This window comes from Mytilus californianus, unplaced genomic scaffold (genome assembly GCF_021869535.1).
Source record: "Mytilus californianus isolate M0D057914Y unplaced genomic scaffold, xbMytCali1.0.p SCAF_11, whole genome shotgun sequence".
NCBI classification, from domain to species: domain Eukaryota; kingdom Metazoa; phylum Mollusca; class Bivalvia; order Mytilida; family Mytilidae; genus Mytilus; species Mytilus californianus.
In genome coordinates, this window is record NW_026262593.1 from 15,630,082 (window position 1) to 15,694,786 (window position 64,705).

The 64,705-nt window shown below is 32.9% G+C and overlaps 1 protein-coding gene across 1 annotated transcript; it reads right to left on the reverse strand.

Moving 5' to 3' along the window:
- Nucleotides 1–12,906: 12,906 nt before the first annotated feature.
- LOC127719654 (uncharacterized) lies at nucleotides 12,907–46,512 on the reverse strand. The gene is made up of 8 exons (XM_052225882.1): nucleotides 46,459–46,512; nucleotides 38,775–38,867; nucleotides 37,252–37,403; nucleotides 36,085–36,245; nucleotides 32,697–32,890; nucleotides 31,871–31,915; nucleotides 22,106–22,348; nucleotides 12,907–13,287 (listed from the first exon to the last, which is right to left on the reverse strand). The coding sequence occupies exons 1-8, from the start codon at nucleotides 46,475–46,477 to the stop codon at nucleotides 13,121–13,123; spliced, it is 1,074 nt and encodes a 357-aa protein (XP_052081842.1). The 5' UTR covers nucleotides 46,478–46,512; the 3' UTR covers nucleotides 12,907–13,120.
- Between the last annotated feature and the right edge of the window lie 18,193 nt (nucleotides 46,513–64,705).

The following is a 64,705-nucleotide window of genomic DNA, read 5'->3' on the forward strand; positions in this document are numbered from 1 at the left end:
TAATTAAATAATTCATGAAGGATCAGTTACAATTTTTCGAAGATTTTTTTCAAAACTAATTCATCTTATGTTTCTACGCCCAACATCTGTCATTTTGTTTTGAAATGTCAAGTAAAATTATTCCGGTGGACTTTGGAGCAAAGCAAATTTGCATGTTATGTGATAACGAGAAAAAGCTTTCAGTTATAAGACATCCTTACGCACTTGTTTAGCTTAAAACTACAACGGTTGTTTCGTGGTAACGTGGTCACCTAAAGTGCAGAGGACGTGGCTTCGATTTCCGATCAGAACAAATCAAAGAATTGAAAATTGGTATTTACTCCTTCCCCGCTAAGCACACGGCATTATTAAGAAAATTTGTGCTTGGAATACGACATAATCTTCCAGCGGACTGTATAAACATTGTGAGCAACCACGTTTATAATCCATCTCAAATTGATGGTCTAGTACAAACCAATGTTCATAATTATATCAAATTAGTGTGTTGTCATCGCGACATGGATGTACTATTTGAAACTTGACGTTAAACACCAATCCGTTTATGTATTTAATATCAACGTAAGTCAGTAATGCGTTTAAAATTTAAAGACTATCACTTGAATGGATATTTATATGCACGTCTACTTCACATCGATCAAAAGTACGAAAAAAACCTTTACTAGCACTGTATAAACAATAATCAGTTTTGATCGGTACATTATCCTTAGTCTTTTCCCTCGTGCAATAGTATAGAGACATCTGACCTCTCTTCCCTTTATACTATTCTAGTATTCTACATTCTTATCTTAAAGACAGTTTCATAAAAAAGGAATGGTCAACGAAGATTCACATATTTTGTATAAGGAATATCAATTTTGTTCTGTACATATTCTAAGTATTTTTCCTCGTGCATTGGTATGTATACATAATACCCTCTACACAGTTATTGCTCATTCTAAACTAAAATGCAGATTTAAATGATAAGTGCAACTTTGTTTCCTTACAATAATGGCTAACGTAGAAACAAGTATTTTGTTTTAGGAAGAGAATAATCATTCTAAGCATAAAAAAAACACAAAAAAACAAAGAATTCTCTGTTCTTGTTGTTTTCATTTACAACACATTGTTACGTCAGTATAATGTGTCTTCAACAGACACTCTGCATTCCTATGGAAACGAATTTTGCTCCTCAGCTTGCCAGCTTGTTCCCTTATTGATATGAAGCAGACCTCACATACAGAATCTTTACTTTATCATTATTCTTTAAAGTCAAATGAAACGAGTTGTTTTTAATTATGATGTTATATTATTGAACCAATGCATGAATATTTATCAAACTAAGTCCTGTACGCATGTTTTTTACATTTAATATTCATGTTATTGTATAAGCCTTATTTGATATTGAACACTATAGTTTATATATGTATTTTAATGGTCAATTATAATTCTGTATAGAATAGCTCTCATTCTATGTAATTATTGTTTTACAATTATAAAAATCGAATGTACTTGTTGAGAGATTAGACTTTAATAAAACATTGAATAATAAAACTTTAAAGTATTTACTAAAATAATGGTGTTGGAATTCATATATTTTTGAATATAAAATGATGTAATATGAAACAAAACCATATAAAGGCAACAGTAGTATACCGCTGTTCGAAACTCATAAATCGATAGAGATAACAACAAATCAGGGTTACAAACTAAAACTGAGGGAAACGCATCAAATATAAGAGGAGAACAACGACACAACAAAAACACAACATCAAAATGTAACACACACAAAAACGCAAATATAAAATGTACAAAGTATGTAACTTTAAGTTCATATTCATCCGCCCAGTTGCTAGTGCTTCTCTATTGGCATGCTTTCATTTACTAGTACGACTGCCTCGGGATTTATGTGATAGCCTGTAATTTGTCTATTCTGTCTATTTTATATTGATAGTAAAATTATGTTTTCTAATTACCGATTTCATTCTGTTATTACACACTTTTAATACATATTGTTCCCCTTATAAATGTAGACGGGTTCTATACCTGACCAGATGGGCTGCTGTCCAAGAAAAGAATGATAACTTGAAAGCGATATATAGGCATTTTAACCAATTTGAACATTGTGACACATACATTCTATGACGGTCAGCCAAATTATTATTGTTTCTGTAATAATTTCAAAAGGGATGACTTACATTTTACCCTTGGTTAGAAAAAGGAAACGGAAACTATGGAATTTCGTACCAACTTGTAGATTTATACTTTACTAGAACACACCCGCGAAATCGTGGGCATTTAGAGTGTGGTTGAAAGTATGTAAACTGTTGTAGGATGAATTTTTGTAAAAAGATTTTATGACTGTAGAATTTCAGGAGAGGTATCAAAAGTTGTAAGTACTTGGTGAAAGGACAATTTTTTTTAGCCCTCCCCCTTTTCTTCAAAGTCCGTTATTTTCTGTTTTCTGTTTTTCTGTATACTATGAACATACATATACTATAAAAAAAAAAAGTGTATTTGCTATCAATTCCAAGTTGTTATACTATCCTATGCGATATAGGTCCGTGTATATTGGCGTCCATTCGTTTTTCATTTTGAAATATCAAAAAAAAAAAAAAAAAAACGAGAATGTTTTCATTTTTCGTTTTTGATTTCTCAAAAACCAAAACGAAAAACAAAAGTGTTTTCGTTTTTCGTTTTGATTTCTCTAAAACCAAAACGGAAAACGAAAGTGTTTTCATTTTTGTTTTTGATTTCTTTAAAATCAAAATGAAAATAAAAAGTGTTTCCGTTTTTCGTTTTTGATTTCACTAAAGATGAATTTTGAATGTTATTTTAATTATTCTCGTTTTATAATGTACAATGTTTTCCTTTCTTGTTTCACAGTCATTGATAGTAAATATTGCCAATGTAAACACCCCGGTGTTTTTTCAACATAATGTAGACAAAATAGACCGCCTGACTTACGAATTGAACTACGGTGATAAATGAATAAAAGCCTTTCAAATTACCTTGTTTATATCTTTACTAAAAAAAAAATATTATATTTAAATATTAAACGAATCATAAATTTAAATTTTACAATATAATATTATGTAAGTATGGTACAAACAGATAGATTGATTACAACATCACATTAACAAGGGAGGTTACTACCTTTAAAATTAAAAACTAGCCCAGTCGTTAAAGTATACATGCAGGGCGGTTATCAGATCTATAGTATTTAAATTGAAGTTAATGTCGACGGATGCAAAAGTCTTTATCAATCTGAACAATAAGGGTGCGTGATCATTACTTTTAAGTTTAGAAAGGTTGATCTAAGATGATAAGACAGGGCCGTAACTAGCCTCTATTACAAGCGAAGCAAAATATATTTTGGGCGATGGGCTAGGGCTCAAGGCCCCAAAAAGATCTGGAAAAAATGTCGCAAAATCGTACATTCTGAACGTTTCTTTCGGACCCTTTCTTAATCTAAAACACAAGTTTTGTTTTATCTACTTTTTCGACAATATATCAAAATATATAGATTCAGTGTAAGACTTTTAGTATTTAAGGACAACATCAAAAGACATATGTAGGATAAAGCAAAACATTGTAATCCACATAGTCAGGTGTGTGGCTGTTGTTTTAGGGTATGAATGGTTCGTTGCCTCGTTCAAGACCCTCCGGCTACTTTCAAGATGAAGAACAGGAATAAAAGCCCTGTTCATTCATAACTTTCATTTTTTCTATGTATTGTGTGCGATGTTGTCCCATGCACATTTACTCCACATCTCTTTATTTTCTATTTTAGGGCCTAAACAAGGCGCTCAATGCACGTTTAGCCCTTTTTTGTTAAATTTTAAGGTCATATGTTACACTATTGTTTCGGGTAAGGGTGAATTTGGTACCTATTAAAACGTTTAAATCCGCTACATTTGTTTGCACCTGTCCTAAGTCATGAACCTGATGTTCAGTAGTTGTCGTTTGTTGATGTGGTTCATAGGTGTTCTCGTTTTTCGTTTAGTATATAGATTAGACCGTTGGTTTTCCCGTTTGAATGGTTTTGCACTGGTCATTTTGGAGCCCTTTGTAGTTTGCTGTTCGGTGTGAGCCAAAACTCCGTGTTGAAGACCGTACTTTGACCTTTAATGGTTTTTCTTTTACAAATTATGACTTGGATGGAAAGTTGTCTCGTTGGCACTCATACCACATCTTCTTATATCTATATATGGTCTTTTTAAATAAATTGATGTCGGGAGATTGGGATTTCTAGCTTTAGTTTAACCCATGACAGCTTTTTATTTGTATTTACAGAAAAGAGAGCCAGTTTTGTATTCTTTAATATACTGTAACAGTTTAATTTTTCATGAAAAAAGGACAGTTTTTGCTATGTCCGGAAGCATCGTATCATATCTAGACATCGGTAGGCATATAAAATTGCAAAACCACACATGACCGTTCATTAGTCTTCGTAGATCTATTCCAAGTCTTAATAAGTCTACAGAAAAATCTACAGAAAAAGGGACAGTTGTCTACACAAAGCAGAAAATGAACTTTTACAACAAGGAATATTACACAACTGAAGCCATAGTCATAAAGATCGATTGACTGATTGGTGTTCTTTTAACGTCGCCGCAGAACAAAAAAATATTATCTGATATTCATTCTCAACATCTTCAATCTCTATTGTTCCCAAGGAAGCAACCATTTGATTCTCTGGGGTGGGGCAGGGATTTGTACCCGAAGTTAATACTTTTTTTTAATCCAGACCATAAAACATGCCTTTATCCACGGCCACTCATAAACACAACTAGATATCATTGAGATGGGAGCCATCTCTGTGGGCCCCGCTGTGAATAATGTGCATTAAAAAATTTGTATGTTTATCATAGGACATGGGGTTGTCAACTGAAACCAAAGTTTTAGACTTTGACCTTTGACCTAGGAAGTTGTACATAAATTATGACACATCCTCTGGTGTTGGATTATATACATGTCAAGTATAAACTTTGAAATCATAACGGTACTCAAGATATAGAGCGGACACGATCTTTACCATAGTACATGGGGTTCTCAACTGAAACCAAAGTTTTTGACCTTGACCTTTGACCTAGGAATTTGTACATACATTATGACACACCCTCTGGTGTTGGTTAATATACATGTCAAGTATAAACTTTGAAATCGTAACGGTTCTCTTGATATAGAGTGGACACAATTTGTTACGGACGGACGAACAGACAGACGGACGGACGGACAGACAGACTGATCACTATAAGGCGCCGCCATTCGGTGGGGCCCTAATAATATTTTCAACATTTATTAAAAACATTTTTTTTTACACTTTTATATTTTTTGTTGTCTTAAAATATTAATTTGACTTGAATTTATACGAGTTTACTAAATATACATGTTTATACCAAGCCAAGTCAGTTTATATCTTGTTTCTCGCCTGACTTTACAAAAGCCCAGGAAAGCTTATGCCATTATTTGTCGTCTTTGATAGATAAGGTTGACTTATAAGCTGTCTATACAAAGTAATGGGACAATGGCATGAAGACATCACCAAATCACCATATGCAATACACAAAAAGACACCTAGAGCTCCCAATATGGTCTTCAACTACCCATCAACAGGCAGTAAGCTCTGGTTGACTCTAAACACAAATCCAAGGGTACAGCAAAATGTGAAAATATCGAATTAAAGCTTGGTGACCTGGGAGGAAAACATTGGAACTTTCCTAAGAAATACAAATTTCAACCCCCTCAACATTTTTTAATAAGGAGATGTGGTATGATTGCCAATGTGACAACTATCCCCAAAGTTCAAATGCAGTGGATGTAAGCAGTTATATATACAATGTAGGCAACCGTACCACCTTCAACAATGAGAAAAAACCATAAGTATAGACAGGTATATCAGGCCCTCACATGAAAAATATGAAAGAGTTCAATTGATAAAAATAACGGCCTAATTTATAACACAATAAAACAAAAAACAAATTTGACAGACATCAACAAACGACAACGACTGAACTACAGGCTCCTAACTTAGGACAGGCATATACAGTATGTGGCGGGGTTAAACATGTTTGTGAGCGCTCAACCCTCCCCTTAACCTGAGACAGTTTTGTTACAGCACAACATAAGAACAAATAATAAAAATCAGTTGAAAGGGCTTAACATATCAGATCGATAAAAACAGGAAAAAAAAACATCTAACAAAAGAGCAAACCGGACGTGGCAGGGTATTTATACATCCTTAACAAACAAAAAAATGACACAAAGTACAGATCTGAAAGTAATCGCAGTAATGACAGCTAGTTTAAAGCCAATAACAATTAATACAAAAATCATGTATCTAAGACTAAAATATCAATCAGTACACATCCAACATCCAATGGACTTTGTGTAAAGACGTTATAAACAGTCAGAGAAAGACATGACCTTGTGCAATTGTCCAAATCATAGGTTTCAGCAGATTGTAGTACATTGGTGTGTATAACAGTAATATGTAGTATGGTTTCAAGTTACTGATAACAAAATTAATATTAATACCAATTAAAACAATATTCAAAGATCTATTTACAGTGTTCAATTGGTAACCTTTTAAAATAAGTTTATTTAAAGGATTGATAAGTTTACCCTGATCGTTTTTAATTTACATGCATACAATTTCTATTTATATTATTATTGATAAATACAATATTGCAGAAGTAGTGGAAATAGATCTCAGGTGGGGGAAGTTGTTTTTGACTTCAGGGAACTTTATTTGGATATGCCTGTTATGGTCTCATTGAGATTTACTAGACCTTCATTCAATTTCAGTACTTTTTTTATGTCCCATTTATGGACATTATGTTTTTCGGTTTGTGCGTCCGTTCGTTCTTCCGTTCATCCGTCTGTTCCGCTTCAGGTTAATATTTTTGGTCAAGGTAGTTTTTGATGAAGTTGAAGTCCAATCAACTTGAAACTCAGTACACATGTTACATATGATATGGTCTTTCTAATTTTAATGCCAAGTTAAAGTTCTGACCGCAAATTCACGGTCCGCTGGACCTAGAAAATGATAGTGCGAGTGGGGCATTCATGTACTATGGACACATTCTTGTTCAAATCCTTTATTAAAGAAGTTAGTAAATTTACTTCAGATAAATATACGTAATTAGACGAACCAATCTAATTACAAGATATATCTCTGATTTCGTTATACTTATATGTATGAGCACGTTGATATATGTATGAATTTTAATAAGATTACTGGACAAATGCGTTCAATCTTCGGATTTAATTCTTAACAATTTTTCAGAGCGGAGCGAGGCGAAAAACATTGACATCTTTCAAGCCAAATTTTATATGTTTGCTATACACACAAATTTATTTTTTAAACTTAGTAATTAATTAATCTAAAATACAGTCCTAGATAATCAAATAATCATGAAATATTTGGTCTAGTAATCAAATAATCACACACAAAAAAACAGCCAAGTAATCACATAATCAAAAACTCCATGAGGAGGCTCATTAAAGATGACATATTTTGGTATTAATAATGATTCACTTATAGGGTTTTTTGCATATAACAACATTAATTCTTAAACTAGTTGTTGGCATTATACGAGTTATTTTCTTCTCATATATTTTATGACGGTATGATACTAAACCCCTCGCAGGAGGGATTGTGCTTGATTTTCATGTGATGAAGACATAATCTTTCAATCGGTTTAATTGAGGTCTGGATCTGGCATGTCAGTTACTGCTAGTAATCCTTTGTTAAGTTATGAATCATTGTCATTTTGCTTAGTTTCTTTTGTTACCTATTCTGACATCGGACTCGGACTTCTTTTAAACTGAGTTTTACTGTGCGTATTGCTGTGTGTTTGTTTACTCTACATTGGCTAGCTATAGCGGTATAGGGGGAGGGTTGAGATCTCACAAAACATGTTTAACCCCGCCGCATTTTTCCGCCTGTCCCAAGTCAGGAGCCTCTGGCCTTTGTTAGTCTTGTATGTTTTGTTTTTTTAATTTCAAGTTTAGTGTGACGTCCATTTTTACTGAACTAGTATACATTTTTATTTAGGGGCCAGCTGAAGCCCGCCTCTGGTTGCGGGATTTTCCCGTTGTGTTGAAGACCCATTGGTGGCCTCGGGCTGTTTTCTGCTCTTTGGTTGGGTTGTTGTCTCTTTGACACATTCTACTTTTCCATTCTCAGTCTTAATTTCACCAATGAAACTTTACATTATTTTTTGCCTTCGTATTAAATTAATTTGTAAACTTCTTGGAACTCTACAATGACCGTCTGATTACAATTAGACACGCAAGAATGTGAAATATGAAAACTTATTTGGCCTTCAATGCCTCAACCTTTTTTTATGTGGGTATCTTCTTTGTTCAGTAAGAATTCGATTTTGACAATTATTCTGCAAACTACCATAGATTTCCGGTAATTGTTCTGCATGAAACCCCATGGGAAAGCACATTGGCATTATTTGCTAAACATTTATTGGAACCCAATAATTTGGCAAGGTGTTGCAACCTGTAATAAGAAGACGTGAATGAAAATGCGGAGTTTGTAAGACCAGGCCCAAGCAAGCAGCCACTCGCTAGCAGCCACTTCGCTAGCAGCCAGTTTTCAGATATTTATATAAACCCAAATGTTGCATCAGATTCAAACGTTCTTCAGATGTTTTTATTAATATATATTACCACTATATTGTCAGTTTTAAATATATAATTAAACAGTCAAAGACATTATTCAATGAATTTTAAAATTTCATTTCTTGTTCATTAATCATATAAATACAAAAGAAATCGCTTTCAATATATCACACAGCGTGCTGCACGCTTTACATTTTAAATAGTCAACACTTTTGAGTGTATATAGAATCGTAAATAATTATGAAATTATTTTAAATGTTGGCAAAATTGCACTATTGTGTGAAATAGCTTTCTATATTCTCGGCATCCTGTCAAATACTAGTAGTTCATGAAAAGTAACTATTGTTCTGCATTAGAAGAAAAGAAAGTTTCACTCGTGCTTTAACTTTTTTTTTTGACACACAAAACTGTTTTGACAAAACATTCTACTTCTGAACCAGTGGATTTCGCTTACTTATGATTGGACGAAAGGTTTATTTTTTGTACTCAAAGTATGGTGGACAAGGAAACTATTTATTAGCTTAAAAAAAAATTATCCGTGCTATACCTAAACTAGGAATTTTGATCAAGTAGGCGCTAGATCTCTAGCTTACGTTTGCACCTAGTGCAGACAAAAGTATTGCCGTAGAATTTTCTATTATCTTTTCGGGAAGGGTTGGGTAGGGTTTCAGACCTCAACTTTGGACCTACTTTAGAAAAAAAAACTAAGCCGAACAACACCCTGGATTTTTTCTACTGTAAACCTCAGCTACACAGCTTCCCTTTGCATCTAGTGCGGACAAAAGTATTACCGTAGACATTTTTTTATTAACTTTTCGGTAATGGTGTGGTAGGGTGGGTAGCTGAGGTCTACTTGAGAAAAAATCCAGGCTCAGTGTTTTTTTATAATGTAATAAGCTGGCAAATTATGAAAGCTAACGTCTTAATTGATAGGCATAGAAATAAAAAGAAAACGTATGATAACCAATAACAATCTACCGGAGACAAAATAACGTCGTTTTAGGTAACTGGTACGATGGTCTGGATGCCGGGTTCTTCATTTCTGTATTCTTTGATATGTTATACCATTTTTCTATATTCTTTAATTAGTGTTTTAGGCCATTTATCTCTATTCTTTATTTCTTTTTAATTTTTGCCAATTATTTTGTTCTATTCATATTTAAACACCTCATTATTCTATTTTTTTATGTCTTGGCTCATTGTCTCTTTTATTTATATTTTTTGCCCACTATTCTCTGTTCCGTAAACACCCATCAACACCCTCCGGTTAAGGTCACCATATAACTTTCACAAATAAGCAAAACTAATACCGAATAGGCTCCGAATGGCAAAATGATTGAATGCTAATCCCGGTTTGATTTGTGAAATTGCGCAAATTTGTTTTTCAATCAATTGATCAAGCAAAACACATTATCGTCCTGAATGTTCCTATAATACTGGCAGATGGACCTTGGTCATCAATTCTAATCATCTTAGATCAACCTTTCTAAACTTAAAAGTAATTAAAGATCACGCACCCTAATTGTTCAGATTGATAAAGACTTTTGCATCCGTCGACATTAACTTCAATTTAAATACGATAGATCTGATAACCGCTGTGCATGTATACTTTAAAGACTGGGCTAGTTTTCTTATCAGTTTTATAAGTAGTAACCTCCCTTGTTAATGTGATGTTGTAATCTATCTATCTATTTGTACCATCTTTATATAATATTATATTGTACAATTTAGATTTATGATTCGTTTAATATTTAAATATAATAATTTTTTTTTAGTAAAGATATAAACAAGGTAATTTGAAAGGCTTTGATTTATTTATCACCTTAGTTCAATTCATAAGTCAGGCGGTCTATTTTGTCTACATTATGTTGAAAGAACACCGGGTGTTTACATTGGCCTTATTTACTATCAATGACTGTGAAACAAGAAAGGAAAACATTGTACATAATAAAACGAGAAATAATTAAAATTACATACAAAATTCATCATTAGTGAAATCAAAAACGAAAAACGGAAACAATTTTCATTTTCATTTTGGTTTTTGAGAAATCAAAAACAAAAATTGAAAACACTTTCGTTTTCCGTTTTGGTTTAAGAGAAATCAAAAACGAAAAACGAAAACACTTTTGTTTTTTCATTTTTGTTTTTGAGAAATCAAAAATGAAAAATGAAAACACTCTCGTTCTTTGTTTTTTGTTTTTGATATTTCAAAACGAAAAACGAATGGACACAAATATACACGGACCGATATAGTCATTATAGAGGCTCTCTATATAATATTAGTGACAGCCGCGGATAGTAAACTTTGAATTGATAGTAAATGGCAAATACACTTTATTTATAGTATATGTATGATATTGGTTTACAGAAAAACGCGAAAATTGTCCTGTCCCCAAGTACTTATGAAAATTATGTGTAATTTTAAAAACAGTCCAAAACGGAAGTCTTGTCCATGACTTAAATGTTTTATAATATTCGGACGCCTTTATTTTCGTTTTTCTCTCAAAATAACCCAAACTGAATAATCATAGGCGAGGATGACAAATGTTACTATGCATGGCACCTATAGGACACAGAGGTATGAGCGAGGTTAGTTCTATAGAATCTATCGAAGGATAGAAATCGGCATTGCACAGGGTCATGCTTATTTACACTCGATCTAATAGAGATTGTTGTCTTCTTCTTTTGGTTCTGCTAAAACAACCTTGTTCTTGCCAAAAAAACTTTTTTATCTTTTCAAAAGTTAACACTATTCGAGGGATGTACTAGTGTCATGTGGAATGTTGAAGGTTTTAAAAGAGAATTTTGTAATTTCTTTGGAACAACTTTCTAATGACAAACAAAAAAAAACAGATTTGTACTTTACTGCAGAAGAATGGTTGATTTTTGTTTGCTTTACTTCAAGTAGCAAATATTATACTAGTATCCATACTATAGAACAAACTAATAATCAATGCAGAAGGTAAGTTTGGTCGAGCTGGATGAAGGTCAAGAATTTCGACTGCTACTGTAAAATTCGAGTATGTTGGAAAATGAGCAAAAAATTGGCCAAGAAACAAACAATTTACAAACCCCTCAAAGAGTTTTCGCAAAGGTATTTTCACACTTAGACAGCTTAATACTCTACCATCCCAGTGGATAGGATTTAATGTTTATTTATGCATAGACATACTACCCGTTTTAGCAAGGGTAACACTGCCGGACGGAGGAGGTCCAAAGGGTGATCACATTTTAATACCTTAGTTAACCCGTATGGTCTGGATGAATGACTTCGTCTGTATAATCGTTTAAGGGCTGTTTCTTTTTAAATTAAGCGACTATTTTAACTAAACATGTTACGTTTTAAAGTAGCATTTTGACTAGAAAACATAGCATAGCTTTCTGACTATTTTGGTTAATATGCATGATGATGTTGCGAGCGGGAAACAGTACAGCGGGTACATATTTTGTCTAATCAACACCGGTACTTCCTACAATCTTAAACTCAGGTTCTTAAACTTCATAAACAGGATTTTATACAAATTGAAGTTGGCGTCTACTGTCAGAGTGTTGTTTTGAGCCCTTTTCATAAATTTTAAAGTAAGTAATTTTTCAGCAAAACTTTAAAAAAAACGGTGCTGATTTTGTTTAATATACCTCGTTTATAAAGTTTTTAATCTGATCCATTCAATGTTACTTAAAGATTGCAAAGATAGTGAAGTTGTGCATCGGTGATGAAATTGTTTGAGGATTTTAAATCTTTAATCTATTTTTGCCAGGTTTGGTATTTTATTGTTGTTTGCTTAACGTTCAAAGGCAAATATGTAATGCATTTTTACGACAAGAACATAATAGCAATTGATAAAATATGTAGGCTATCCTTAAATTCAATGCGCTTATATTCTATTTGTGTTTGAGCATCTGCCAAACATGTTTCAGAAATGATTAAATAAATCTAAGAAATTTCAGAAAAAGGCGTTTTTTATGAACACCATATTCACAACAAATCTATGATGGATTTATTTACTAACAAGAACTGTCATAAAAAGACCGACATTGTCACTGCAAAAGACAGGAATGATATAATCATTTAATCAACCGCTTGCAACATCGAAACAGTGCATAATGATTTGTCTCAACGGTAAATGTAAATTTTTTTGGACATTTTCTTGAGACCTGTAAATTATATCCTAATTGTTGTGATTTTTTTCATATGTGTCCAGCAAGCGTATCTTATCTCTTTTAACCATGTTAACCTGTACGACTTATATAAAATAAACTTTCATAAATATTGAGCACATCATTCATACATCTGTGTTATAAGCTAATTTTTATTATCAAATATTGGTACATTTTAAGGCATGCGTATGGACATAATGTATTCTCAACAAATAAGTACAGAAAACAACTAGCAACATTCCTTCGTTTAAATGTTAGAATTTTGTATATTAAGGTAACGTCACAATCTCGCATTACATTATCTTTCTTCAATAAACATGTAGAACCATTTGTAGTTTTGGTAGTACTAAGTGGTTGATTTCTTTTGTTTAAATTTTCTATCCCTATTGCAGGTGGTACAGTCCAGTAACATTATTAATCCAATCACTGAGATTATAAAAGCTCCACCAATTATTCCCATGACCTTAGATGATGTTCGTTCATCTGGAGCACTCGTCAGCGATCTCATGTACTCTAACAAAAATTATATTAATGTAATTATAAGCAAAGAAATATTGTGTGCTTTTCATTTTCGTTTTGCATTACTATTTGTGTTTTCTGTTGTGTTACTTGTACTGTATGGTTCAAGGGATATTTTTAAAAGCATCGACAGTGATATGTATACTTTGTTTTATAGCTTTCAAAAATTTTGTATGACTATAAAATAGATTTGTTAGATGAACTAAATTACAATAGACACATAAATACGGCATCTTAACGTCACCATCAGCGTTAAACTCCGCTATTGAAAAAAAAAACAATTGATCCTTTTGCAGGTTTATTTGCTGAAACTCGTTTTAAGCGTTCTTGACCTACATGTACTTAGATTCGTCCGACTCGGGTTGACTAGAGTTATAAAACCAGTGTTAATGCGCATGTGCGCAACCTTCCCGAATCGAAGTGAAAACTTGACTCGAGTTCCTCAAAATGATAGATATAAATATAGCAGGAGTTGTTAATTTTCTTTTTATGGACGTCGACAATAAACTTTATGTTCAAATATGTAACATAATTAAATAAAAAATTCTATCATTTAATCATTTCTAGTTATAACCAGGCTATTAAATTCATTTAAAAAAATTATCTTGCCCCGTCTTGCTCTTAGTAAACATGGTAAAAGGAATGTATTTTCGTAATACTTTCACATTTTTAATACTCTTAGCAACTCAAAATCCCAAAAGTTATATTGATAAACATCACCGACAGTATTTACACACGAAAAATAATTATTCAATGCCAAAAAACAACAACAAAATTTCACTTAACAGCCCCTACTTTGGATGTATTTTGTATCATACTCTTCTTTGCTTTTCTTGTTTGTAGCCATTTTGTAACTCTACTTAACCTACCTCAACACAGGGTTGATGTCGAGTAAACTCGGATAGGTTCAAAGGTCAAACCCCAAAAAGGGGTGTTGGAAAATACGCAAAGTACTGACATTGAACTATAGTAACGTTATAGCCATAACGCTGTAGTTAATGACTTTATTGTATAGATTTCAAAACTATCACGACGATTAAACGTATTTTGCAATCATAACGTATTTATTGAGATTCTGCAACATTTAATGGTGCCGTGAACAGGGTATGAATTCAAAGCTGAAGTCAGTTCGTGCTGGACACAAAGGAACCGTCACGAAGCTACTGTCAAAATTCGATGAGTTGAAATCTAACATAAATACAGAAGTTGACGAAGTTAACGCTCTCGATGATGCGGTCTCACAGAAACAGAAAACATTGATTGCCTTTAATAGCAGACTCTTAGATCAAACGTCGGAGGATAATCTAGAACAGGAAATCACGGACTCATGTGAGAATATGTATGAACTAGTTTGCAAGGTTAGGCAGATTTATCAAGTCCTTAGAAACAAACACTAAAACGTTACACAATAATGTTGATCCTTCAACAAACAGACTTAACGCAAACGTATATAATTTCACGCCCGAGGTCAGAGTTGATATGAACACTTGTGCAACAGATTCTATGAACGAGCAGTATTCAATTCACGCACCTGCAGTACATACCCGCCCATCAGAGAATATTATATATCAATTCCCGTCAGAGATCGTCAAAAAGTAATTACCATAGGCTTTCTAAGTTAGACTTGCCCTATTTTAATGGAGATATACTCAAGTGGCAGACATATTGGGATTGTTTCGAGTCATCTATACATCTTAATGATACTTTAACGCCAATCCAAAAGAAAAATTATCTTAAAGCCCAGCTTTATGGAAGCGCCGCGCAATTAATAGAGGAATTCGCTAAGACTAATGCAAATTACGAAATCGCAGTCAACCTTCTTACAGATCGTTACGGACAATTTAGTAAACTGATCCATGCTTACATGAAAGCACTCATGAACCTATCCGCACCGACAAATGATGTATACAGCTTGAGGTCTTACGGAGACAAACTAAAATCAGAGGATTAAAGTCACTTGGTCAAACACCAGTGATGTATATATCGCTTTTGGTCCTAGTTGTTTTTGACAAATTACCGAATGAAATTAGGAAATCTATTGCGCGAGGACACGGGAGAGATAATTTGATCTTGGAAAAGCTACGCAAATCGATAACTAGAGAGGTTGATATACTCGAAGCAGGACAAAGAGTCACGGAATCAGACAGATTGCACACCACTGCATTTTTCATCGGTTCGAAACTAACTTCACGATCATACAAAAAGGGCAAATTAACAGACACACGAAAGAAGGTAAATACACGCATATGTATTATTTGTTCAGGTGAGCACTTTCCGACAAAGTGCACTGAAGTTACAGACTCAAACACAAGAAATCAAATTGTCAAACAGAAACAGTTATGTTTCAACTGTTTAGGGTCACACCAAGTGGCCGCATGAAAGTCTATAAAACGATGTAAATAGTGTAGCGGAATGCATCATACAAGCATATGTAAAGGAAAAAGGTCAATACAGACACGACACAGGAACCGAAAATATAGCAGACAGCTATCAACGTGGTTGAAACTACAGACAAAACTAGTGTAATGTATGCATCATAACAAAGTCACGACATTCTCCTTAAAACAGCAATTGCACCAGTTATATATAACGACCAAGGAGTAGAATCTTACATCTTATTTGCTCTTCAACTGTTTCGCTTTTTATACATCCTCGGCTTTCAAATATTCGGCTTTGAGCGTTCTTGATGAAGGTAAATCCAGAAAAGCGCTTCGAACGCATGAAATTTTTTAACGTGTTGTTTTCATATTTTATTTGACGAGGGAACACAGCGTTCTTTCATAACGCAAAAAATAGCGGATAAATTGGAAATAAAACCGACTCATTGTTCCACAAAATTCCGTCCCGATTCAGAGCAAGATTTTACAGACTACAAGGAGTTTGCCACACTTGAGATAACACAGTGGAAAACGTATTGAAATCGACCTAATAATAGGCGCGGACTACTATTAGGACATTATCGAGTACCATATTATTAGAGGAAAAGGACAAACAGCTGTACAGTCAAAGATCGGATATTTATTATGAGGACCTATCAATAGAAACATCCACCAGCCTTAAACATCTACAGTTTTTTTAAAACGTCATTTCATCCCATCAATAGGAGGAGACAGAGATTGAAAAGTTCTGGACACTTGAGTCAATAGGAATCAATACATGTAAAAACAAGGAGAACACCAACTATTGACAGACCTACCACAACACAGCTATTGACTATGAGAACGGAAAGTACACGGCAAAGTTGCCATGGAAACTAGATCATCCAGATTTGCCTTCAAATATGGCCGTTGCTAAAGGTATGACCGAAAATATAATTAGACGCCTAAACCGGGAGCCACATTTACCATACAAATACAGTGAAATAATCAATGAACAAGAAAAGAAAGGATTTATAGAGAGGATTTCAGATACGTTAGATGATAATAACAAACGTATGATTCACTACATTACGATTGCAGTTGTAAACCACAGCAAGATTTACCCAGCTTAAACGACTGCTTAATATCAACGCCACTCAATCTAAATGACTTAACCAAAATACTAATCCGATTCAGAATAGGGAAATACGGTATCAGTACAGACACTGAATAGGTCTTTTTACAGATATGACTTGACATGAAGGATCGTGACGCTACATGTTTCTTTTGGCTAGCTGACCCAATCGACCCACCTGGCAATCTTACAACTTACAGGTTTAAATCGATATTGTTTGGTGCAACATGCTCACGATTTATTTTAAACGCCACTCTACTTAAGCACTTGAAAGAAAAGGAAAATAGTACAAAACAAACGATGAAAGGGGACTTACAACTGCAATCGTACACAATACGAATGGGGGTAATCTCAGAATCTTTTTTTCACAGGGTGGTGAGGAATGTAGTGAACCATACGTTTGTTATTATCATCTTTTGTTTCTATAAATTACTTAAAACCTTAACTAATTCTTCCCTAGATGTAAAGCTTTGGTTTTGAAGTTTGGTTGTACCTGCCGAAAACTTATTTCAAAAAGAATAGCACATCATCGTTTTTACGGAGATGTTGTTTCCCGAGCCCGGAAATTTAGAAACAATCCGGGTAAACTTATCGATCCTTCAAATAAACTTATTCTAAAAGGTTACCAATTCAACGCTGTAATTAGATCTTTGATTATTATTTTTATTGGATTAATATTAATTTTGTTATCAGTAAATTAAAATTAAACTAAAATTTATTTTTATATACATATGCACATTCATGGCTCTACAATCTATCGATACCTGTATCTTGGAATTGCACAAGGTCATGTTTTTCTCTTACTGTTTAAGACGTCTTTGCACTAAATCCTAAATCCATTGGATTTTGGATGTGTACTGATTGATATTTTAGTCTTAAATGCATGATTTTTGTATTAGTTGTTATTGACTTTGAACTTTCTGTCAGTAACTGCGAGTACTCTCAGATCTGTACTTTTTGTTGTGGGGATTGTAAGTACCCTGCCATGTCCACTTTGTGTTTTTGTTAGATATATTTCTATTTGTATCCATCTAATGAGTTAAGCCCTTTTCAACTGGTTTTTATAGTTTGTTCTTATGTTGTACTGTTACACCACTGTCCGAGGTTAGGGGAGGGCTGGCGCCTCCAAACGAGTTTGACCCCGCCACATTCTGATCGTGCCTGTCCCAAGTCAGGAGCCTGTAATTTAGTGGTTGTCGTTTGTTGCTGTTTAATATATTTGTTTTTCGTTCATTCTTTTGTACATAAATAAGGCCGTTAGTTTTCTCATTTGAATTGTTTTACATTTGTCATTTCGGGGCCTACAATTGCTGACTATGCGGTATGGGCTTTGTTGAAGGCCGTACGTTGACCTATAGTTGTTAATTTCTGTGTGATTTGGTTTCTTGTGGAGAGTTGTCTCATTTGCAATCTTACCACATCTTCTTATTTTTATATTATATGTAGACAACATTCTGTCAAGTGTTAAGACTAATGACGAAGCCATGACGTATTTAAAAGATTCCAGAGATGTCATGTCAAAGAGAAGAATCAATTTGCGATCGTGCGTGGAGCTCAAACTGCAGTGATTTAACAGAAATTGCTAAAAAGGAAATTTAGCCGACAAGAACAGTACGGTGAAAATTTTAAGAATGATATGGAACACTGAAAAAGACACAATTTCTTTTCATAAGGTAAACGTAACAGATATTAAGAAACCAAAAATTACGAAACATGAGATACTCAAGCAATCATCTCTAATCTACGATCCCATGGGAATACTTTCGCCAGTGTCCGTTAGGGCCAAAATCTTAATGCAGGACCTCTAATTTTGAGTGGGATGAGCCACTCCCGTTAAACGTACAACAACAATTGATGGCATTAGTTTGAGACTTAGAACTATCGACAAACACTGAGTAACCGAGACAGTTTGTAACTAAGTGTACAGATGAACAAAAACAGTTACATGTTTTCGTTGATGCTAGACAGAGAGCCTATATGGATCAGTTGTTTATATGACAAACGGACAGCAGTCAACATTAGTATTTGCTAAGAGTCGTGTTGAACCTATAAAGACATTGACATTATCACAGCTGGAACTAATGGCCGCTGTGAGTGGAGCTAGAATTGCAGCACATGTAGGATCAGCTTTATCAATAAACAAAATCACGTACTGGTCGGACAGTCAAATAGTGCTACACTAGTTAACAACGACTAAACATCTGAAAACAATCATACCAAAACGAGATCCCTGGTTTGGCGGTTGGTGTAAGCGCTTAATAGGACTAACAAAAATGTGATAACGAAAACTTCTTGGAAGATCGTACATTACATTGGAGGATTACCAAACAATAGTCACCTAAATTGAAGCCGTTTTGAAAGATCGACCTTTAACTTATGTGTTTGCTGACATCGAGGATCAGGAACCTTTGACGCAATTGAACCTGCTATATTGTAGGGGAATTATATGTACACCGTATTCACGAAAAGACATCGACGAATATACAATTCTCAAAGACAGAAACGACATCTCTAAACGCGCAGAACTACAAGCTTTCATAACTGACCAATTTTGGTCGCGATGGAAATCAGAATAGTTAACATCGCTACGTGAATACCACGCTCGAACAGGAGATAACGAACAGAAATGCAGATACAGTGGGAGACGTCGTACAAATCCATGAAGACAAGTATCCAAAACAAATGGACTATCGGAGTCAGTGATTCTTTAATAACTGTAAACGGTTGACTGAATAGGGCAGCCGAAGTGAGATCAAAATGATGGTGCTTTTCTCGACCGATCGTTAAATTATATCCCCTGGAGATTTGTGACAATATTCATTCAGGAGACACAAGTGATACTCATTAACCAGGAACTAGTAACATACAAAGACGATTACCGGTTCATGAAGCTGCCGTGTGTGCCAGCAGAAACATTCATGAATGGACTAAGAGATAGACTTTAATTGTAATCAGTCAAGGTTAAGTGAGTAACGTATATTATTTGAGATGGACATAAAATTTAAATTTCTTTTATCTATACTTCATTTTTTTTAAGTTTTCATGATTACATATTTCACTTTTGTCGGCCCCACAATGACGGTAAATACGCGAATTACTTACATTGAACTATGGTAACGTTTTAGCCATAACGCTGTAGTGAATGACCTTATTGTATAGATTTCATAGCTATCACGACTATTTAACGTATTTTGCCATCATAACGTATTTATTGAGATTCTACAACAGGGTGTTGGATTGAGTAAACTCGACAGACTCTACTAAACCGAGTTGGACGAATCGAAGTAGGCACTTGTGTTATGTAAGTAAATATATATATATATAAGATAAACTTTTAAAGTAGTCAGCACTTCTATATTGACATGAATTATTTTTGATAGGAGTTAGGGTATTTCGAAAAATTCAAAGTTTTGGAAACAGTTAATTTATTTATGACAATATCAATGATAATTCTTGTCAACACAGAAGTGCTGACTACTTGGCTGGTAATAACGTCGGGAGAAAACTCCACCAATAGTGACATTGACCCAGTGGATGTAAATAAACTCCTCATAGTTACCAGGATTGAAATTTTGTACGTTTCGTCTACAAAAGACTCAATATATAATTGGTAAATTCTTAAGTCAGGGATTTCGTGACTATAGATTGCTTGAAAACATTACTATATTCCTCCATAGTTGCTAAGATTTGAGATTTTGAAGATTGGCTATACCTGTAAAATTCTTTTTAAAAAAACGGGATATAACATCCCAATGTTTACGGTAATTTTGTTTTTAAACGATTCATGTAAACGCATTGATCCTTTGAATAAACCTATTCTTAAAGGATGTCTATTTACACCGTAGTAAGACATTTGATTATAACACTGGATGCAATGACTTACCGTGATTTCCCAGTGAAATAAAAACCGATAATTTCACATGTGAAATAAACTCTATAATATAGGTGTTGTCAAGACGATGTCGATGACGTTGCATCAAAGCAAATTGTGAATGCGTAAAAAAAAGATAAAGTTCCTTTCATTTTCTCCTTTATTTCCATTTAAAAGTCCATTGCCAATGTAATAAAAAGAATAACTAATCACAGATTTCAAATATCATGAATTAATGTGTTGGTTGGTCACTCATTGAATATTTTTCTATATTTGAATTCTTCGATAAGTTATTCTATAAATATTGTTTTAACCGGTACTTATAATGATTTTGTTTTGTTGAATTAAAAAGTTATTAAATATTTATTGCTATACATTAATGAAAACATTAGGTCGATCTTATGTACTTAAATTTTTCCATGGCACAATATCATGCGATTCTCAAACTGTTTCTGGCATTTTTACACTAAATCTGTAGGAAGTGTACTGATTCATACTTTAGTTAACCAAATGTTGTCAATATAACGGAATAATAAACACATGTCATACATGTGGAAGGTTTAGCTAGCTATAAAATCAGGTTCAATTCAATATTTTCTTCTGAAAACTACTATTCCAAGACAATAGTATGACATTTGTTAGCTTTTCGTTCCGCTTGTTGATAAAGTCTAACGTTTGATTTTATCAGTTTTTATGGATTGAATTTCTCTTAGAGTTTTTTTTTTGTTAATACGTTTTTAGTCTGGAAGAACTCAATTTATTCATTAGGTATTATTGGTTTTCAATTAGCTTTCAGTAACTATGGGTTATTTCAGGTCGGCTCTTTGTGTCTTTTGTCTTTATGTTAGTTCATTTTGTGATTCGTGTCGATTTGATGATTCATGCCATTTCCAACTGATTTTTACAGTGTGTTATTATGCTGTGCTGTTGCACCACTGTCCCAGGTAATGGAAGGGTTGATCGCTTACAGACATGGTTAACCCCGCCATATTCTATATGGGTCTGTCTCAAGTCAATTAACTGTGATTCAGTGGTTGTCGTTTGTTGCTGTCTGTCATGTTTGGGTTCGGTTGGTTTTTTTCATAAATCAGGTCGTTATTTTTTTTTTCATTTGGACTTTCATTTTGATAGTTGTCTCATTAGCAATAATACCATATCATTTATTTCATAATAAGTTCAACTTTGTGCAACGATAGTTTAAGTGTAATATAAATTTTCATATGCAGATTTAGAGGAGATTGAGAGGGAAGCCAAAATTCGGATTAAAACGTAAGTAGTCAAAATGTAACTGCAAAGTTATTTTATCTTTTCACGTGTTACTTTTTGTAAAAAAAATATTTCGTCAAAAATCCTATTATTTATGATAGCTTTAAACTTTTCAAAGTTCTATTCTTCAACAAGGACTATTATCTACTGATGTACGTAAATTATTCCTTATACATATCTTACTTTGTGTTGATTTTTTTTCTACCGTTAGCTCCATTTTGATCCTGTTTATTTTGTTTTGCAGATCTTCGCTTCTCATTGTAGTAGATTGATCTTTATCTTTACTAGTTGATAATGTAGACTGTGATTGATCTTCAATTGGAATCGTTTTTGTTGATGATGTCTGTACAGAGTTAGTTATACATGGCGAATTCTCATGTACACAGTTCATGGCAAATTGGTTAAAACATGTCGCTTTAATTGGAACTATAAAAGATATCAAAATAAGTCTATCATTGTAATAGCCTCATTGTTGTCGTTTATTGATTCATTTTACTTCATCCATAACATATATGGCAAGCAATTCATATTATTTGATTTGTTTCTAAAAAATAAAATGATTGAAAATTAATGCAAGCAACACATTTAATGTATTAAAAATCCACAGTGAAAGTTGACCTACCGAATTAGACTTATCACCGGGTTTGTACTTACTTGAGCAATACGACGGGTGCCACTTCTGGAGCAGAATCTGCATATCCTTCCTTAGGAGCACCTGAGATCATCCCCGGTTTTTGGTGAGGCTCATGTTGCTCAGTCTTTAGTTTTCTATGTTATGTTTTGTGTCATCTATTGCCATGGAAAAAGAGAAATCAATCTGGTTTTTCTCATTGACATGAATGCCACACTTTAAGATACTTAAGTAAGTTTACTTGCTTTTATGTCCGATTTACGTCGGATAAAGCTACAATTGTCATTAAAACACTGTATTCCCTTGATCTTTCCTTCTTTTTTAATAGTTTAAAGTAAATAAATGACAGAAGGTTTACCGCCTTAAAACCTTATCAGCTAATATATCTTAAAACATTACGTAAATTCCTCTTTACGTAAATTTATCAGAAAGTTTTCTGAGCTTAGCCAGTGAAATAAGTAATAACATTAACGGTACCAACGTTTCTGCACCAAACGTACTCACTCTGTCGAAGCCGTCTAATTGGCAATCATACCACATCTCATTGTTTTTCACATGAAGCCATCTTAGGTAACTGCAGCACGAGGTATTAGTTGGTAACTGCCGCTCAAGATAAAAGTCAGGAATAACACTCATATACGGTTTCTTGAAGTCTCTTCGTCAATTTGATTACTATTACAAGCAACAGTTTTTATGAGACGCCAGTAAGTATTTAAAATCATCAGAAGATCTTGGTAAAGAAACAGTATTACTGAATTAGTGAGTCAACAAACCTGTACAGTTGTGATCAGTTCTTATCCTTCTTTAGAAAGGTAAGAATAAACATTTGTAAACTGTTCTAGAAAAGTTCTAACCTAGAATGGCCTGCCCTAGCAATGTTTTAACAGTAAGAATCGGTTCTAGTGTAGAACTCTTAGGATCTGTACCATGGTAGAACTATCCATATTTGTTATCGGCCAGAACTGTCAGAATATGATCTTGGGAAGAACATTTCTAAATGATGTGAATAAGAGCCGCTTTCTTGTCATCATTTAAAATTGTTCTAGTCGTCGATGAGGTCCGGGGCAGTTTATTAGATTTCCTATGTAGACATATAACCGATTTGTGTAGCGGTCCAAAAATGTTCTAGAAATAGAACTGCCATAATCAGTTCTCGAGAATAACTGTTCAAGGTAGAATTCATCAAAGCAGTTTAATGGTAGAAAATAAACTTATCATAGATACCATGCTTAACATATTTTACGCCAGACACGCGTTTCCAGAAAAGTCAGAATCTGTTCTATGGAAGAACAATTATATTTTTTCCGTGTTAAAACTGCCCGAAACTGTTCTAGAAAGTAAATGCCCAAAACGTTCTCAATCATGTCCAAGATGTACCCAGATGTTGATATCGTCGATATCGGCAATGTCGACACGATATCGAATCGATATCGATGTTCGCTTCAATAATCCATGACACACAAAGACATACCAAGATGTCGATATCGTCGATATCGACAATGTCGACACGATATCGAATTGATATCGATTTTTGCTTAAGACATCCATGACCAACCCAGACATACCAGATGTCGATATGTCGGAGGCAGGGTAACAGTCGTTTTTATAAAGACTGATATGTCGGATGATACAATTGACATTGCGATGGAGTTTACAGAAAAACTTAACTTATTTGGAGTAAAACTTGAGAAGTATAGGGATGTTACAGAGAATATGGAAAATATTTTGTGCCCTTCAAAGAAACAGAAAACAGTTTAATTTGATAGTTTTGATAGGTAAAGATCTAATAACAAACATTATCATTTGTACATTGAATTTGTATTTTTATTTTAATCACTATATAAGTTCAAAATATATGAATACTTGACACGAAATAAAACTATTGGATTGAAAAACAGAATAATTATGTAAATATGTTACAAAATAGATTATTTAATCCATTATGAAAAAAAAATGTTTTAGAAAAGAAATAATACAAGTATTACTTTCTCTCACAATGTTTATTGAAAAAAAGTAAAGGACAGTTCTTTCAATTATAATAGAGATTACAACAGAAAAGAGCCATTAACCTGAGACACATCAATTATTAGTTGTAATGGCTTTGAACTAGCTTTCAGTAACTGCTACTACTTTCAGATCTGTACCTTGTTTCTTTTGTGTTTTTTAAGGTGTTTATATGCTTGGTATTGATTTGATGAGTTAGCTTTTTAATTGATCGTATATATGTCGTTCTGTAATACCACTGACCCCCCTTTTTTTTGGGAGGGGAGGGGGGGAAGGAGGGGTTGGCGCCTGCAAACACAATTTACCCCACCTTATTCTGTATATGCCTGTACAAAGTCAGGAGCCTATAATTTAGTGATTGTTGTTTGTTTATGTTTATGGTTTAAAACACAAATTAGGCCGTTTGTTTTCACGTTCGAATTATTTTACATTTGTTATTTCAGGGTATTTATAGTTTACTATGCGGTATGGGTTTTGCTCAGTGTTAAAGGCCGTACGGTAACCTTTAATTTTGAACTTCTATGTCATTTGGTTTCAGGTAGAAAGTTGTTAATATAAACCAATAACTGAAAATGACCAATACACTTAAACATGTAAAAAAGTAAACTGGTATAACATTTGTTCAAGTGTTTTAACTGATGATTTGTGCATTTTAGACATATACGTGGAGATTGAGTGTAGAAGGAAATATTGGTCTAAATATCAACAATATCTTTATGAGTGTACTGTTAATTTTCGTCGTCAACTTCTTAAGCGGAATGTTTTATTACCTTTAAACCTAAACGTAAAATCTATATAAAGTAAAGAATGGATGCTTCCCATTACGAGGGAAAATTTAAATGTCGATATCAATTCGATATCGTTGATATCTTATATATCTACACTAGTTTAAGATGCATACAGCGTATAAGATGGAAAGCAACAAATGACGAGGGAAATTGAAATGTCGATATCGACGATATCGACAACATTAACTAAAGAATAATCAAAAGAATAGAAACTGATAATGCTTAAGGTAAATCAAATTATTTGTCGATATCGGGGTTTTAAAGTAATTACGTGAATATCGATATCGATACGATATCGTTGATATCGTCGATATCGACACATACTGATGACCCAGGGCAATTGGTGAAGTAGATGAATGGGGTATATAGTGATTAAGTTAATATCGATATCGATACGATATCGTTGATATCGTCGATATCGAAACTACATCGTGTCTTGGACATACCTCAACGTTCTAGGATTGAACTGTGCAAAGCATTTCTGTGGTATAAGATAGCTTCTTTCAGACACTGTTTATGCAAGGTGTCAGGAGATCTGTTCAAGAGACTGATCTAGACAAGCACCCTTACAGCTTCGCACAGACTTTAAAAGAGGTTGGATATCCAAACTGTAGCTGTTGAATTTTCCCATACTAGCGTCTAATATTGATATTTTACGAGATATTGATAAGATTTCTTGAGTTTTTTTGTTTTTTTTTCAGCTTAAAATAAGGTTAATAATTTCCAATTGTCGGCAATAAGAGATGCTTTCCCACATTACATAGTTCTTCAATTTAAAAACCAAAATAGTTTGGTTACAAAATGTAGTACACATGTCTGTGAGAGGAAAACTATACAATAAAATTTGAATATAAGTAGGAATTCAAAATACACTTTAACAGGTTCAAAAAGGAATAAAAAAATAGTGTTAATAAATAGCATTCTGCATCATAAATACATAATAACTATTCAAAATGTATCATTCTGTTTCTTTATTATTTTTGAATATCATAAAGGCATCTCAATTTTTCATGTTTGCTTCATTTTTTATATCGGATACATTGTAACAAAGACAATAACAACCATAGTACACGTACAGTTTTTACTAATCTGAGTAATGCCTTTTTGTCCCACAAATATCCCTTGAAACAACTAAACTGACGAAAAATGGATAATAACACGATTTTGAAATTTTCGTCGCCTCAACATATTGTGTCTGTTTGTTTTGTTTACTCATCGTTGTCAATATAATGGAATTTGATACGACTGTCATACAAGTGAGAGGTTTAGCTAGCTATAAAACAAGGTTCAATCCACTATTTTCTGCATAATAAAGTGCCTGTTCCAAGGCAGGAATATGACAGTTGTTATCAATTCGTTTGATGTGACTATATGGTTCATGATATGTTTCTTTTTTGTCTTAAAATAAAATTCCAAGGCACATTTTATGTCAATTTTGGATTAATAAATTGTGCTTAGGCTGCAACCTCAAAAATATGTTTTTCAACAGACAATCGGCATTCCTGCAGGTAAGTAACTGTGTTCCTCTTCTCGCCTATTTGTTTCTTCATTCGTATGATGGAGGGGACTGACTTCATACTTCTCCAAAAGACGGAAAAGATGCTAGCATTACCCTTTACATTTACTAGATATCACAGTCCGATAAAAATGTTGATGTTTCCTCATTTAATCATTCACAATTTGGACACTATGTTCAGGGCACATTTCCAAATGACCCAGATGTAAAGGGTTACTGCAGATGTAGATATGTCGGTTGCATATCTTGACAATCATCTAAACTTGACAGTGACAGACGGCCAGATGATACTTTACCACATTGCTATAATTAGGATTGTACTTTTTCATGAAACAAAATTCCCGCAGCAATTGCATATGGATCATTTATTTCAAACTTGGTAAGTTATTTTCAAGAAAACAAAAAATCCAGGAGCACTTGCAGAGGAAACATTTAATGATAATAATATTTAATAATACTCCTCTAACTTAAGACTGTGAATCGTCGAATTTTAGATATGGTCCCTATAGCCATGTTATTACGGGGGACCTCAATATCGTTCTCAAGACCGAAAGGTTAAAAACGTTTTGAAAAAAGGACCAAAATATCGTCCTCCATCTAAACTAGATTGGAAACAGTGTCGTCAGGTCATAAATGACGTCCTTTTATCGTATTGTAAAATTTGGTGCAAGCGGGAAAAATCTGATAAAAAATTTCTTGATTCTTATCTAAATAGATGTATGAATGTTGTGAATATTCGAATATCACATTTTGAAAATAATTTAGAAATAAATAAAAGAGTACATATTATAATACGCCCATTTCTAAAATAAGAAACCAACTTCAAGTACTCGCAAAGCGCTTTATGATTATACTTGCTGACAAAACAGCCAACAATGTAGTGACGGTATGCCGTAAATACTACACGGAAGTTCTGAAGAAAGAAATTTTAAATTCTTCTACATTGAAGTCCGTGCGCTTCACAGAGAGTCATATAGTAAACAATCATAGCATAACCACATTACAGCTAAAAGCCTCTTCTGCACATTTGAAGGTCACTACTATGTATGTGTTACCTAATCTACACACAAAATAGTAAAATATCGTTTCATCTCGGCCTCTAGTAAGTGTTCTACAACTAATCTTCAGTTCTTTTAACTAGTTCATCAACTCAAAGAATTTATCATTAACTTTTGTAATAACATACATGAAAATAGTGGAATTAACTATTTTGAGAGTGTAAAAAATTCTTTTGATGTTTTAGATAAATTACGGGCTTTTGGTGGTACTATTGATTCTGTTGACAGTTTTGACTTTTCAACTCTTTACACTTCCAAACAATCTTATCAAACAACTGTGATTGCAAATATATTTGCTGCAACTTATTTAAAGTCTTCTTCTCTAATGAGAAAGATAAATATGCTAGATATACTAACGGTGTGGAGCTGTTAATTTTCTCCTTGATAACATTTATGTACGTTTCGGCAATAAAGTTTAACGACAGGTTGTAGGTATTCCAATGCGCACTAAATGCTCCCCTTTAATAGCAGACTTGTTCTTGTGCTGGTATGAATCACAGTATATGACCAAACTCAGTAACGACCCGTCTAAATTTTATTGAAGTGATAAATTCAACAACAATTACCGTTATCTTGATGATATCTCTTCATTAAATAGTTCAGAATTTTCTAAATATAATGCCGACATTTACCCAAAGGAACTTACTCTAAATAAATCAAATATAAACGGTAATAACTGTCCATTCCTAGATTCAGATATTTCAGTTTTACACGGGAAACTCTACAGACAATTTTACGACAAAAAGGACGATGTTTCGTTCCCTATTGTTAATTTTCCTTTTTCGGACAGTGATGTTTCTTTGGCACCATCTTACGGTGTTTATATATCACAATTCGTTCGCTATGACCGTGTCTGTTGTGACGTTTTGGATTTCAATGAACGTAATCTATGTATAACTGGTAAATTAGTAAGTCACGGATTTCGTTACCACAAATTACTTAAAACCTTTACTAAATTCTTCCATAGATTCAAAGATTTGGTTTGGAAATTTGGCTGTACCTGTAGAAAATTTATTTTAAACGGGATAGCACATCCTAACTTTTACGGAAATGTTGTTTACTGGATAAAATTATCGATCCTTTAAATAAACTTATTCTAAAATATTACCAAATCAGCACTGTAATTAGAACTTTGAATATTATTTTTATTGGTATAAATATTGATTTTGTTATCAGTAAATTAAAATGAAACTAAAGTTTATTTTTATATACGTATGCACATTCATGGCACTACAATCTGTCGATACCTGTATCTTGGCATTGTACAAGGTCATGTTTTTTCTCTGTTAATGACATTCTTACACTAAATCCATTGGATGTTGGATGTTTACTGATTGATATTTTAGTCTTAGATGCATGATTTTTCTATTAGTTGATATTAGCTTTGCACTAGCTGTCAGTAACTGTGAGTACTCTCAGATCTGTACTTTTTTGTTTAGGGATGTTTAAATACCCTGCCACGTCCGGTTTGTGTTTTTGTTAGATGTTTTCCTGCTTTGTATCGATCTGAGGTGTTAAGCCCTTTTAAACTGATTTGTATAGCTTGTTCTTATGTTCTACTGTTACACCACTGTCCAAGTTAGGTGGAGCGCCAACAAACTCCGCCACATTCTATATGTGCCTGTCCCACGTCAAGAGCATGTAATTCGGTGGTTGTCGTTTGTTGCTGTATGTCATATTTGGTTTTCGTTTATTGTTTTTTACATAAATCAGGCCGTTTTCTCGTTTGAATTGTATTTTGTCATTTTGGGGCCTTTTACAGCTGACTCTGCGGAATGGGTTTTGCTCATTGTCAAAAGCCGTACGATGACCAATAGTTGTAAACTTCTATATCGTTTTGTCTTTGGTGGAGAGTTGTGTCATTGGCAATCATACCTCATCTTCTTATTTTTATTTATATTTTAAAGCTGATAAGTTATTTTCATGAAACAAAAATTCTAGCAGCACTTGCATAGCGAGCATTTATTTCAAATTTAATAAGTTATTAGAGGAATTCTGCTGCATCAACAGTAATCAAAACAAGAATTATTACTGGAAAGTAGAGTAATGTATTTGAAAGATGAATGACAACATCATGATTTGGTTGTCCGATATAGAATTAATGTGTTACTCATGACCATGGATATGTTTCATTTCTCATAACCACAAAATCGTCCTTTTTTTCCTAGTTTATGATATTATCTTATCGAATTGTCATCGGATTTGTACTTCTTTCACCAGCAACACAACGGATGCAACTGGTGAAGCAGGAACGACTGATCCTACTCAAACACCTGAGTTCATCACCGATTTGTTCGTTGTGTCAAAGTTAAACGTACTTGATTTTCATTTATCAGAATTAAGGATGTAGTCATGTCGGGTTTAGGAATTTTTGTCAGATGTTCGGACTTCTTGGGTTTTTCCCTATGATACAGGGTAAAATATTTTGCCCCATATCGCCCACTTTTCTTTTCATATAAGACTACAATAGCTCATAAAAGGTCATTTATCAAAATTTTTGCAGATTCTATATCTATTTTCTTGCGATTTTAGACCCAAATAATTCCAATGCTAAATATATGATAAAAGTCCGAGTCAGCCTTTTCCCGCCATATCTAAAAAAATAAATATCGCGAATCTTGTTTTAGTTGATATTCCAAAAGAACACAATACAGACTTGATGATCCGGACAGTCTTCTTTAGAAAGTGGCGTAGAAGTATAAATCTTAGTAATAAAGTGAACTATGAATATCTTAGTTACATACCAAGGAGTTTGAGTAGCTGCTTTGTATTTTTGATGAAGACATCTGTTTTTAAACTTTTGAAATTTAGTTGGAATGACTATAAGATAAATGTCTAGCCATATTTGGTAATTTGAAGATACATGAAGAGTGATAAAAGACACATTGACGTTTTTTAGCTTATACTTTGTATCAAAGAACAACAACATCAAAAAAAGAAAAAGTGTTTAACTTTTTGTTTTTACGTGTTTCCTAATTTCTGTCGTACTAATTAATTGATAGAATCCATAAAAAAAATGTTAACGTTGTGTGACCAGTATTTGATTTTGGGCACACGTTATTTCGACCCTTTAGTCGTGATCAGCCGGATATTATATGGTTGGGGAATTTGCACACGTGCAATTGGACGTCAATGTTTAGATCCTGCAATACATAAAGCACAATTACCTCTTTAATCATCATATCAAGCATGTGTCTCATTCTAATTATATCAATATAATAAATAGCTCCAAGTTTTCAAACTACACGTGTTAAATCCAAGAACATGCTTTTTGTCAAAGGAGAAGGTCCGATAAGGGCTAATTTCGGCCTACAATTCGGAGTACATCTGATAAAAGATTTTTGACATTTTTGAAACACTCCAGTGTCTACTTAAGTCGATTCAATTAGTCTATGTTAAAGATTTTAACCAATTTGGTCATTAAAGACTCAAATTCAAGCTGAAATATGAAAAATCTATCAAATATGCCATAAAACGTCACTTTTCAGATGGCTTTTGTCTAAAATGGAAGTGGCTGCATTCGTGTTCAGTCTCAACATTTATATATGTTATGTATTATCATTAAATACAACATATATTTAAATATTAAGACTGAACACAAGTGCGGCCAATTCCATTTTAGACAAAATCCGTCTTAAAATTAACACAAATGCTAATATTGTGAAAATTGCAGTATTTTTGCATGAAAAAATGATGCTAGTACCTGATGCATGTCCATTGTATTGTCAAAAACAGCCCATATTCATGTAACACAAATATTTTACTTTCCAATAAATAGCTATAAGTGACATTTTTAACTACTTTGTAAAATCGCTATATTTTGGGGCCAAAAAGGGGTCTTACCGGACCTACTCCTTTATATAAGACAATTTGTTTTCACCCGTAAAACAAATATTCACAAATGTACCAACAAATGATATACAAAATGCCTTTAAATTTGAAACAACTTACACTTTATAAATATTGCCATACTGTCAGCCACTGCATGGTGTATAGCTGAAAATAAAGATGATAATCTTGAGCATTTTTTTAATTTAACTATTTGTCTTAAATATATGCACCCATAGCATAGCTTAAATCAGCATATAATTTTCATCTGAACTTGTCGTAATAGTTTCTGCAACTAGATACTAGTCATGTCCAATACTTTCTGTCTTCAATTTATCAAAATATTGCAATAATTGTTCATGTATTATAACTTAAGAAACAGAAATCGGAAACGATTTTATTGTAACTCTACTTGCAAAATTGTTCCTTTCCTTTTGGACTAACTAGGTTGTTTTATATGAAATCGTATTTCTTTTATACTAAAAGTAAAGGCGTATACCAGCTGTTTGCCTTACATAACGATAAAGACCTTTTTTAGTACATTGTATACTAGAAACTCCAATTCATTTAAAAAAAAAATACAATGTGTAACTTGTACCCTTTGGCACGTACATGATGTCGCATTGCACCATGGATATCATATCACTTGTCCTAATGACAGCACTAACCCCTTCGTTGCATCTGATCTCTGTTTAGATTCCGATTGTAATTACTCCAATGTATATGCATAGACTTATGATACTAAACTGTGGACATCGGCATACATGTACTACTTTCATTTAAATTGTTTGGACTTGTCCAAAAAGTGGTCTCTAGTCCTCTTCAAATCAAGTAAAAAAATATTTTACTTAGTCTTTGTACGTTTAAAGTTTTTTTTTAATACAATTAAGAACAAACATGACTTTGGTTTATACTCCATGAATATGCTAGAAAAGTTAGATAACATTACCCTTCGACACATTGGAACTTGCACTAAAAAGAATAAAAGGCTGTTCTGTGATATTTTCCTCATACTGACAGTTGCCTTCAGCATCTCCAACAAGTAACAAACCCTCGTCTGTCTCACATTTATCTGATTTATCATTTCTTATGTAAAATCGTCTACTATAGTTGCCGGCATGACGATCAGCTTTCCCATGTATACTACAAGTGTATAAAAAGCTATTATATTAAATAAAATAAATGAATCTCCAATAACATTTCATAGAAAAAATATTTAATAGGCATTAGTTATGAATTAGAAAAAATAAGATTTTTTTTTTTTGTTTCAATCATATATAAAATCGAAATAATAATATTTTGCTATTAGCTATCAGTTTGATTCAATTTCGTCAAAATATGCTAAAAATAAAGATCGATAATGTATTATTCGGCTTGCAAGTCAATAATTCAACCTCATTTGAATCTAAAATCATGCATTCTTCAATTAAACCTTTAGTGAAGATGGGCTGCGCATGTGTTCAACGTGTGGTTCATTTATTAAAAAGCCCACAAAAATCATTCTTAGATAAGTGAAAAGATGATGATTGGACGTGGTTGTCTGTCTATTTATATTTATATTTATGTTTATTTTGGGTTATATGAACGTTGGTATTCTTCGGAGGTCATTTCTATAGATAATTATATGGTGTCTAATCTAAAATACACACGAAATGCTGATACATTATAACGACTTCATGTATTGTAATTTTTTTCTTTTTGGCCTTTTTATAATTTGAATATAAGTTTTAGTATATTATAAAACAAATATGAGAATTTATGTCAAATAGGTGAACATAAATTTGACAGTTAATGCCGTTGTAAGCCAACAGAATGTGTAGTAATTATGTTTAACCAGTACTCAAATATTTGATACAATTATTCCTATTCGTGCACTACATAAAATCAGATAAATGTGAGACAGACGAAGGTTTGTTACTTGTTGGAGATGCTGAAGGCAACTGTCAGTATGAGGAAAATAGCCCCCGATTTTCCCTGCGATTTAATGCCCCCACTTGTTGGTCAAATATCTAATTACGATTTGCGAAACAGTAATAATTATGTAGTACCAAGTTTTAGACTAGATATAACCAGAAAATCTTTTTTGCCATCTACTACTATTGAATGGAATAACCTAAACCCCGACATACGTACGTCCAAAAATATAAATATTTTTAAACGAAAGATGAAGTCTAAATTGATACAGCCACCCTCCTATTTCAGTTGTGGTGATAGAAATCTTAATATCATTCATACACGTTTGAGAAATATGTGCAGTTCTTTAAATTCAGATTTACATCGTGTTAATATTAAACCCAGTCCAGCATGCAGCTGTGGCCACCCTGTTGAGGATAGTATTCACTATTTTTTTGAGTGCCCTTTTCACAACGAAGCAAGAGAAATATTGTTTTCAAAATTAGAAAGGCATGCTATATCCATTGAGCTTCTATTGGCTGGTGACGGTGACCTTTCTTTTCAGCAAAACAAAGAAATTTTTGAGTCTGTACAAGCATATATCAGAATAACACAAAGATTTAAAACAATCAATTAACATTCTGAATTCCTACTTTCCAACTCTTCACTCCAGTCCAGTTTTATATATAATTCCATATTATATTATTTTTTTTGTATTTTTTTTGTTTTTTGTTTTTTGTATTTTGTTTTTGTATGCAATTTGTATTTATACATGCATTCCTACTATGTTTTTCGTCATTATCTAATGTACTTTGTGTTTATATTTATATAGGGAGAGGACGTCACTAATGTTGTTATAACTTGTGTCCAATCCCTTTTGCTACTTTTGCAAATAAAATATGTTTAAATTATAAAATAAACTTTAAAAACGGTAAAGTTATTTCGCTGAAAAAAATGAGCATAAGTTTTTTTTTCTGTAACGACGACCATCGCAAGTCAGTTTAGAATAGGTTTGCCATGAATATCGAGATCAAAGTACCTGTATTACTGTCAGTTTTGCCATTTGATGTTTTTTGTTCGTTTTTAATTTTTTTTCCCCTCTAGTCAACAATACGAATTGATATTTTATTCTCATATTTTCATCAAATATTTTTTCAGTTTAGTCATACCTCATGTCGAGGAATAGGAGAAGCATTTTTAGTTTCTGAGTGACCGGCATACAGTAAGAGTGTAATAACAAATGGTAATATTAATTCACATTGCAGTTACTCTTGTATGAAGAAAAAGAGACGTTGGATACACGGAAGAGAGACAGTAGCAAACATAAATCGTCAAGTTGACTTCTAGAATACGGTTCCAAACAAAACTTTGGTCCACAAACAAAATGTTGAAATAGTTTTCCTTTCTCTTTACAAAAGGAGCGTTAGCTGTCAAAATCATGTTAACCGATTTCAATCAAATTTTCATATACGATAAATAATATACTAAAACGCATATCCAACTTTCAAAAAGTCCTAAAGAAACAGTTACCAATGCATTGATTCGTTAAAATGTATTAGCATTTATTGTGTATTTTATACTAAAAACCATTTATTAACCACCTAGATTACCTCCGAAGAATGTAAGCGGTCATTTGACCCGATATAACATAACTATGATATAAATAGACAAGCCAGCACGCGTAATCGTATAAAGACGATTTATCTCAAGGTCTGTTAAATTTCATGTAAAAGATTAAAAAAATATCTTTCATGTTTTTATGTTAATAGTATGTCTATTTAATAGCTGATTATGCCTATCACATACGTAACCCTTTTACAGCTAAGGGTCAAATTAAGATAGCATGGATATGGATTAAAATGAGTCGGATTATTAACTTGCAAGCCAATAATGCATCAGTGATGTTTCTTAGCTTATTTTGACATATTCGATCACACTGATTGCTAATATCGAAATATTAATTAAAAAAATCCTCTTTTTTATATTTTTATCGTGTCACCCTTTTAAATCGTAGATAATGTTCCTATAGGACGCAGTAATAAGAGGAGAAATCACAGAAAAATATTAAAACGTTGGGCGACATTGAATAATAGAAACGTAATATACGGAATAGATTCTCCAATGATATTTTTAGTGAGCAAACTAGTGTAACTTTTAAGTTCTACATCGTATGATATCATTAATAAATTATTAAACCAGAAGCTACTTGCACCGGTTGTAGCGGAAGTCTTTGCTAGATGTCGATCACAGTTAATCTGTTCATTGAAGAACACAGCTGTGGGGTAATATCAACACACTATAAAAATTATATCTGGCAAAATAATCTAACGGATATTGTCATAAATAGTATTGTTGCCTCTTATGTATGCAGTTACGTGGTTTAGTGTCTTCAATATTATAATTAGTTAACACAAAATAAAATGAATTTAACGGTGAAACCTTACCCAACAACAGAAAAGTGTGTAAAATCTATGTCTTTATTCAGGTCACTGTAACTACTATTGATGAGTCGACTCTTATCAAACCAGCTTGTCTTGTTTGTTTCACTTCCATTAAACAAAAAAAATGCCTTTTCAATACCGCTCACAAAAAGTGATATTCTAACCTGAAACAAGTTAATGATATATAGATTAAAAGATATTCTGCAACCACTTTAATTCACTGGTCGGTTATAGCAAATTTGTTATCGTTATAAGTCCCAATTATCAGGTTGTCTGCAAATTGATATTGTAAAATATCAACTACGAGTCACAATATGAAACTTTTTGTCGAGTAAGCACAGCGAAAACGGCTTCATATTGTGTCGAGCAGCTGATATTTTATAGAAATAGATTACCTTAGTTGTATTTGGCAAAACTATTAGAAATTTTTGGTCCTCAATGCTCATCAACTTCGTACTTTATTTGGCCTTTTTAACATTTTTTTATTCGAGCGTCACTGATGAGTCTTTTGTAGACGAAAGGCTCGTCTGGCGCAAATATAAAATTTCAATCCTGGTATCTATGATGAGTTTATTTACAATATAAATATGCAGACAACCAGATAATCGAATTATCGGGTTGTATTTGCGTATTTTGCGTAATAAAAACAAGTGTTTTGTTTGTTTCACCAACAAACCGGAAGATCACGGGTTTCGGGTTATACCTATCAACGTCGGTTCGTTCATTATGACGTCCATGATCAAAGTTATCAAGGCCGGTTCAATGTATTTGACGTCACAAAGCCGTGATATCTAATACCATGAAGAGCTGAGCAGAGTGATACAGACAGTGGGACGACCGATAAATATATTTCCATATACTAGTATAGCAACAAGTAATATTTGAAATGTAGAAGATGGTTACAATGTTTAACACGAATATTTTCTTCGAAAGAATTTTAAATCATTGTAGAAACAAAAGTCGAAAGAAGTATCTTTGCCTGTGATATAATTCAATTCTTGATAATGCACATGTCAAACCAATATATTGCTAGACCATATACAGCAAATTATTAGCACAGAACTTGAAAAAGGACAATTCCGTGGTTTCTTTTTAAAAAAGATATTCGGTTTTGTAATTTAGTATTCCAATCCCATGTACACATGTTAGAAACAAATTTAAAATAAATACCAAATCTATTTCTACATTGGACCAGTTGTTGACGATATCTGACTTGAAATGTTTCTTCACTTGGTATTTCGAACATTGTAATGACATGGCTTCTTTGTCATTCACATTTAATGAATCGTTAGACATGAACAAATCGTAAGCACTACCATTTCCTGTAAAGGAATATAACAATAGTTTAAATGATGACAGAAAGACCACATTTTGAGAAAAAAAATCTTTGTGTTTCTTTTATGGTGAAATTTCGTAAGGAAATGAAGGAAACATCACTTGATATATATTTCTAAAGGCATATGCACATAATTTGATGTTATTCTATATATAGATGTTTTGTATGTGGATTCCCAAAGTTTTTGTTGAGTTTATCTGCTGGAATATTGCGCAGGCAACTAGTGTGTCGGTACATTTTGACTGAACATTTTCGATTACACGCTAATTAATTGTGCTATAGGCAAGGCTGTAACTTCCTATGACATTGCTTTTGGTGTACTGTTTATGCTTTTTATATCATGCATTTCAGTTTATTTTGTAAATTTGGCTTTTATATTTTTTGACCATGAGCTTATCTGATGAAGATTATTTCATGTATATTAAGCTTTGAGATCATACGTTAAATTCCCACGTCTATGTAGAACGGGCTAATGGTTGACTGGTCCGTCCATCAAGGAAATACGGTTTATGTACTTAAAGAAATAAAAGTTTACAAATTATTTCAAAATGAAGTATATAAAGTTTGTAGTGTTTATACTAAATTTTCTGAATATAAACTGCCAACGCCATGGCAAAAAAAGAAAAAAAGAACAAACAACAAACAACAGTATTCAAAACAAAGTATAAATAACTGAAGACTGAGCAACACGAACCCCGCCAAAAGTCGGGGTGATTTCAGGAGTTCCGGAGGGGTAAGTAGATCCTATTCCACATGTGGCACACGTTATGTTACTCATATAAGTACAAACCCGTAGGTCACATTCGAGGAAAAGAGGACGGGTTTGGGGTTACGACAATTCGAAATTATTCGTTCTTCATCGATGTCTGTGAAACAAATATTCCATAACGGTCAACCAACTTGTGATGGCGTTCGTAAAAATTTTAATTAGATGATTACAACTTCGCTACTTGGAACTCTTGGTTTAATAGCTCCCTTGTGAGGAGCAACCCTCTATAAGGATATCATAATAGGAAATGCAAGCTCTATAATATCGAATCAACTGGGAGATATACACTCCATATGCTAGCGTTGTTGAAGTGTTACTATATAGAAATTGAAAGTTCACAATTGGGACGCTAAAATCATCTTTTCAAAGTTTTGTTGTCAACCAACTCCCATGGTCAATTTCTAGATAAAAGTTGACCTTAACAATTGGTGAGAAAAAACTGTTTTTCTTTAACTTGCATAATAAAACGAAATGTTTGGCGAAACTTTTTGAATACCTGAAAAGAAAGAAAAATCACTTGATATATGTCTTTCTTTAAGGAATTGTTTGTTTCTGGTATCATAGAAATGAATGATAAATATAGATTACCTCCAGTTGCTATTTTGTAGACAAGAGCCCAGCATTCCTCTTCACCTCGAGACATACAAATATGCAGATTCACAGCTGCATAAATTATCAAAACTGTAAATTATTATTATTTACATTAATTAATTAATAAACTTTATGCAAACTTCTAAATTCTACCTGATTATAAAATGACACACCACATCGATAACGTTTGTAATGTTTACAATGCCTAATAAGAAATTATTTTATAGATAATTCATTGTATCTTATATACCTATATGGAGTTATTTGCTTTCAGAACGATAAGGTCATTCTTTGAAGAAACAATCCGGACGATACCAAGTTTGAATGAAAAGTGATTCTATGCATAAAATAATTACCTGTGTTAGGTCATTATTTACCCCGATTTTAATGCAAACTAATCTGTTAAAACATCATTTGATGTTGCCAAATAGGAGTTTTCCATACAACTTTCCATTTTGAATATTCCTAAAAGGTTTAAGGCAGAAACAAACCTTTACTCCATATATCAGTTTGAAATACTAGTACCAGAGAAATGTCTATAATTAAAATATGGTCGGTCTTTCATTTAAATAAACCTGACACCCCTCGGTGTGTTATACGACAAGAAAAACCTGAAAATATGCATTATCTGTAACATATACTTTAGTGATAATGTAGAAGCATGATCACAAGGTACAATCAATAATTTGTCTGTAAAAATGGGTAGAAATAGTTTGTCTTGTATATTACAGGACTCTGCAACACTGTGCAATTCATAGGAGATTAAAATTATTCATGTATGTTAAGCCATCTACTTCTAGGTATCCGTGTATATAATGCCATGAATATGAAGTTTTAATTATTTCAATATAATGTTTAAACATCTGCATCTTGTCTTTGGTTATTCTCGTGTCCACGAAGCCGGTAAAATCAAGCTATAAATAAGAATATCAATTGTACTATTATTAAAATAAAATTTACAATTATACCGAAATTGGAAACGGTAAACGTTCCCTATCGAATCTGAACATTTCCAAGTATACAAAAGATTCATTCAACAGTGGATGGGAAGTAGAAAATGAAAGCAGAAGCATAGAAGAATACAATATATTTCTTTAATTGAGATTTAAAGTAAGAATATAATTCGAACAGAGCAGTTAAGACAATAATTAATAAACAAAACAAGGACAATAGTATCAAAACTGTTGTAACACTCCCAAACGTGTCCATCCCCCAAACGTGTCCATCCCCCCAAACGTGTCCGATGCCCCCAAACATGTCTATTTCCCCCAAACGTGTCCTAAAAAGTTGATATCGCCCAAACGTGTCTGATTTCATAACCCCTAAACGTGTCCGATGCTTGTTATTCGCCAAAACGTGTCCACTTTAAAACGCCTAAACGTCTAAAAACTTTAAGCTCTATTATGTTCTCATTGACGTCAATAACATAGGAAAATGTCGGGTTTCAGTTGGATCCAAAATAAGATTAAAGCCGCTTTCAGAAGACATAAATCCTGAAGTATTTTTGGGCACAATTTCCAGAAATTAAAGAAGAAAATTCAAAATTCATTAGCATTAGTTTGTTCCACCCCAGTTCTTTATATTTAGCATGGCATAATTGCAAGATTGAAAGGAACAGACTTGAAAGAAGAAAATTCTAAATTTATTTAGCATTAGTTTGTTCAACCCAAGTTTTTTATATTTAGCATAAATGCAAGATTTATTAGCAACATATAGATAACTTTTGACTGTTGCTTGCATAAAGTCTAGTGGCAAATATTTCATGCATATTTAGAGCGAACATAAAGATTAGTTTAGTACAGTTAAATTAATCCTTTACTAAGTAATTTATTTTGTACTAATAAACTGCGGTGATGCCTTACTTTATTAATTATGTATGAGTATATTGCACGGCCGGCTTCCTGCAGAGGAATTTTCAATTTTTTTGAACAGTTTTGATTTTTTAAAAACTCTTGAAATTATAAACTGAAATCAGGTTTTATATCATAAATTTTGGGTTTCGAGCATCACTTGAAGACACACAAACAATAGACATTACGTCCAGTGGCAAAAATTCTTCCATAATAAGGACGACAACATATTAACAATAATACTATAGGTAAGTTCTATAAAGAGAGGCGGAAGAATGATATCCGGGACTTTGGGATTGTATCATTATTGTTCCGATAATTTGGGATTGGGCCTTAATGTGTACGGTTGTTAGGAATATACACTAATCGGGACTCGGAATTAAATAATTTTTGGGAGCGGGGAAAGACCGCTTTCTTTTTTTCGGGACTTCAGTATGACATTCCTTCATTCCCCTTTATATAATAGAGGCCGTTTGAAATTAAAGTTGGGGAAATTCTAACTGCCACTAGATAATAAGGGTATATGTCATTATGTGTAGGGACAAAAATGTTGCCTTGCAGCATACCACCGACGACACCCTGAAAGAGTTTTTACAAGGATTTTAATGTGCAGAGAGTGGGAATTCTCCCTACGGGAGGTATCTGATTTAATGTCCACATCATTACATAACATTGCTGCGTACTTTACATCCCACACAGTCAATCGGGGGTCCCAATTTGGCACGGGTTATACTATTAATTTCATAAAGACCTAAATGACTATATTTCAATTTGCAATCAAATAGTTAAAGGAGTATACGTCAATGAAAGATCAATAACCAAATAATGGTAGACACGTTTGGGTGTTTATAAATATGACACGCGTTAGCGCCCTTTTACAACTAGATATGTTTTTGAGTTCAGTGACGTTATATGGACACGTTTTGGGGAATCGGACACGTTTGGGGGGATGGACACGTTTCTGAGTGTTACATAAAGATTCGGAAAAAAGACAGAAGTATTTACAGGAAGAAGTGACATTTTTCTCGATCTTTTTTATTTAAAGAATTTCAAAAAGCCGACAACGTTACCACCTAACGTCAAATTTCTCATTGATCCAGCCAGTTCTCGTAGTAACGTCAGACAATCTATTAGAATTTTGTAGTACTCTAATATATTTCAAAGATAATGGCAGATAGTAAAACTGATGTTGATGTTGATGATATAGAAGAAATTATAATTAGATTACTATCTAAAATTGACGTCGGTTAAAGTATAAAAGAAAACAGAACGGATAAAATAGACAGTATACAGTATAGATCAAAACTAAGCGAGTTTTAAAGAAGTAAAGTATCAAGCATTGAAATGGAAATTGATGCTGTGAAAAAAGAACTCATATAAGAAAAGACGCTAAAGAATTTAAGTTAGAATTCAGTAAGGCAAGACAAGATATTAAAAAGATTAATGATACCTGCGACCCAGCCGATGAATCCAACGTTTCTAATACGCGACAAGACCTTCAATGCAGATCAAAAACGAATGATTTAGTCTTTAGTGGAATTGAGGAGAAAATGGATAAAAATACCAAACTCGTCATTCAAAACTTTATTTCAATGGACCGGAAGGAAGATTTCAAAAGAAATACAGTTTGGAATTAATTATAGGTTTGGCAGAGTAGGTAATATTAAAGGTTAACCAAGGCCTAGTGTTGTGGATATACTTTTTAACGAAGACCTGAGCACAGTATTATAGACAAGTCCTAATATAAAAGAAAAACCTTTAAATAGAATTTAATTTACAATTCACACTAGAAATTGAAGAGGCGAGAAGAAAATAATATCCTGTCAGGACAGAAGCCAAAAAATAGAAAAAAGCTAATTTTGTTCGCGATAAAGTGATAATCGACGGCAAAAACTGTCATCTTTCGTTGCATAATAATGTTTTATAAGGAAGAGTTATCAAATTGTTACGGCATATCGAAAACGAAAGTAATTTTGTCATGTGGATTAAAATTTCATCTTAAAACACGAAATTATTACGGCGATGTCATACTTAGTTCGGTTTATGTTCCGCCAAAAAATACAAAATACAGTTACTCTGATGCTTTTCAAAAAATCAAAAGGGATATATTAAAACATTCCTTTGAAAATAAATACGCATGTCTGGCTGGTGATTTAAACAGCAGAACACCAAAAGACTTAAATTATATAATTGCCGAGGAAAACAATCTTGACGATATAATTATTGAATTATCCCTCACTGAAGAAAATTATCTGCACACACTTGACAATATTAGTTGTCATAGAACTAGGATCAATATGGATAAAACAAAATATAATTATGGTAATTTACTTTTAGACATATGTAGATACGCTGTTCTGTACATTGTTAACGGACGAATATGTGATAACATTGCTGGTAAACTTATAAGTAAAACAGTAGACTATTTCTTGGCATCAAAAGACCTTTGAAGTATTATCTTAAATTCTGATGTATTAGATTTTAGTAAATTATTTTCAGACGTGCACTGTCCTTTTGGACATTTGATTAAACATAAATATGCCATGCAACTGTATCAACCTATCTAACAGCCGAGGTCAGATTAGGGATTTTTGGTATGATTATAACATCAGTAGTACCTACTGTATTGCACCAGATGCACATTTCGACAATACATTTCTATAAACAGTATATATACTGATGTCCGGAGTGAAAATATTTGAAAATCCAAATCCTTAAATAGCTATATATAGATGCTGATGATGATGGATGTTAAACATCCAGTGACAAATTAAATGCATATTCAGGACAAGATAATGTTAATGCGATATGAATCTGAACCCTGCTTCGTACAAGACAGACACGCTGAGACGGGTTTTAAACGTGCTAGTTCACACAGTAACAGTCCACAGAAAAACCTGTCACCCTACTTGGATTCAATATTCTGGCTCAGCGCCGACCAGTCTTTGCTTTTACTCCTTAACGCCTTGTGCTTAGCGGAAAATTTGCAAATAACAATTTTAATGTCATTGGTTTAACCCGGTCGGGGATCAAAACCACGACCTCCCCGACTCAAGGCGAACACGCTACCAAGAGTCCACCGAAGCGGTCAAACCCTAATAAAAACTTTGACGAAGCTATCAAACCTTAAAGTATCAACAGGATAGTCAAACTCGGAAAACGAACCAGCGCTGCGCTATGCAAATGAGGGAAATGCAAATTCATTAGTTTATATTATTTTAACAAATTTCTAAAATTAATGACATGGTCACAAAATTAGACAAACCCCTGCCTTTTATCATTGCACGGGAGAGAAATATGGTTTTAATCACCTCAACCATAGAAAATAAAGCTATTCTAATGTATGAAGTTTATTGATTTTTATTTGACAATTTGTAGCGTCAATGACGATGGTGTATCAATATGCATCTCCTGTACTTCGAACGTGAAAATGCTCTGTTTCATTCTGGTCATGTTGGCAAATAAGAACGATTACTTGGAGATACAATTTTGCAAAAAGAAATATTTAATTTTAATGCAACTAACTTAGGAGTATAAACATAAAGCGGATGCATGAAAAGTTAAAAAGAATAACAAAACTAAACTAATTATCAATTTATTATTATCTTTATAATGAAACACTCTGGATATTTGTATTTTACGCTTCGTTTCCTATTCCCGTGTTAAAATTTGACACGGTTTCTATTATCCGATAAATTAATTGACAATTGGATGATGTGTAATTGAGTTCAATAAATCACCTGTAAATCAATAATGTAAACATTTTTACTATTTCCGTTTTCAGTATTTCATTGCAGTCATAATGTTTAACAACAACAGTTGTTTGCTGCTTTGTCAACAGGTGCAAACTAAAAAATTGTGTAAAGTTACGTTCGAAATGATTACACTTATCAACAAGATTCATGCATTTTAACAAACAAAATCGGAAAACAATTCCACAGATTTTGTTAATCTCTTCTGCTTCAAAATTTCGGTAAGAGGAAGAGAAGTCGCTAAGGACTTTTCTCCTTCCTGTTATTTAAATTCTTTAAAATATTCATAACATCTCGGTCTTTGACTTGTTAAGGTATTTTCCTACAACATGGCCACGTGGATCATAACTATACATCGAATTACCACAGTCTCAAGAACTAGGAGTGCTGTTTTTCATTACCAATGTCGACAGCAATAGATTAAATGCATTTAAATTCACGATTATATCTATTTAGATGTTGATATAGTAAACATTTATCTGCTCTTTTTTCGGGTTGTTGTCTCTTTGACATATTCGCCATTTCCATTCTCAATTTTATTTTATACTGTGATGCCTACGGAAGCGGCACAGATATTCCTTAGTGCGTTTATATAAGGCACACACAGTTTCTTCCACGACTGAACACCACATCCCGGCCTAGTTCATCTTTTCAAATAAACTAACTATAGACATGAAGTTTTTCATTTAAAGTCGTTTGGAAAAGAAAAGTGAGAAAGTTCTGCTATAAACAGTAGACAAAACAGAACTTTGTGTTTTTATTACCAAGCCTGATCGTGTTTGTCAATTTCGGGCATTGCACGGATAACTTTGGGATATCCGCGTGCATTTGTTTTCAAATAAGGGCGACAGAAAGCATTTCATAAAGGTCGGAATCTGTGACGGTGTTATATTCCCACTACTCATCTTTTAAACAGGTATTTGAAGTTCGGATATTACAGATTTTATATGTGGAAATGTATATCCGTAAAGGTAAAGCTAGTATTGCATTTTCCATTTTGTAAAATCGTTATAGTAAGGGTAAGGTGGTCTGAGGGAGGAAAAATGGTGTTAACAGAAGGAAGATGATATCCGTCAAAAAATCAGAACAAATACGGAAGGCTAAATCCTTTCAAAAATAGGACAAAGAAAATTTTAAAAACTGTCATCCATGACCCGACAGAAACAAGAAATATACAATGAAACATACATATAACCACAGTATAGAATCAAGTAACTGCAAGAAAACTCGCTATAAAACCACAGATGGGGACAAAAAATCAAAAAACTCATTTTACTGTCAAATATTAAGAGCAAGCAGGGAAATTATCTCGTGAACTTAAACTCTAAAATTGAAAAAAAAATAGCAATATGCTCACCAAGCACGGGGGAACATTCTGTCGTATCCACACAGTACGAGGGTTAAGCTCCGTAATAAACATCAGACAAAAAATTGATATGCAACGTACAATCATATTTGACAGCTTCTTCCTTAAATGTACATAACAAAAATATGCCAGTTGCTTCAATTTTAACTGTAAACAATTTTGCTTAATTTTAAAATGAAAATAAAAAAACTTAAAAGGCACAGTTTGCGAAATGGCACAAAGCTTTCGAAATAACAAAAATGTTTGCGAAATAACGCTAAATATTGAAAATAATGTTCAAGTGGAGCTAATATGACTCCATATACGTACAATTTACCAAAAAATATAACAAAAAAACGAAACTCCAAGGCAAATTCAAAAAGAAAAGGTCCATAAAAACTGATAAAAATCAAACGCTATCAATCAACGGAACAAGTGAAAAACAACTGCCATGTTCCTGACTTGGTACAGGCATTTCACGAATTTGAATTAACTGTTTTTATTTCTGTAATATATATATACCGTGTACCAAAAAAAAAGCAATATTGCTCAATAAAATTAAAACCATTACGAATTTGTATACACAACAGAGCATTAAGCTATATTGTGTAAGACATATATATAGCGCAATGTTACATAAAAAAATGATTCATTTTAAGACAATTAGTTCAACATTAATTATATTTTTATTTTTTAATGAAAACAATTAGGTAAGCGATATGTTATGTTCTCACCTGTCTGTATTAGCTGCATTTTCAGATAAACATATAATTACTTGCTACGAAGTCATGCTTTTAAACTAATGTACAACTACTCCCCTCGATTAAATAATTAATGAAGCATCATTTTATTTGATCGCTGAACTTTTCAAAAATGTCTTCATCTAATGTTTCTTCGCTCAACATCTGTCATTGTTCTGAAATGCCTAGTAAAATTATATTACAATTGCTATGACTTTGCATTCAAGTTCTCAATACCCTGCACGGACTTGAAAATACGTGTTTGTTGCTTTCCAGTTCAGCAGCAGCATTATTCAAAACAATGTGTCCGCAGAGGGTAACATAATAAACACATATTTCTGTGGACTGTTACCTTTTGAACAATCATTTTTAATTTTTGGCTTCTCGTGGCGGTCTAGTACAAACCAAGGTTAACAGTAATATTACACTATCATGTTTTTGTCCTGATACGCACGCATTTTTTGTAACTGTACATTAAACAACAATACCAAAGTATGTCAGTTATGATTTTAAAAGTAACAGGATCTTAATCAATGACACATTGGTATGCACGTCCATTAGACAGTAGCCGAAACAACGCTAAAGCATATTTACTAATTCAAAGTATAAAGTTATATGAGACAGTTGTTATCTGTGAAAGAGGACACAGTCTGTTAACTAGCTATGTAAAACTGTTTTACTTTTTTCTTAATCAAAGTATTCAAATAATTTTTACTCTTATAATAATAAGGAAAATCACATTGTTAAATAGCTGAAAACTGTCATCGTTATAATATGAAACTGAAAATGCACTTGAATCCAAAGTCATAGCAATTGTAATATCATTTTACTGGGCATTTCAGAACAATGACAGATGTTGAGCGTAGAAACATTAGATGAAGGAAATTTCGAAAAATGCAGCGATAAAATGAAATCATGCTTAATTAATCATTCAATCGAGGGAAATATTTGTACATTAGTTTAATTAGTCGTAGAAAGTATTTTTTTATTTTATCTGAAAATGCAGCTAATACTAACAGGTGAGAACGTAATATATCGCTTACTTAATTGTTGTCATAAAAAAAATAAAATTTAATTAATTTTTGAACTTATTGTCTTAAAATTAACCAAATTATTGTTGATGTAACATTGCGCTATATGTATGTCTTACACAATATAGCTTAATGCTCTGGTGTGTATAAAAATTCGTAATGATTTTAATTTTACCATTTTAGCAATATTGCTTTTTTTAGCTACATGGTATATATATATTACAGAAATAAAAACAGTTTGATTTTTTGTCAGTTTTTATGGACTTCCCCTATTTGAATTTGCCTTGGAGTTCAGTATTTTTTGTTATACTTTTTTGTGAATTGTACGTATACGGAAGCGTATTAGCGATTAATTTCAATCTTTCGCGTTATTTCGCAAACATTTTTGTTATTTCGAAAGCTTTTTGCTATTTCGCAAACTGTGCCTTTTCAGTTTTTTATTTTCATTTGAAATTAAAAATTCGGTTGATAGTTAAAATTGAAGCCACTGGCATATTTTTGTTAGGTGCATTTTAAGGAAGTAAGTATCAAATTTTATTGTTTGTTGTATTATTAAAATTTCAAAGGGATATCTGGAGTCTTGAGCGCATAATCATGGTATACAAATAAGTAGGAGTGACACCTAAGCTTATTATACAGTAATCCTGTTGATTAAATCAGATATATTTACAGTATCAGATATAAGTTGGTGCATTTAAACTGTACGATATCTATAATGCTAAAAGAGGAGACCAGATTTAACGTGTCGCTATTCCGTTTTCAAAATCAAATCAACAAATATTGCTCTCTAACTGTAGTTATCCTGTTATCCTCCCTAATGATTATTTGTTTGGGATTAGCTGGAGAATTAAAATGAAAACAAAACTATTTCCGTATGTCCTTTCCGTCATTATCATCGGTTTCGTGTTTTGTGCCTACTTCTTCCGCTAGACTCCTTAATGATTGATTGGTTTTCGCTTAATGGACGCTTTTCCTATAGTTATTACGGAGGTTGTCCCTTGTACGATGTGGATATGACAGAATGTTCCCCCGTGCTTAGTGTGCATATTGCTATATTTTTCAGTTTTAGAATTTGAAATCATGAGATAACTTTCCCTCATTGCTCTTTATATTATAGTGTTACTAACTTGCTGTTTCTGTATTGGTCGATGTATTGATTCAAGGTCTGTTGTATTGGTCCAAAAGACCATAGGGGCGAGAGCCAATACAGCTGACCGAGAATCTATACAGGGCCAATACAGATTCAGCAAGTTCGTAACACTTTTATTAAATAATCAAAACAGTCCATATGGCTGATCCGTATGGCCAGTCCGTATGACAGGAAGTAGCTACAGCTGGTCTGTCTGACAGGAAGTAGATACAGCTGGTCCGTACGGAAAAACTAATTAATCGGGCAAAACAGCCGTATTAAACGTATGGTTATTATGCGTTGATCTTTTGAATTCCATATTAGTCATGCTGATTTAAGCATATTATGTTGAATTAAACATTTTATTTAATAATTATTTCTATTGTATTTAATGCAATAGTTTATATATATATATATATATATATATGGCAGTCAGCACGGTATAAGAACATCCGTTGTTCGACATGCTAGTCAAATGCGTTTTGTTAAAATATACTTTTTCACTTTTTTGGTCTTTTGGAAAATGTTGTCTGTGCTGTATTTAGACCCCTCTACCAAGAAATGTGTTTTGCATGCACACGTATAAAAATTGCGGTTTTTATCCAACGCAATCATAGGTTTGAACGTTGTTTTCAATTTAGACTTGTTTATATTTTTTCGTTTGGGCTTGTATTATATTTGCCTTCGGGTTTATATGATCCGTTCATCCTATTTCGACTCTTCAAAATTCAAGAGTCTATCCTAAATTGAGGTAAATTATATGGCCTTCCAAATAACGTTTCGATTCCTAACATCACTGAAGAGACATTAATTGTCGAAATCCGGATATGGTGTACCAATTTTTGCACCTCATGTTTGTGGTATACCATCTTTTCCGCAAGTTTATTGTTTTCTGTTTGGTATTTAATTGATAATTAAGATCCATTTTGTTACATCTGGTGATCCGTTTATTTGGCAATCGCCATGGCAGTCAGCAGGGTTTAAGAACATCCATTGTTCGACCTGCTATTCAAATGCGCTTTGTTAAAATATACTTTCTCACTTTTTTGGTCTTTTGGAAAATGTTGTTTGTGCTGTATTTAGACCCGTCTACCAAGAAATTTGTTTTGCATGCACACGTATAAAAATTGCGGTTTTTATTCAACGCAATCATAGGTTTGAAAATTGTTTTCAATTTAGACTTGTATATATTATATATACATATATATATTGTTGGGCTCAATTTGAGACGAATTATATATATATTGTGGCATTAGCCTTGTATAACCACGTTTTATCCGATGGAGAATATCTATCATAAAGTTGTCACATGTTTAGACGTGTATAATTAAATTAAAATTTGATGTGGCGGCATGGTAATTAACATTAACATCCTTCACGACAGACAAAATAGCTGGTCTGAAAGGTACACCATCTACTTGCCACTATACATCATGTGCTGTGTTACAACCCTAGATAAAGCCGACGAGGGAAGGCATTACATCGACCACCGAAAGCTTTATTTTTATGTAACCTAGGTGGTTGAATGGTCTAGGGCGCTAGACACGATGTCACAGAAGCAAGGGTTTGAATCCCGCTGAGGGAGGAACACAATTTTCTAACACAAATTTGAAGATCTAAAATGTTGGGCAAAATTTGAGATGAATTATATATATATATATTCTCCGCAACTATGTTATTTGTAGTTTATGAGAAATAAAATCATTTATACATATCCGCAGTGTTTCATTATAAAGATAATAACTTTTAATGTAATTAATCAATGATTAAAGGAGTTTTGTTACTCTTTAAACTTTTAATGCAACTGCTTTATGGTTATACTCCTAAATTGATTGCATTTAAATATGATATTTCTATTGGCACTATTGTATCGTCGTCGTTCTTAATGGTCAACGTCCGATGGCGAGACTGAAAAAAACACGTATACGCACCGTCGTCATTGGCATTACAAATGGTCAAATGAAGCCTTAAACTTCATATATCAGAATAGGTTTTATGTTCTTTATAAAAAAAAAGGAGATGTGGTATGCTTGCCTATGAGACAACTATCCACTCAAGTTCAAATGAAGTGGATGTAAGCAATTATAGGCAACCGTACGGCCTTCAACAATGAGAAAACCTATACCGTATAGTCGGCTATAAAAGGCCCAGACATGAAAAATATAAAACAATTCAATTGAGAAAACTAATTTATAAACAAACAATTTACGAAAAACAAAAATGACAGACATGAACCAACGACAACCACCGAACTGCAGGTTCCTGACTTGAAACAGGCACATATATAAGTGGCGGGGTTAAACATGTTTGAAAGCGATAATCCTCCCCTAACCTTGGTCAGTGGTGTAACAGTACAATATAAGAACAAACTATTAAAATCAGTTGAAAAGGGCTAAACTCATCAGATTGATACAAAGCAGAAAAACATCTAACAAAAACACAGACCGAACTTGCTAGGTATTATTACATCCCCCAAAACAAAAGCAAAATACACAAAGTACAGATCTAAGAGTACTCGCAGTTATTGACAGCTAGTTCAATACCAATAACAACTAATAAAAAGATCATGTATCTAAGACTAAATAATCATTCAGTACATATTCAACATCTAATGGATTTAGTGTAAAGAAGTCATAAAAAGTCAGAGAAAAACATGACCTTGTGCTATTTTGACTCCGAACATCAGTATATAGACATTTATTGTCGAAATGCGCATCTACCGCAGTTCAATATGTACTATTGATGTTATAATCTAACCAAAAATTCCTAATCTGCCCTCGGCTGTTCGAGTAATATTCTTATTTTAGATTTCACTTGTTAGTTGAGTACTTTTAATTTATTGCATGTACATTCCTCCTTATAACAAAACCTAGCTATAGCTAAATGATTCTAAATAAACTAACCATATAAATATATTTAAACCTTCTATGCTTCGGCTTCAATTTCCTACTTCTCACTCACTATCGAATGAAGCCTTTGTATATTCGGAAATCTTCAGGTTCGAAATTCACATTCCACATGGGAATATTTCCGTTCCGTTTCCAATTTCGTATAATAGTTAATCTTTATAATAAAAAGTTTGTATAGTGTTGTATTGTCCAAAAATACTCGAGACATAAATATATCTATTCATTTTATGGGAAAATTATTAATTATATCTTGTGATTACATTTTTAAATTATCACTATAGTGTATTGTATTTTGGATAAGACGAATTAAAAAGGTCCCCGTAGGGCTATGTGAATATATGATCCTGTAGAATTCTAAAATTTTCAGGAAGTTAATTGATCAATTAATGTAAATAGTGAACGCATTTTTCCCATCGAACTTGAAATAAAGGATACAACAGACACAGTTAAGTCTGCCTCATATCTTGACGTACATCTAGAAATTGAAAATGAGGGTCAGTTCAGAACAAAATTTTACGACAAAAGAGATGATTTCAGCTTCCCAATTGTAAACTTTCCATTTCTATGTAGTAACATTCCAGCCGCGCCTGCATATGGAGTATATATGTAGAACTCCGAACCGCGACGGTACTCCGAACCGCGATGGTCACGCTGATGTGCGATGATTTGACTATGAAGTGCGTTTTTAATCACGCTGAAGTGCGATGGTGGCATTGTGACGCTATATTGTTGATAGCTACGCCGAAGTGCGATGGTGGTTACGCTGAAGTGCGATGGATTACGTAAACTATAGTTTCAATGTTTTTCATGTTCACATGCAGCGGTTATTTTCCATAAAAACCAGTGACTAAAAATGTGATAGCTGTTTAAAATGCAATTCCCCATTTTCATTCTCATTTTTAATATGATAAGGTCCTAATAAACTTATCACCGTCGGTGGTTTTTACTGCGACTGAAAAAAAATGGAAAGCTTTTTTCATACTTAAGATGAATACAAATAAAGAAATTTTTAATACCACCGGAAACGGTGAACAATTAGTAGACGGGGGTAAATTAGCCTCTGTAGCAGATCCTCTTTTTGAAATCTACAGGAGTTTTGTTTTTTTTGTACGATGGAGCTTGGAATTATCTAACTACCTATGGTTCCGTATTATGATATTACGGTAAACGTGGAACTCATGAGAGCTGGAAGCTGAGATTAACAGTTATCTCAGATGAGAGGTAGAAAGTAAAGATAAACTGTTAACGCAGAATAATGTTCACATTCAGCAAATTTGAAGATAACGATCTCTCATTTAGTATGGAACTGTGACAGATGACATATATAGACCATCGCAGTTCAGCGAACAGACCATCGCACTTCGGCGAAAAGACCATCGCACTTCGGCGGAGGCCATCGCACTTCAGCGAGACCATCGCACTTCAGCGTCCCCATCGCACCTCCGAGTCCTACATATATTCTAAGTTGATACGATATTCCATGGCTTTCGTTTCCTCTCATGATTTCCTTGAAAGAGGATTGCTGCTCACAAGGAAGATATAAAATCAAGAGTTCCAAGTGATGAAGTTGAAAATCATCCCTTCGAAAATTTTACGGATGCCATCACGAGTTGATTGACCGTTACGGAATATCTGTTTCACCGATGACGACGGATATGTTCCAATCGTCGAAACCATAATTCCGACTTCTTTTTCCCCAAATGTGACTTGCATAATTAGACTTACAACCGGGTTTGTACTTACAGGAGTAACACGACGGGTACCACATGTTTGGCAGAAGATGATTACATTCTGGAGCACCTGCGATCACCCCAGTTTTTTGTGAGATTCGTGTTGCTCAGTCATTAGTTTTCTATGTTGTGTTTTTTTTTACTGTTTGTCTTTTTGTTGTTTTGTTTTTTTTTTTTGCCATGGCGATTTCAGTTTATTTTCGACTTATGAGTCTGACTATCCCTTTGGTATCTTATGCCTTTCTTTCACAGTTTTGCTGTTTTATACAGCAGTGAACCTGCGTATTCGTATGTCTCGTAGTGACGAGGAATTCCGGCCTCTTATCCTCAAAATAGTAACTAGAGGTAACATGTTTTTATACATTTATACATTTTCTTATCATACTGGTTTCTTAGTATGATAATAGAATGGGTTAATGCCTGATAGCAAAAAAAACGATGGATATCGTTTTTTATAAAGTATGATTATGTGTATGTCCTGGTTTATATTATATGCCTGTCAATAAATAAACGTAATATTGTGAAACATTTCACGTCTTTGTGAATTCTTTACATTATGTCTTCACTTGACTCGTTTAAACACGATGATTTCAAGCATATTTAGAGATACTAAAAGTAAAACAATTATTATCCTAGATATCTAAGAACAAATGAATATTTAGAGATACTAAAAGTAAAACAATTATTATCCTAGATATTTAAGAACCAATGAATACTTAGAGATACTAAACGTAAAACAATTATTATCCTATATATTGAAGAACAAATGAATATTTAGAGATACTAAACGTAAAACAATTATTATCCTATATATTGAAGAACAAATGAATATTTAGAGATACTAAAAGTAAAACAATTTTAGACATTGCAGTTTCAAGCAAATACTGAAGATACAAAAAATAAAACAAATCTAGACATATCAGTGTTATAGAAAGCTTTGAAAAATTTTTCCGGATCGAATTTTTCGTTTTCATGTTTTGCTAGTACGACATTTTTTCATTCATTCTTATTTCCTGCATTGAATTGCATTTTGTTTGACAATACATTAATTTTCACCCCGTCTTGGACAAAGTTATTACAATGCCAGAATATTCATTTCAAAAATCCTATTGCCTAAATCCTTTACCCCCAGAATATTAAATGATCCTCCACTAAGAACTTTAAAAAATTGACCGCAACCTTCGGTGGTGAATAACTGTACAAATGAATGATAAACCCGAGAAAATATGTTCAAAATGTCATTTTCAATACTGCGTAACTCGAAGATTAAATAAGCCAAGAAAATTTTATTCTTTTTTTTTTATAATTGATTGATATGCATATTTTAATTTCTTTAGATGCAGTAACATTTTATTTAGAAAAAGGGATAAAAATGAAAATAATACTTGATGAATCTTAGGTGTCCGCAGCGCTTTTCTGGACTAACCTTCATAAGGAATGCTCAAACCCAAATATTTAAAAGCCAATGCAATGATGTATACGAAGTCAAACATGTGGAGACCTATATGACTCAAAGATAAAAGATAAAAGGCAAACCAATCTACGGTCAACTTAATTTGTCTAATTGAACTGATCAACAATACAAAAATAAGAAGATATTGTAGGATTGCCAATGAGACAATTATCCACCAGAGATCCAATGACCGAAGATGTAAGAAACTTGGACCATTAAACAGCATTTAACAATGAGCAAAACTCATTACGTACAGTAAGGTATAAAGGGTCCCGAAATTAGATACATGATTTTTTTTAGTTGTTATTGGCTTTTAACTAGCTGTCAGTAACTGCGAGTACTCTCAGATCTGTACTTGATGTCTTTTAATTGTTGGGATGTACAAGTACCCGTTCACGTCCACTCTGTATTTTTGTTATATGTATTTCTATTTGTATCCATCTGATGAGTTAAACCTTTTTCAACTGATTTTTATAGTTTGTTCTTATGTTATACTGTTACACCACTGTCCCAGGTTAGGGGGAGGGTTGGGATCCCGCTAGCATGCATATGTTTAACCACTCCACATTCTGTATATATGTGCCTGTCCCAAGTCAGGAGCCCGTAATTCAGTGAATGTCGTTTGTTGCTGTGTTACTTATTTGTTTTTCGTTGATTTTTTGTACATTAATTAGGCCGTTAGTTATCTCGTTTGAATTGTTTTACATTTGTGATTTCGGGGCCTTTTATAGCTGACTATGCGGTATGGGCTTTGCTCATTGTTGAAGGCCGTACAGTGACCTATAGCTGTTAATTTCTGTGTCATTTTGGTCTGTTGTGGAGAGCTGTCTCATTGGCAATCACACCACATCTTCTTTTTTATATATATGAAGCATTTCAACCAAAACAAACCAACAGCCTTATTTACGTAAACATGATAGACATGTAGAAGCCATTGCATTAGTGTAAATGACATCATCTTTACGTCATAGAAATGGCTAAATAACGTCATGAAAAAAAGGAATGAAAAGAGAATGAAAGAACTTTGGCAGAACGTCATTGTAGCATGCTTTTCTAGCTGAAATAAATGTTTATTTTATTATCCTTAACCATCGGTCATATCGGTCCATTTGCAGTTAAAGATCACCTAAATCGGTCAAATCGGCCTTTTGACAGTTAAAAGCAAAGTCAATCGGCCCGATCGGCCCAATGGCAGTTAAAGGTAACGTCAATCGGCCCTGGTCGACCCTTTGGCAGTATAAGGGTTAATTTATTAAGTGATATATTCCATTTCAAGGTTTTCTGCAAATGTCGATAGACTAAACAAGAATGTCAATAATAAAAAAAAATAATAGTATTGGCCTTTTCCAAATATTTTTTTAATGAACTGTATAAGAATAAATTTACCAAAATAATAGTTTTGAAGGTGCAAAAAAATATCAGATATATAAATCATTTTTCAGATAGCCTCGAAAATATTGCAAATTTAATTCTGCAACCATATTAAAACTTTTGAATTGTCCATACTTTACTCAATCATACTCGAATAAAAGATCGACAACATATTGTTGTTCAATAGTGCTGTTTCTACGTAAACTTTAGGCATTCAAATACAATATTCAATCTTACTTTTGCATCGAAATGCATGTGATTGGGGTTAATTTTGATAATTTCCCTACGTTGCTCGCAAAAGGACCAATACTTTTGATAAATTGTTTATTATGTGCTTACACTGTTGTGTAACTAAATATTTAGGCAGCTCGAGGGTACGAAATTTCAGTTATTGTTGGGGTTCATGTTGCATTTTGCTCAGTTTTTAGAATGGAGCCCTTTGTTTTTAGGGAGATTTTTTGCTTTGATGTTGTTGGTTTGTCTTCCACTTATGAATTGTGATTACAAAATAGACCGATTTGAAACTAAAATGAAAAAGTGAATGTATTCATTATGATGTTTAAAATATCTGTGAAGGACGAATTTCAAATAAGACGTTTTAAATAGTCCTTTGTACTATTAATGCAGATGTATATTTATAAATCCATTTTGGAATTCCATTTTGAAATATGCAAAATTTATTCAAGTCCCAAAATAATTACATTGTGAAGAAGTTTGCTTGTACCAAATATGAATACCATAACTTCCATAATAGGTAATTGAATATCCAATACGACAAGCTTACCCCCAAAGACATCCATGACACGGTTATATGTTCTTTCGAGGTAACAATTGAATACTGATAACAAATGGTTACTTAGAGATTTTTTTCTAAATTAAACTTCGTTGTTGAATTAATTCTTTTGTGCTATTGTAATTATCCGAATCCACACTCAGTAAAAATTTAATAATTCAGAATAGAACACAAACGATAAAAGTATAGAAGAGGGACGAAAGATACCAGAGGGACAGTCAAACTCATAGATCGAAAACAAACTGACAACGCCATGGCCAAAAACAAAAAGACAAACAGACAAATAATAGAACAGATGACACAACATAGAAAACTAAAGACTAAGCAACACGAACCCCATCAAAAACTGGGGGTGATCTCAGGTGCTCCGGTAGGGTAAGCAGATCCTGCTCCACATGTGGCATATAGATTAGACGACATTTCTCATATCTAAAGATCTAAGACTGCCAGAACATGTCACTAGGGACATATCGTATCGGTCAACCGCACATAACATTGAACAAATACAGTAATTAATGATGCAGACATGGTTTTGTCTATCTGGTCACAGCGATTCTAAAAGGGACGATCTTCAAAAAGACTTTCCGACAGACAACGGACGTTAGATGATTGATGACAATTCTTGAATGAGGATGTACAACAATAAATGTATTATCTAACATAATGCTACGTGTCAAAGATACTGTGTCTATGGCTATTTCTATAATTTGTTAATTCAAAAGTAATTACCTCACCTTTTTGGATAATCACATATATATGACTTAATCTATCAGATAACTAATATATTCTACGATTGATATTTTTCAAGTATTCAAATTTAAGGTTTCAGAAAATGTTATCTTTGTCCTACATTTATCAGAGTTGGGTGAATTAGACAAGAAAATAAAACATACGACTTTCTGGAAACCATGTTTTTTTCAATACCAAGCAATAATAAACATGACGTCATAGGTCTATCACATTATAGTAGATTTAAGAAAGGAAAATAACTTGTATTATGTCTATTTAATCAAAAGCATTGATCCTAATAAAATATGTATTTCTATTGTAAAAACTAAAAATGTCAAATCTTCATTCATATTTACCACAATTTGCTAAAAGCCACTTTTCTAATTGTTCATTTGCATTACTAATTGTACTGTTACCCGTAGTAACGGAAACACGATGTTAACGTTCGAAAATTCAGTTAAAAGTTTTGTAAATATTTCTAAATATTGGAATTGTAGTTGTATTGATGCTTCATATTTCTAAATTTACATTATATGGAGAACAAAATAAAGCTTAAATCATGTATGCAAATGGATGATATTCAAGAAATAAATGAATACCTTAGTTTATATCAATTGTACTTTTCAGTAACTAGAAGAGAAGAAACTAAAACTTTATAGATGAAAAAATTTATAATTCATATTACCAACAAAACAATTAATTGAAACAATCGAATATCCCTTTGGTTTCCTTGGCCTCACTTTTACTATTGAAGTTGAAATAGACGATAGAGAATATAAAGTCATTTTTATTATTTGTCGATTTTTAGACAACCTCTCGATTAGTAATTATGAAATGAGAAAAAAATCAAATTTCGATCTTAGCATATCGTTGAAGCAATTATCATGGTTAAAAAACTTGTGATCAAAAACGTCTCAATTGGCTTTAAAACAGTTTTAGGATGGAGAAAAAAAATTTCTTTGTGTATCAAAAGACCATGTTAACTAAAATAACTTGAAAATAGGCTATTCCTAAAATAGTTTGCATTGCAAAGAGCTTACTCCTGCTGGAACTCCTGACTCTAACTAATACAATGATTATACAAGTAAATTTTTAAGTAATAAAAATATCCCCCAAATCCAGACTGCCTAGATTTTTAACAATTATTATTCATTTATATGTTTGTCAAATGATTCAAAGAGCAAACTATATGTATTGTCTTGATTTTGCAGATGTACTATATAATGTGTCAGGACTAATAACAATAATTATACCATATATTATTTATATATGCCTTTTTCCAAATAAACACATTACAACAAAAAATAGTTTGAATAATCCTATAGAAGATGCTGCAATTTCAAGATATTATTCTGCTCTCAAATATTTTTGCAAATGTTTATAATTTCTGCTAGGGGAAATCCGATTGGACATTCTATCATAGTAGGGTACAGAACATTTCTGGAGCAGCCTTATATTCAGTGAATGACGTTGCAAACCAATTTTTTGTGTCGATCTAAAAGGAAAACTTTCAGCGGACGACGAACGCCAAGCATGCGCGATATCTCACACTCAATAAGAACATACATACAACATTTCGAATTTAGATATGAATTTAAAATATTACATACTTAAACATGTCACAAATACTGTGTGTAGTGTAATTTTTAAAATAATATAAATTCAAAATCATTTACCTCGACTCTTTTGGATATTTACAAAACAAGACTTAATTCATCAGATAACAAAATGGTCAATAATCAATATTGGCAAGTTTTCAATTCTCAAGTTAAGAAACTGTTATATATGCCTCGTCATCCAATTATCAATGTATAGTAAATTTTAAAGATATATAAATTTTACTTTCCGGAAACCATTTTGTTTTAAATCCTAGCATTTATCCGCATACCTGAAATATATCTCTAGTCCGGTATAAAGACATTCTGTAAAATATGTTTCTTATACGTTTTATGTCGTACATATTATGGCGTCAACCGTTTAAAGAAAAACGAAATTGATGGCCAAGTCTAAACCGAGTTATATTTTTGATTGCTGAATGATTCTTTCATTCCAAATTATAACGAAAGATGTGTTCAAGCAAATATACAGTTTGACGACGGAATCATTCATTTCTTTATTTATACATCTGTACTACCTATGCACATAATGCTATTTTTCTCTCATTTTTATAATCAAAAGCATAAAAATAACTTTTTTCTTAGATTTCAAGTAACACGGAACAGTTGTATATTTACTCAGTCCTATATTTATAAGGGATAGAAAACATTAACATTACACTTCTTTGAGCCAGGTTAGTTCTTTACAACCTTTCGACAGATAGAAATCATCGGCATTGTACAAGGTTATGCTTATTAACATTTGATCTGTTAGACGTTGTAACCAGTAAAAACGTCTTAGTATGTCACCCGATCGACAATGTCGGGTGACATATTGCTTTTCCTCTGTTTCTTTTTCCCTATTATTATTATTTTTCTTCCACCTAAATTTTGTCCAGCAGTTTTCTCGGAGGCAATGAAAAACAATCTTCATGATTGTTGAGCATAATGAGGACCACCATCAGGGGAGTTGCAGTGAAACTTTGGAACTTTAAAATGACCACCGTTTCCGGGGAAACAGCAAAAATGTGAAAAATATTTTTTTTTGTTTTTGATGACTAATTTGAGAATGCCTGAACTAAAAATTATCAAATTTTAATACAACATAGATATCCACTATATACAGGTTTTGGATGATTTTGAGAATCATCGGAATTACTGTATTGCCATGGAAACTGGGAAAAGGTTTCCCATTATAACCATATGGGAAAAACCTTAAAGTAGCATGGTAGGTCAAATCCATTGAAACTTTGATGGTATTTTCCCTCCCATGTACCAATGTGGCATCTGTCATTACAATTTTGGGAATGGTCTTTGTAACCATGGAAACCAGCAAAAATGTCAAAAATTTCAAAATGCACCAAACTTAATATAACTTTATATAAATGCTAACTGGCATGTATAGATAAGACTTTTGACTTTGGAATTTCCAAAATGGCCGCCGTTGCCATGGAAACAGCAAAAATGTGAAAATTTCAAAATGCTTCGAAAATTCAGTTAAAAGTTTTGTAAATATTTCTAAATATTGGAATTGTAGTTGTATTGATGCTTCATATTTCTAAATTTACATTATATGGAGAACAAAATAAAGCTTAAATCATGTATGCAAATGGATGATATTCAAGAAATAAATGAATACCTTAGTTTATATCAATTGTACTTTTCAGTAACTAGAAGAGAAGAAACTAAAACTTTATAGATGAAAAAATTTATAATTCATATTACCAACAAAACAATTAATTGAAACAATCGAATATCCCTTTGGTTTCCTTGGCCTCACTTTTACTATTGAAGTTGAAATAGACGATAGAGAATATAAAATCATTTTTATTATTTGTCGATTTTTAGACAACCTCTCGATTAGTAATTATGAGTTGAGAAAAAAATCAAATTTCGATCTTAGCATATCGTTGAAGCAATTAGCATGGTTAAAAAACTTGTGATCAAAAACGTCTCAATTGGCTTTAAAACAGTTTTAGGATGGAGAAAAAAATTTCTTTGTGTATCAAAAGACCATGTTAACTAAATTAACTTGAAAATAGGCTATTCCTAAAATAGTTTGCATTGCAAAGAGCTTACTCCTGCTGGAACTCCTGACTCTAACTAATACAATGATTATACAAGTAAATTTTTAAGTAATAAAAATATCCCCACAATCCAGACTGCCTAGATTTTTAACAATTATTATTCATTTATATGTTTGTCAAATGATTCAAAGAGCAAACTATATGTATTGTCTTGATTTTGCAGATGTACTATATAATGTGTCAGGACTAATAACAATAATTATACCATATATTATTTATATATGCCTTTTTCCAAATAAACACATTACAACAAAAAATAGTTTGAATAACCCTATAGAAGATGCTGCAATTTCAAGATATTATTCTGCTCTCAAATATTTTTGCAAATGTTTATAATTTCTGCTAGGGGAAATCCGATTGGACATTCTATCATAGTAGGGTACAGAACATTTCTGGAGCAGCCTTATATTCAGTGAATGACGTTGCAAACCAATTTTTTGTGTCGATCTAAAAGGAAAACTTTCAGCGGACGACGAACGCCAAGCATGCGCGATATCTCACACTCAATAAGAACATACATACAACATTTCGAATTTAGATATGAATTTAAAATATTACATACTTAAACATGTCACAAATACTGTGTGTAGTGTAATTTTTAAAATAATATAAATTCAAAATCATTTACCTCGACTCTTTTGGATATTTACAAAACAAGACTTAATTCATCAGATAACAAAATGGTCAATAATCAATATTGGCAAGTTTTCAATTCTCAAGTTAAGAAACTGTTATATATGCCTCGTCATCCAATTATCAATGTATAGTAAATTTTAAAGATATATAAATTTTACTTTCCGGAAACCATTTTGTTTTAAATCCTAGCATTTATCCGCATACCTGAAATATATCTCTAGTCCGGTATAAAGACATTCTGTAAAATATGTTTCTTATACGTTTTATGTCGTACATATTATGGCGTCAACCGTTTAAAGAAAAACGAAATTGATGGCCAAGTCTAAACCGAGTTATATTTTTGATTGCTGAATGATTCTTTCATTCCAAATTATAACGAAAGATGTGTTCAAGCAAATATACAGTTTGACGACGGAATCATTCATTTCTTTATTTATACATCTGTACTACCTATGCACATAATGCTATTTTTCTCTCAGTTTTATAATCAAAAGCATAAAAATAACTTTTTTCTTAGATTTCAAGTAACACGGAACAGTTGTATATTTACTCAGTCCTATATTTATAAGGGATAGAAAACATTAACATTACACTTCTTTGAGCCAGGTTAGTTCTTTACAACCTTTCGACAGATAGAAATCATCGGCATTGTACAAGGTTATGCTTATTAACATTTGATCTGTTAGACGTTGTAACCAGTAAAAACGTCTTAGTATGTCACCCGATCGACAATGTCGGGTGACATATTGCTTTTCCTCTGTTTCTTTTTCCCTATTATTTTTATTTTTCTTCCACCTAAATTTTGTCCAGCAGTTTTCTCGGAGGCAATGAAAACAATCTTCATGATTGTTGAGCATAATGAGGACCACCATCAGGGGAGTTGCAGTGAAACTTTGGAACTTTAAAATGACCACCGTTTCCGGGGAAACAGCAAAAATGTGAAAAATATTTTTTTTTGTTTTTGATGACTAATTTGAGAATGCCTGAACTAAAAATTATCAAATTTTAATACAACATAGGTATCCACTATATACAGGTTTTGGATGATTTTGAGAATCATCGGAATTACTGTATTGCCATGGAAACTGGGAAAAGGTTTCCCATTATAACCATATGGGAAAAACCTTAAAGTAGCATGGTAGGTCAAATCCATTGAAACTTTGATGGTATTTTCCCTCCCATGTACCAATGTGGCATCTGTCATTACAATTTTGGGAATGGTCTTTGTAACCATGGAAACCAGCAAAAATGTCAAAAATTTCAAAATGCACCAAACTTAATATAACTTTATATAAATGCTAACTGGCATGTATAGATAAGACTTTTGACTTTGGAATTTCCAAAATGGCCGCCGTTGCCATGGAAACAGCAAAAATGTGAAAATTTCAAAATGCTTCAAATGTTCTGAAAATTTACAGAAAGATGTATTACCATGCATATATGTGCATTCACTGTTTAAAATTTTTGAAATGGCTGCCACTTAGTGGCAATGGAGGGAAGGGTGTCATACGCTATTGCTTGCAATGGCAAATCTAGTTCTTCTTCTGGTTCTTGTAATACAAGTGTTTGTCAATATAATTTTATCTTTTGACACTGACTAACGATATTTGACATCAATTTGTATTGATGTAAGACGGTTTGTCGAGTATCATCACAACCATTTTTGATTATAAAGCTTTTCAACTGTTTCGGTTTTATACATCCTTGGCTTTCAAATATTCGGCTTTGAGCGTTCCTATTGAAGGTAAATCCAGAAAAGCGCTTCGGACGTATTAAACATTTTAACGTGTTGTTTTCATTTTTTGTGATATTGACCTTTGACTTAATTTTTCTTGGATATATTCGTTCACATAACTTAACGTTTTTATCATTTAACATAGGTTTTTGAAACTCAAAACAATGTGTTTCGTACCATGGAAGATGATTTTAACTTTAATCTTTGATCTTCAAGGTAAAACAAATTGATTTGTATATGTTCAACACAAAACCATATATATATTTGCTTGAAATAGAAAGACATTTTCAATGCAAACAAAGGGTTTGCACTTGGAGGTCATTCCCTTTCCCTTAAATAATAAATCATAAAATTTTTCCCAAATGGTTCAGATTCCCATCATTAAACCATGTCTGGTCTTAGTTGCCCTCATCGTCTCTGCATATTATTATATATCTGTAAAACATCTTGAGAACTGTTCAAATTGATTCCTAACACCAAACCTATATATTCTAATTGCTATGAAAAGACCTTAACAATATACTTTGTATTTCTTTGTTGGAATCAGGACCGCCTCTTATATCGCTAATAAGAAAAACAAATATCTACCCCTTAACGATTCATATTCTGAACTGCCATAACTAGACGGTTAAAGTGTACCATAGAATTTTCGTGGTTGGTTTTGTGGATCAATACAGTTATATAGATTTAGAAACGCAGATAAGTGTTTAATGAGATTTTCCCTGAAATGATTGCCTTGAGAATAATCATGAATTACGATTGAGTGACAATGGAATATTGAACAACAAACCTGAGTTTACTCTTTTTCGTTTCTTTTTGTACGCATATAACCGTGTACAAGATTAAGAGATACTAAAACATATATGTTTGAGTTGTTAAATTTGGTAGCTAAGGGGAAGGGGGTTATATCCACTAAATTACATGTCAATGTTTTATGATCACATATACACCATCAAGTGTCACCAGATTGTATTCTATATATTCTAATTGCTATGAAAAGACCTTAACATTATACTTTGTATTTCTTTGTTGGAATCAGGCCC

Bases quoted from the DNA above. Each gene is read 5' to 3' on its own strand.
- LOC127719654 (XM_052225882.1), bottom strand. The intron at 37,404-38,774 runs GTAATCTATATT...ATTCCTTTACAG, and splicing joins CTACAAAATAGCAACTGGAG to GAAATGGTAGTGCTTACGAT. The intron at 36,246-37,251 runs GTATTTATTTTA...AACTTGTTTCAG, and splicing joins CCAATGTAGAAATAGATTTG to GTTAGAATATCACTTTTTGT.